Raw genomic sequence first — 72,089 nt, forward strand, 5'->3', positions numbered from 1 at the left:
GACCCCTCCCCTGGGTTATTTTGAAGGCAGTACCAGACCTCATACTTTTCACTTATAAATTCAGGGGGGAAAAGTCTTTCTCTAACTATAATCACAATATCATTTTCATATCTAAAAATAATTTGAAATAATTATTTAATATTATCAAACTATTCAGCCTATCTAAATATCTAGCAGTATTTAAATATGCAATTGTCTCATATACTTTCCCGCATTTTCTTGTTTTAACAATCTGTTGGAATCAGGATCTAGATAAGGGCTACACACTGTCATTAGATACATGCCTTAAGTTTTCTTTAATCTGAATATTCTCCCTCTGTTTTTTATTTTCCTCACGAATTTTGTTGTTGTTGTTGTTTAAAGAATTATGTGAATTTCCTGTAGTTTTCTATCTGGATTTTGCTAATTTCATTTATTCCTCCATTTTAGGGTATTCTTTTGTCCTCTGTGTTTACTATAAAAGGGCTTGACCAGATTCAGCTCAGGGACTGATTTTTTTGTTGTTTTTTTTTTAACAAGAACACTTTCCTTTCTCTTCACTCATCTGACTCCTTTAAACTTATTTTTAATTGAAGTACATTTGACATGTAACATTGTGTAAACTTAAACTATACAACATATTATTTGATTCATTTGTATATCATAATACTATTGCCTTTGTAGCAATAATTAGCATTCTATTACTCTTTAAGGTTAAATGCCAATTTCCTGAAGGGACCCTAAAAGAGTTTGCTCTTGTTACTCTCACACGTTTCCTTCATATAATTCATTTAAATGTGTAAATCTGTATATATTTCCCATTTTGCTTATTTAACTGCATCTCCCCTAACATACAGCAGACACCAGAGAGCAGTGGTCTACCTGGAGCATTGCACTGTGTCTGGCTCAGAACAGAGACTAGATCAATGCTAGTGCTTCATACTGCATCAGCTTCCACTTTTCCCCTTCATGACACCAATCCCCTTTTGTGCTGCTGCTCTAAAGAATACGGTGAACACTGATAACAGACTGACCTGACTCTCCTACCAGACTGTGACACTTTGAAGTTCTCAGACTCATCTTTATTCTCCCCATGCTCAGCTCAGTGCCTGGGCAGAGAAAACTCTTAATTAGGTGCAACAAAGGACTTTTAAATCATGTTGAACCAACTTCAGTTTCAGGCTCAGTATATACCTCAAAACTCAAAAGCAGCCACTAATGGATGCTAAGCTATAAAAAATAACCTAGACTGTAAGGTACAGATTTTAAAAAGAAAGAAAAAATTGTTTATGAATATTAGCATCCTAATATTTATTCCAATAATAGACAATGGTTCTGAAATAAAAATGAATTACCTATTTCAAGTGTATTTTATTTACTATATGGTAAATTAAATATTTAAATGCGTGTGTTTCTTGTTTAGATAAGTGCTTTTCAAAAGCTTTTTTTTTAATGAGAGAAACATGCTCTATAATAGTAAATGTTTGTGGAGCACTAATACAAATCATAAAAGTGGAGCAACTCTGATTGAAAATTAAAAGCCCATAAGACATCCCACAGAACCCTAACTTTCTGAGAAACAGTTTAGAAATTCTGGTTCACTATCTTTACCAAGTGGAAGGAACAGCTACTGAGTTCTTCAGTTTTCTGAGTAGAAAATGAAAGTTGCACTCTGAAAAATGTTCTCAAGTTTGCCATGTCCTTCATTTCAAGAAATTCCCACTTTCAAGGACTATTGAAAATTCATTTCTACTTTAAAGCAGTGGTTACAGATCTTCACCTTCTGATTGAGAATAAATGAGCATTTTTGCTTTTTTTCTTTTGAGAAAATAACTTCTGTATCATGAAGCAACAGTCATGACTAGGAGAATCTTAAATTCAGAATCCAGATCAGTAGGGTCTCTCCTCTGTTCTGTATAAATCAGAGCAGGTGGTTAGGACAGAGCACAGTGTCCGGGGAAATAAGACAGGGAGAGCAACTTTTGATGAATGGACAAGGATTTGATTTGGCTGTAGATTCTCCAATAATAGTTGCAAATTTAGGTTTAACTCCACCAGCAATTACCCTTGGCAAGTCAAACCAAGTTTTTTTCCTATCCTCCTCTTTCCATATTAAATCCATACTGCATTTTCAAGATCTGTTTCCTTTGAGACAGATGGAGTGCATGTGAAACATGTTGGAGCTGGAAAGCTCAATTCACGTTGTCCTCTTGAAGTGGCTGCCAATTGGTGCGAAGAAATTTTGGACTCCTGAGCAATTGCCACTATATGAGGACTGTGAATGACAAAGGATGGGGACCCAGGCCAAGCAAAGCAAACTAAAGTCACTCCCTCCTAAGTCCCTAGAAGTCACTCACTTTCTGAATTTTCTACCTCTCACTCTTTACAAGTTCTACCTAACTAGCACACAAACATTTTTTAGCTCGTCCCACTTAAAACAAAACACACATCTCTTTTGACGCTATCATTTTACTTAACTACTGCTCTCTCCCTTCTTTGACTGTTCAAATTTTTTAACATAACTTCTTACTCTATCTAGTTCCTTTCCATCCTGGTCTCATGGTTTTTCTGGCTTCTCTTCCCCACCTAACTCCTAAAACACTGCTGTCCCATGGGGTTCATTTCTCTGCCCTTGACCATGCTTCATGCTTTCCTAGAGCAGCCTCACCCATTTTTCCAAATTCAACTTCCACCTACATGCTGACTCCCATATATGTATTTCTAGCCCAATTTTTTGTCTGCATTATTGACCCAAGTTTTGGAGTATCCTGCATACACTTCAAACATATTAGAAAACTAAACTCAGTGTCATTGCTATCAACTTTTCACCTTCTCTATTCCTTCTCTTTTGAGATGTATTATTATCCATCTAGTAATCTAAAGGCAGGAACATAGCAACTACTTACGAGACTCCTTCTCCTTACACTCCAATAGGTCAAAGTCCTACAGGTCAAACATGTACACATCTTGCTTGATTTTGTCTCTCCTGTGATTCTGCTGCCATTGCCTTATTTATTGGCTCGAGCATCTCTAATCAGTTGTTGAAATCTCTCACTGACCATATTACCTCCCAGCCGACCCATTCTTGATGCTACAAAATACTGATTATATGCTACCTCAAGCCGAGTCATGACTAGGGGAAAGTAGGATCTATGCACAGCAGGGTGGAATAGGAACCAGTTCCAGGGGTGGCCTTCCCACTATGGTAGCTCTTATCCCACAGGCCAAGGACCCAATGTGGGGTTACTTCAACTGTCAAGTATATCAACTCCAATGGTACATTCAGAGATTGGGACAATCATCCCTGGGTTTGTTCATAAAACCAGTGGGCCTCCTTTAGCTAGGTCTCCAGTTATAATTGGACTCCTTTATGCCTCCAATCTAACAAAAAGGGGAGCATGGTGACAATCTGAGCACCAAAGTCAATTCATACCCTGTGTCCAATAGTCCTCAAAATGTCTCATTTCTCTTTTCCAGTGTAGTCACATGGTTAACTGGCTGTTTCCCTTTGAAGGAAGGACTGGGGGAATCAGTATAAGGAATACTTGTTGTGGTGTTTATAGAGTCCTTCTTGCCAAGAAGCCAGCCATCTCACTACCTAGTGGGTTCTGGATCTGGAAGTCAGCTCAGGTCTGAGAGCTGAGTAAAAGACTGTGACTTCTTACTAGAGTGCTCTCAGCCTCCTGCTCCTCCATTCTTGACTTCTGACTGTAGATGTTAAGGCGCATCCTTTTCCACAATAGTTACATGTATCAAATCATTATGTTGTACACTTTAAACTTGTACAATGTCATATGTCAATTTTATCTCAGTAAAACTAGGAAAAATTAGAAGTGTTTACTTTCCAAAATTGAAAAAAAAAAAAGAAAAAAAGAATAGAAGCACCCTTGCTGGCTGCCCGTCTACTTCACCCCTAGGGACGCCATGCTCTGTTAGCCATCTCCACAGCCCCCTGTGAATCAAGCCCCCTTGGCTGCCCTCCAGCCCTCCTGGCCCTTGCAGCCTGCTGGTTTCTGCTGGTTAAATGCCACCATCTGACTCGTTTACTTCAGGGACCATCATCCCCAGAATGACACTAATAAGCCCAGTTCCACGACTGCCTCACCTACCATCAGCCTTGTCTTCAGAGGACCACTGACCTTCTCAGCATTCCTGGCACCCCTTCTGCAGCATGTTTCTGATGGCCTCGGTGGACGCTGGGGAATACCTCTGGTGGGTGTCCGGAGTCACAGAACTTGTTCATCTTTGCAGGCCCACGTTCATCGGCCTCTTTGCTCCTTCCTCTGTCCTCTGCCAGGGCAGCTTGGGCATTTACACTTTGCTCAGTGCTGGCTGTCACTTTCCCCAGACCTCTCAGAAGCATCCTAGCTGTGAATTTGTCCCATCTCCTAGGATCCTTGCTAGAATCTTAAGTCCTGAAAAAGGAGTAATTGTCCCCCAAGACTATAAATTCTTGCTTATCTAGTGTTGTATTCCAGCCCTTTTGATCAATTGCTTTCAAAATGTAACCCAAGAATTACTCCCCTAACTCCTGCCAGTACATTGGCTAATGTCTGTAGATTCTTTGGTGTATATTCTCTTTCCTGCCTTGCCAGGCTCATCGCTCCCTTAGCTGGGTTTTGAGAATTTAATTCTCAGTTATTGGCCTACTAGCTGGGAGAGGAGTTTGGAGAATTTTTGAAGGGAGCACCTGTTATTGTTACCTTTGATGGGGAGGGACCTGTGCAGCATCCTCCAGCGTACAAGTAGTGTTTGCTCTTACTAGGGAACTGAGGACCAACTCTGCAAAGTCTGAGAACTCATAGGGCTCTACAGAACTGACACTCCCAGGGACACCCACTCCAATATCTCTGCCTGATCTTTCAGGGTCTGAGATTTTTCCCAGTCAGGCTGCTGACTTTAGCATAACAGACCTGCCTTTGCTAAAATTGTAAGTCTCTGTATCTCTCCAACTTTAGCTATTAGAGCTTTTGTCTGCTGTTCAGCTGTGTCTGTTCACCTAACAACAGGAGGAATGGGCCTCTGTAATTTACTAGGGGCCCTTTGGCGTGCACATACATCTCATATTTAGTCTTCCAATACGTGTTAATGGCCTTCAGCTTCTCATTATCCCATTGATGGACATTAATATGACTTACCAATACCCAGTCAACTCCACTATCTTTATAGGCCCTTTACATCTACATTTTCCAAATGTCTGAATTATTGCACTTGCAAGGGCATTCCCCAGCGGGACATTTTTCCAGGTTACCTCCAGTGAAATCTTCAGCAGTTGGACCACTATCACGTCCCTATGTTTCTGACATAGCACTTGGAATGCGGTCCTTTTGTGTTCACCAGCAGTTCAATGAGCCAGTTCCCGAATCTCATCTTATCATCTGTTTTCTCCTAACTACTCCTGGCACAATATGTATTTGTTCATGTCTTCCAAGAAGCTGATGCCAAGCAGGGATTAGGTGTGCAAGAGATTTGCTGTAGAAAACAATTGGGAAGGAAAATAAGAAGAGAGCTGGGAGGCTGGGAGAGCTGTCAGACCATGATGAAGCTCTGACCCCTGTGCAGGATTGGGAAGGGAGTCTGAGTAGGAAGAGTCTTGAACTGCAGTGCAGTTCTAAGAAAGTTTCAGCAAGGCTGATAAGGAGTCCTTGAGTCTAAGCCACAAGCATGACCTTGCTTTAGAATCCCTGATACACTCAGTGGCTAGGAATAGCAGCTGGGAGTTACAGCACAGCCATGAGCCTCATAGCAGTGGAGTTAAAGATGGGGCCACTGACCCATCACTCTCTCTGCAGTACAGAGCTGAAAGGCATATTTGCGTGATCACCACACCGTAATGCTATACATCCTTGGATTGACTGCCTTGAAGAAAGGGAAGAGAAATAGGATATACTCGGGGTGGGGCACTCTTCGTCTGAGCACATCAACACTTTATACTTCCCTCTAAAATTATAATTAGACTCGATGGGAAAAGAACAGGACCAAATCACTTGACTTAGAAATCAGTTCAGGAATGAACATTGACATCTGCCAATAGAAAGTTTGTTATGGCAAATGGAGAGATGCTTTACAGAAAACCATTTTCAACCTATGGACTGTTAAATGGTAAATGGCTTGTTCAGTTACTTCCTTTCTAGTTGCAGCTAGTTAAAACTGAGCTTCTTACTTACAGTGCTGACTATTATCAGCCTTACTAGAGACTTTCTGGGTCCAGGACTCACACGTGGCAGCAACAGTAGCTAGGGCGACTGCTAGCTATCACAGGGGTTGTCAGGTCTGGACCCTTTCCTTGAATGTAGCATAGCTGTACAGTCCCTTGGTCTGAGTTACTTATCACAAAACTTTAAGCCTTGTCCAGGTAATGGTGATCACTCCCATCTCCTCTCTTTTAGGTCTGTGCTGAGGCATTGCTGAACTGGCTAAAAATCAGGTCTTTCTCTCTCTCACTTTTTTTCTTTTCTTTCATTTTTTTTTTTTTTTTTTAGTTTTTGGTTTTAGTTGAGGTATACATATATATATTTTTTTCCTTCCAGTTTTACTGAGATAATATCAGCTGTCTTCTCCAGTGCGACAATTTCTGGACCATTTCTGCTGAGGTAAGCATATTCTGCAAACAGGTCTCTTGATCAGTGTCCAAAAGTGAGGGTACCACTACCATTTAAAAAAAAAAAAGAATGTTAGTTATTTCAGTAGTTCAAAATGGAGTATAGAGAGAGGGATATATGGAAATAGAGACCAAGAATAATGTCTTCCCCTTCTTTATCTCTCTGCTTTCTCTGTCCTTGCTTCATACCAAAATTAGGCAAAATGATTATATGTAAGAATTATGACTTTACATAATTACTGCCTCCCTAATAAGTGATTTTTTAAAATATGCATGTTTACACAGTCTCTCATAAATTGCTTTTTGTTTCTGTAGAAAATAAGAGGGAAATAAAAGTTAATAAAAGGATGCAGAACAAATTCCGAGCAGCACAAATTCCCAATTTACTAACCTTGCTATCAGTACTCAAATTATGTTATTGGCACCCTCTACATAAAGTGTCTCAAGCTAGCCCATTTATAAGAGGCAGACTGGTCGGCAAGGGAAGTATTCTATTTGGGGCAACTTAACATTGAAGAACAGAAGCTAAGACAGAATTTAATAAAACAGTCATAAATAGCATTTGCATAGACCTTCAATTTATGAAGTATATTATATATAGTGTCTCATTAGTTCTTATAATCCTGTCAGATAAATATTATTACTATTGCTATTTAAGTAACAGATGCTGAATATCAATCAGCAACTAAGATAGCAGAGCTGGTCTCAAACTTAGATTGTAGACTTCTTACTTCCTTAATCTTTGCAGGTCATTAACACTTTACCCAACATGCATGTGTGCTATCTTTTTCTTTTTTATAGCCTCCACCCACAGGTCAGATCATTACATTAGATTGTAGTTGAGATATGTTAACCATCTAGGGAAATGAAGTTTTAGAATTTAACAGAGTTGACCACTATTTTCATTTTACAATACCCTCCATACTACATACAAATCACCTGCATTCCGTTACTGCCTTCTACTTGTCAGAACTCCTTACACACTCCTGCATTCTAATTAAGGCTAGGTATTTTCTCACAGATGAACATACTTAAATGTATTCTTCTTTCAAAATATAGCTATCCCTAACACATTATAAAACAATAACAAATATCATTTTTTTGAGTTATTCTATCCTGTTGTCCCTGCAATATACTACTTTTCCCATTCCTCATTGGCCCAGAAGATTCACCAAAATCCTTGTAGGATTTTTGTTGCAAAAAGTGACAAGCTGAATCTAAATTAATAAGAAAACAAACAATTTAACAACAAAAAAGGGAAAAATACTTTGCTGCTTCATCAAGAAGCTGTATGGAGGGTAAACTAATACAATTAAGATACCACAATACACCTATTAGAATAGCTAAAATTTAAAAGTCTGATCATATCAAGTGTTGATGAAGATACAAAGCAAGTGGATATCATTTGTTTCTGGTGAGACTACAGTATGTCACAACCATTTTAGAAAACAGTGCGGGAGTTTCTTATAAAGCTAAACGGATACTTAGCATTTAATTCGGCAATCTTCTTCCTTGGATATTTACCCCCAAATGAGTGAAACTTGAATGTTCACACACAAAAAAACTATATATGCAGGTTTATAAAGGGCTTATTTATAATCACCAAAACCAAGAAATTACCAAATATCTTTCAACTGATGAACGATGTAGGAGCAAAAAACTCTTCCATGTACTTTGGCTGGTCTCATAATTATATTGACATCAGACAGATTAACAGAAGAAAACCAAATTTTGTATGTGTGGGAGCCCCATTAAAATATACTGCTCCCTGTCAGTCAGGTAATTAAGGCTTATGTACCACCCACCAGAGTCTAACCCGCCAACCTCTCTTGCTAGGCGTAAATACCTGCTTAACCGGTCTTCTCTAGCACACACCCTCTTCCCTCTCACCCTTTCTCCATACTGCAGGCAAATAATCTTTGAAAAATGCAAATCTGATATTTCAGCCCAGCCCCTTGAACTCCTAAATGGCTTCCCTGTATTTTTTAAGATAAAGAGAAAGCAAAGGCTTTCTCTTGTCTGGGCTTCCATTCCTTTCCAGTCTCATCCAATATCTATGTTCCCTGGTTCTGAACTCCCAACACACTGGCCTTTTAGTTTTGTTACCCATCTCAGGAGCCTCCCAGACCCTTTCAACCAGCTGGAATGTCCTTTTTTTTTTTCAATTTAACTCTTACTTGCCCTAGATTCTGATGTCAGCTCAAAACTCTTTCTCAGAGAAAACCATCCCTTAGGTGATGGACTCAGAAATGAGAAGTAACACCTTTTGGAGTGATTTACTTCCTCCAGGCCATTCAATTCTAGGCATTCCTGGCCACGAACAAAAGATGACTTCAAGCTAATTCTTCTAAGGTCCATTTTCTTCATTTTGTCTCTTACGTTTCCCCCTCACTACTGGAAGTTCTTTCTCTTCTTATCTTTCAAAAACTGCCAGTTTACAGCTATATCCTTCAGGTAATGGTGATTGAAATGTTGGGCAATTACTGCTGTTCTTATGACCTTTGGCCTCCATGGTCTAAAACAGGAGGGTGAAGGTGGGTGGGTAGAGCTCAGTAATAGGGCATGCTTAGCATACAAGAGGACCTGCTTTCAATCCTCAGTACCTCCATTAAAAACAAAAAAACAGGAGGGTGGGGCATGGGGTGGGGACACAGTTCCTGCTAAGCAATTTAAACAGAATTTACTAGAGAACTTCTAAAATAGTATTTTGGAGGGAATTAAACATGACATTTAAGGAGGAAATAGAAAATAGAATGCCGGGTGCTTAACACAACAGAGAAACTTTTTCTTTCTAAGAGGTAACTCACAGAAATTTTCCTGGAGAATATTGAGTAAAATTAGATAGTATTTAGTAATAAATTAGATAGGACAGAAGTTGATGTTTTAATGTTGATTCCTAAATAAACTGCGATCCATCTCCTTTTATAATTCACTTCAAATCTTTTCATTCCTCATTCACGAAATGTTTACTGAGCACCAACTATGCGTCACAGGCTGTTCTAGGAGGTTGTGATACCTAAGTGCACAAAACTGACAGAAATCCTTTTATACTATTAGAGAAAGACAAACAGTAAATAACAAATTAACATATTTAGAGGAGATGTGTGATGAAAAAACAGAAAGTAGGGTAAGGGGGACTCAGGGGTGGAGAAACAGCTTGTGATTTTTGATAGGGGTTCAGAGTATGCCTTTTCGACAAAGTAAAATTCAAAAAAAGACTTAGATTTACCATATTGACATGTGGGTGCATTTCCAAGCGACAAGGCCCTAAGGAGAGAGTGTATTGGTTATAATCAAGAACAGCAAAGGCAGGATGCTGGAGATGAGGCCAGAGATGAAGGGGCATGGACGCTGTACAAGACACTTTAGCAAAGGCCTTGGAGGGCATTACAAGGACTTTGGTTTTTCCTCTGAGCAAATGAGATCCACGGGAGGGTTTTGAGCAATGTCATGATCTGACTCACATTCCAAAAGGATCATTTCACATATACAAATGAGTATTTTATTTTAAAATAAAACTTTTTATTGAAATTTTTTCAAACACAAGTTGGTATAACACCTGTATTTTCTGTACCTCACTGACCAACTGTGAACGATTAATGCAATATTCTTTCTGTGTACTCTGTGTCTATAATCCTGTATAACCACAACACAGTTATCACAACCAAGACATTTAATATTGCTACAGTATCACTCAATATCCAATCAACATTAAATTTTCCCCAATTATTCCCCAAATACCCCTTTTACTAGGGGAACTATAATTTATCTTTCAATCAGGACATTAAAAAATTATATATAACTTACACACAGGTAAAACATAGACATCTTAAGTGCATAGCTCTGTGAATATTTACATATGGATACGCCTAAGTAACTGTCCCCCAAAACAAGGTAAGCTCACTCACTTATGCCGAGACAACAGGGATAATCAGGACTGATTGCTTGTGAATAGATTCATATTAAATTTTTCTGGCAAGAATATTATCAGTGACCTATTTGTATCACATCAAAACACACTTCTGTTTGTATCATTACCTGGTAATGATGAGTTTGTTTATTTGGTTAAGGTATACATAACCAAATTTCAGTTTCTGTCTATAGGCCTCATCTTGCCCAATGTAGAAATTTACTTGAGGCACCTTCAGAAAAATTAATTCCATTCGGTGAATTTGTATTTTTTAAATTTCCCCATCTCCTTCCTCCTCTGCTCCCTTAGGGCTGGGGATCTTGGGCGGGATGGCCACGTCCTCTTTCGCTTCCTGTCAGGCAGTTCACAGGCTCTTGCTCAGGCAGGAAACATGGAGAGTGTGGAGCAGCCTGAGTCCAGCTGTCAAATGGCACCATGGAGTTGGCTGTAGTCATTTCTCTGTCATTAATTATAATCACAGCCGCATCCCATTTCCAGGTATTGTAATCTCATTGCAGACTTTTTGTTAATACTTTATTCCTATAAAGCAAATGAAATGTTTTAGAATTGAGATGAAATATCAAGTTGCATTCTTGAAAATAACCAAGAAACCCATTCCTGGAATGCCAATAAAATTGCCCTTAAACTTCAGGATCCTGAGTGGGAAGCATGTGGCCACATCATCAAGGAATGACAATCATCCAATGCATCATGTCTCTCTAATATGTTCCTTTCCTGTTCAGCTCATGGGCAGGAGAGGCCCCAGATAGAACTTTAACATTTGCCCAGTGGCCCACATATCCCATTAAAAGGATATCCAAAGGGACCTCAATTCTCTTCAAGTTGCTCAGCATAGAATTGTGGTGAGAAGCAGGACTGCCAAAACGGGAAAAAAATGAGTGTACACTCACGTACTTGGTCCTGTAGGATGTGGTAATTATGACAGTGCCTGAGGGTGGCCACTGCAGGCTGGTGGATGGGGAGTCTAGCCTAAGAAGCCCACTCACTCCAGGCTTCTATCCTCAGCCAGCTGTCCTAGACCTTGGTGTTCAATCATCGTGACACCAAAGATAGGTCCTCAGCAGCCCAACAGAGAGCTCACAATGAAGCCTAGGATGGTTCCTGGACAACTGCAGGGGGGCAGATGGATCCCTGGGAACCAAGTGTGGGCTGCACCAAGTCCCTCTGTTCAGAGGGATGATCTTTCCATCCTCCTACTCCCCTAGTCCCTCCCACTCCTCCCCAAGCCCCACCCCAAGTAAGCCCAGCAGCACTCAGCCCTCTTTAGCGCTGACAGTTCCCTTTGAGCATCTTACTGCTCCTCCTCTCCACTTGTGCCTTTTAGAAAACACCTCCATTTACAGCCTCTACTCTCCATCCCTTGTTCAACCAACACCAAATTATCTACGTTCTTTACTGCTTTGAATCTTTTACGTTTTCCAAGCAAGTATGTTATCTGTACCTTCTTCAGCTTCATTTGATATTACTTATGACAATTTCCCTTTGGAAATTCTCCCCATCGACTTCATATTTCAGCTTTTCTCTTTGTTTCTTTTCTGTCTCCTTTAACATGCCCCTAAAATACTGCTGTTCCTTGAAGCTCTGTCCTCAGGCCCAGTGCAACTCTTGTCCTTAACAATGTTTAACTATTAACTACCAAATACCTATTTAGAAGCCAGGTGTCCTTTTTTGGCCCCACACAAGGTGCCAGGCCCTTTAAACTTTCCCACAAGATTTTTCTCATTGACCTTATCCCCTTCCCTCCTGGGCAGTGTAAGCCTCAGTCCATTTACTTGCTTAACGTGCTTCAGTGGCCCATCACCCAGGGGTGATGCACCTGACTTCAGACTCCTTGTCCCTCCCTGACTACTGGAAAGTGTTCAAAAAATTTTGCACATGAACGTTTTTCTTTAAAACTGCACATAAGTTTCCCCAATAGGTTCTCAATAAACATAGTGGTCTTTCGGAATAAAAGTTCCTTTACAGGCATATAAACTTCTTAATAACATCTTAATTTTAGTACTATAGGTGGCTTTTGCATACTTTCTGGTCCAATGGCTCCTCATTTTAGAGACATGGAAACCGAGGCCCAGAAAAGTTGTGTCATGTGTCACGTTATTGAAATGACTGCTGCTAGAAACAGGACTGCGGTCCAGGACTGCTCTTCCTTGACCCACCACTGCTGTTGCTGCTTCAAAACTGTACCCCACCCGCACCCCAACCAAGTTTGTCAATTTTAGTGGCTTATTTTAATAAAAAATTTTCCCTATTCACATTTAGGAAGAGAAATCTTAACTAATTAGCTCGACAAACTAGAGAACAACAAATTTATCCAGCCCCTTCCATCAGATTTATTCCTCACCATTTTCTTTAGTATGTTGATTTTAATTTGGCTCGAAACTTAAAAATTACAGAGAACAGCCTTTTGTAGACTTCCTTCTGTTCTCTTCATAACTGTGCTTCTAAAACTTGTTTGGTGATTACAAAGATACTTCATTGACCATATCACATAACTAATAAAACCTATCAAAAGAACACCACTGGCTACCAGGTAAACTAAACTTTCCAACATTTAAAACTTACTATAATTTGATCACAAACTAATGATATTACTCAAAATCTATAATGCTCAGTTTGGGCCAATTTTTTTTTTTGCATATATCATGTATTTCCATCTTCATGACTTTGTTCAAACTAATCCCACTTGCTGGATTAATACCCACTTTTCTTTTTTTTAATGCTTGCTACATGCAAGAGACAGTGCCCAGAACTCTAAATACGCTAACATTTAATTTTCATGTTATTGTCACATAGGATTCTACCCATTTTATAAGTGAGAAAACCAAGATTTTTTTCCGAGCATATCCTGTCACACAGAACTACTTACAATTTCTACTTTGTCCTAAGTTCTTTCACAGCCTTGACACTGGTCCCTATTCTGAAAAATGACCTTACTCCTCCTTTCCATCTAGTCAGTTCTCTTAAGAAACCTCTTCTTTGATGCCGGTTATCACTTGGTAATACAGCTATTTACATTCCAGTCATTAGGCTGTTGGCTGCTTAACTGAAGGTTTTTTTTTTTTTTTCGCTAGCCATTATTTCTGTGTAGTGCATACACCTGGAATATAGTAATTACACAATGGTTGCTGCTCCAAAATTATGGGTTTCCAGATAGAAGCAGTAGGCCCTGACATGAAAATGGTCTTTTACCTAGGGATACACTTATTTTAGGTAGTAATTTTTGTGAAACTCTTTACTGACAACTTGTACTAAAAATACAGGGCTAATTAAGATTAATAAGTATTTCCTCCCTCTCCCATAAATAAAACCAAGTGCCCACTTGTAGTTTGTAGACAAGTACCAGGTCATTACCTTCGAACGCATTTGGGGCACAGCATATTGTCCTCCAGGTGTGGAGGTGGGACGTTGCTGGCAGGTAGCAGGAAGAGTGCAGACACTGTCCTTCGTTTTTCAGGAACCCAAGGCTGTCCAGCATGAAACTGCAAACGAACCCAGCCCTCGGTGTTAGCAGGGAGACTTCTCCCATGGACCACGCACCACCTGACCCCTGGGGAAGAGAAGACAGATAAGTATGAACACAGCAAGGCCAAATTCTAATGTTTGAGATTGCACCATGACCTTTGACTCTACTGCCAGCTCTCAGATATGAACGCTGGAAACCTAACTTGACCTATTCTACCCTGTTCTTCTTTAGAAAACAAGGCAAAAACAGTTCCTGTCAAATCTTTAAAAAGAAACAAAAATACATTTAGAAATAGTATAGCAGCAGGTGGGTAAACAGAAGACAGTGTAGGGGAGGCAAAACTTAACCTCTGCCCACCACAGGTTTTCACCTGGGTCTCTTAAGAAAAAGATTAACAAGGCAAAACCAGTTTATCAGTTCCTGCAGCACACATCATGCAGGAGAAAACACAAAAACAACTCAAAATGGCGGCTTAGAATTCCACCTTCGACAAAGAACTTCATACATTTGTAAAGAAATGACAGAACAAAGGAAAGCAGTTTTAGGCTTCCAAGGGTGGCAAACAGCGGGAAGGGAAATATAAATACATGGGAGGAAACCATGGATGGATCCACTGGATAGGGCTTGTTTGCAGGTTGCTCTGGTGCCAACGTAGTGGATAAGTCTGTCTCCAACAAAAGAACAGATACCCTGCTTTGGGGAAGAAAAGGGGGAGCTTCTTCTGGGTTGGCTGCTTTTTAATTGCCTTCAGCTCAAAATAACTTTTGTAACAAAGTGGCATATTTTCGGGGTGACATTCTGGTTTCCTTCAATAGAAAGACTAAACCAGAGTGGTCTGGGAAGGCCTTCATAAGATCAGGGGTCTCAACTCTTAGCAGGCACTATAATGTGCTGGCCAGGTTATGGTCTTCCTTAATTTTGTCCCCTGTGACTCTTACAATAACATTATGAGGTAGGGATTATAATTAACCCACTCTACTGTGAGGAAACTGGGAACTAGATTAAATAACTATTAAGATCACTTATTTAACAGATGCTAGAGGATTCAGGGCTGTAGCTCAGGCAGTTGATTTCAGAGCCTGCGTTTTCTTTTAATTCCTCAAAGAAGGAGAAAGGATCAAGCCAGATTGTGACCCCCTTCTGAGGACCTCAGTAATCTAGAGCAGCGGTTCTCAAAGTGTGGCCCCCAGATTAGCATCGTCTGCAGTGCCTGGGAAATTTTTTAGAAATGCTAGTCCCCAGGCCCTACCCAGACCTGAATCAGAAAAACACGTGGGTGGAGCCCGGGAATCCCCAGGCTTTCACATGATGTGGATAATACCTAGAAATTAATCAGAGGTTAATATCGATTAAACTTATTTTCCATCGGAACCAGAACCAGTTCTTCTTCTTTTTTTTTTATCCTTTTAGAGCAGTTTCAGGTTCACAACAGAATTGAGCAGAAAATACAGAGAGTTCACACGTAGCCCTCCACACCCACACATATATACTCCCCTACCCTCAACATACCTCATCAGTGTGGCATATTTGGCACAACCGATGAATCACAGAACCAGTTCTTAATATTGAGCTTACCATAGGCCTCTTGTGACTCCACTGACTCCACCTTCCCAGCCCCCGCTGCAGTTCTGCTCCAGGAGGCAAACAGAGCTTCTGGGTCAGAAGTTGATAAAGTTATATCATCTCCTTCTTGGAGAGCGGGAGGCCCTTCAAGGGCAGGTGCCCCCTCCTCAGAGGAAGCAGCCACTTTAGGAGAATCAGTTCTATCAGAGGACATCTTTTTATCAGAACTTCCCAGTAGCAGTTCCCACTGGGCCATCTTTGCTTTCCTTCGTGATGCCGATAGGATCCTGGCCTCCTTTGCTGTGGCAGGAATGTCCTGCAAAGAGAGTTTGAAAGATTCAAGTGCTATCAGAAGTGCAGCCTCTTTGATTACTCTGTGCACAGAGCTGGCGAAGACTGAGGATGGGGGATGCTGTCCCTTGTTAGAAGGAGTGAAGGGGGGACGGGGTAAGACAACTCCTTACTCACTTTTTGATGCTATTTTAGGTAATTAGGATTGAGAATGAAACCTCCCACCCTGCCAAATTCCCTACAAATTACTCACCTTTTGATGAGGGTAAGCATACTCGCAGAGTCGTTTATATCCCTCTAATTTCTAAGACAAGAGAAAAATGAGTTAACAATCAAAGTTAGGTTCGTACTCTTCCTCCCAAGAGCATCGTCTCCCGCTCAGGACTCTCACCTGACCCTTGGTGCTCAGTTTCAATTGCTGGCACCAAGCCCGCAAAACATCTCGGTGAATCAGGTTGACTGGCGGCAGTTTAGAAGGTAATGGAGGAATTGGTATCCTCTTCTGAGATCTTACGCTGTCACTACATTGTGGCATCTTTTGTGGACAGCAAACTGAAGGAGAATGGGATAAAATCAGCAATAATTAACTTTTGTGTAGCCTTTTAAAATGTCAAAATTTCAATCACTTTTAGTTCACTTAGTCTACTCCCCACTGTACAGTTAAATGACTTGCCAAAAACCATGGAAACTCCAAGGGACAGAACCTCAAACCTATGACTGGCAATATTTCTGAATTCCTCAACTTTTACTTTCTAAAACTCCCCACTACTCACACTCACTTCCTCTTTTGTGAGAGTTTTAAACCACAGACTGAGGAAGGGAGGGTATAGATCAGTGGTAGAGTGAGTGATTAGCACGCACGAGGTTCAATCCTCAGTACCTCTGTTAAAAAATAAAACTAATTACCTACCTCCTTCAAAAAAAAAAAAAAAAAAAATTTAAACCACTTCTCCAAGGAGGTTGACCTAGAGATTGCACTTCCAATGCAGGGAATGATAGAAGCTTTAGACCTGAGATCATAAATACTCAGCGATGCCTTGCCCTCTCACCACAAAACAAAATAAACCATCCAGCAATGCTACACAATCACTAATACCCATAATTCTGGCAACCCACCCCCATCAGAGCGAACTCCGGTCTCACTACAGGCAGGCCTCCTTCTGCTGCTCCTCACACACACTCTCACCACTCAGGAAAGACTTGTGGAGCACACAACAGACACAACTACAATGGCACTAATAGTTGCTCGGTCTACTGAGTGCACGTTACTGTCAGATAGAGTATAGGTGGTTTACCTAATTATTCTGTGTAAATTACAACTGACCATCCACCCTGACCTCAACCCAACTCAGCACGGTAGCTATTATCCTCAGTTTTTAGAACAAGAAGTGGAATTTCAAGGATGAGATTTCAGATTTATAGCTGTCTGTCCCCAGATCATTGCACATTGAGATCCTTAACTCCCTGCAGCTAGAGAAGGCAAAATAATGATCAGAACCAGGAGGTAAGATTTAAGCTAGGCTTCAAAGAAGTGTAGGATTTGCAGAATACAGGATGGAGATTTCTCCCATATTTTTTCTACTTTTTCAGAAAAATCCCTCCGTCTTCTTAGACCCAAGGAAATAGAATTTGAGGACTTATGGATCTCTTACCTTCGTCATTTTCCCCAGATCTTTTTCTTTTTGTCCCCTTCGCTGAGTTTTTTGGTATCTTTGGTTCACCAGAAGCCCTCTGTTCGTCTTCCGCTTCTACTGATGTAGATTTGAATTTGCTGCTCATATATTCTTCCTCTGACTCCTTTGTGGAGTTCCCCTGGGGATAGAGGGACTGGTCAGTCATTCCTCTGGTGTCCCACCCACCACATACACTACCTAGCTTAAGACATTTCACATCTAAGGCGCCAAGACGGTCACTGAACTCCGCTGGCAACGTGGATTCTTTTCTGGATATCATCTTAATACTCAAGTCTATTTATAACATAGGTAAGCAGTGATGGGGAAGTGGACAGCCAATTTGAAAGTATGAAAAAAGAGTCTCTCTCTCTCTATACAGTCTTACACACACATATATATACAAAAGAAGTAGAAGAAACTAGCTTCTGCTTTGAAGAAAGCCCGTACATACATCGCCCATTACGTCCATTAGCCCTCTCCTGGAAGGGTTTTTTCCCCTTTCCTCTTACCCTCCTCGACCTCCTCTGGATAAAACTTTCCCACACTATTGCCCCAAGGTCCAGCCACAAAACTCCCTTCCTTTCCAACCTAGTTACTTTGCCTGAAGGGATATCACTCAGCTCCACACACTCTACCCTCCCTTACATTTATAGTCTTAGACCTTATTCCTCTTTTCAGAATCTCACAAGTGTGAGTTCATCTTTATAGACCAATACAGATCTACTATGTGCTGCTTCATTCCTGCCATTTAGTTGCAGTTTTACATTTGATTGTGTGATTTGATCAATGCCTGTTACTCCAATTATAAACTCCACAAGGGTAGAATTCCTTTCCGTTTCATTGTAGATACTCTATAAATATTGGTTAATTAAATCCAAAGAAACAAGAGAAGAACAGTGCGGTTCTTTGATATCAAGAAACTAACATTTTTTGAGTCTCTATCTTCCATCAGGTCTTGTTTGACACACTCTTTTTTCTTTCCTTTAACCCTCACAGCAACCTGGTGACAATTTATTACTTCGTTTTTCCGATGCATAAGCTGAGGTTCAGTAAGGAAGGTTATGTAAGGAAGAGCACACAGGTAGGTTTAAGATAGAAACTAAACTCCAGATTTGCTACCAAATCTAAATCCTATCACCTCCAAGATGGGAGTATGGGACAAATTAACATTTGTATGGCATTTTTACATCTCTATAGCAGGTTTACATTCATATTCAGATCTTACATTTGCATAACCCTTATGCAGAGTACTCACTTTGCGGCCTCACAAAAATCAATTAAAACTGGGAAGGCAAAAACGACCCAGTTCTAAGAAAGGAACCCAGGGAGCGCCCAGGCTTCCCCCTGGGTTCCCCAGCAGAGTAGTTCAGTTTTTCTGAACAAGCCCCACAGCCTCTCCAACTTCAATGCTGTCTGCAGTGCTCGTCAATATATCTGGTTTCTGATTATTCCTCGGCCCTAACGGCCCTGGGGAAAAGCTGAATCCTGTGTCTTTAGAAGGTAAATTAAAGAATCACGTCCAAGGTACCAGGGAGCAATCATATCCAGGACTTTATGTTTCTTTTCTTTCTTTTTTCTTTTTAACAAGTAAAGAGAAGGAAATTCTAAGACATTCTCTTCTCCACAAGAGGGATTAAGTGTGCTCCACGGAGAGAGAAAAGAAGACTCACAAAGACAGACAAAAATAAACCCATTCAAATTGTATTTACCTCTTTGTCGTCTGTGCTCTCCATACTCAGAAAAGAAGTCAAGGTTGATAAAACGAAGATTCTCCTTACTCCCGAAATGACCCCTGGCCCAAGATTGCTCTTTTAAAAGGCTCCTCCTACTTCCGCCACTCTCAGGCACTTTCCTTTAGCTCCTCCCCTCCTGTCCCTCCCCGGCAACTTGTGAACGCTAAGCTTCTGTACTTACTCATGAGGTGACTCTTGCATGAATGAGTACATAGTAACATTCCTGGCCCTTTTCTATGAGTTTTTTTTTAAGCATAATTACTGATGATGTGGTTCCGGAGACACTGTGAAGTTGAATACTCCTTCAGAAAAATTAGAGTCAAAGGAAAGTTACTAGAGCCTTCTCAATAGGATGTGTGAAGGGATTTAATGATGGAACTTGAGGAAACCACAGAATTCTGGGCCAGACCTGTGGCTTGAAGAAAGTAAAACCGTTTTCATGCAACATACACATTTCATTTCTCAAGCAAGTTACTCAACCAATTAAAACTTTAGTTTTCCATCTGTACTAATAACTGGCAACTTCCCATCTGCCGGCAACTAAACATAATAGTTTTAAAAGTCCACTGAGTATCTATTTCGTACTAAATTCTGGGTTTAAAAGTTCACAGCCATTATTTTACCGTTCTTTGTTTCATAGACGACAAAGCTATGTATAAAATTGTGTTGGTAACTTGCTCAATGGCACAGCAGGTGAAAACCAGAAATCAAGTTTAGGTCCGCCTGATCCTGCCTCTCCAGCCCCTAACTAAACAAGGTCAAGATTCTTTTCTTAAAAAATAGTTTGAAAAATGCCTTCTCAGATCACTCCTCCCTGCCAAGTTGTTGGGATCAGAGATGTGAAGTGTAGTGATTTCCTGCATTAATACTGGCAATGAGGAAGTGTGGCTCAAGCTGTAGAGCATGTTCCTTGAATGTATAAGGTTGTGGGTTCGATCCTTGTAACTCTGCAAGGAAAGAAAGGACCTGGGTCTATGGGTTTCAAACCTTCTATTGTCAAATCAGAAGGTCTATTTTGTGTTACTTAGCTAAAATGATGAAGAAGAGATGATCCTTACCCAAAAGGCAGGTGATAATCTGTTCACAGGATGTATGTGGACATAGGAAGTAAATGAATGGGACCCAGGAGTATGGAAGGAAGTATAGCAGTGGACTGAGCAAAGCCCCATAGCACCAAAAGAGGAGAGCTGGTATTTAGAATCCAGATCCTTCAGGAGATTGTAGCGGGGATTTGACTGATCAATTCTTTAACCAGGCTCATAGACGACAACTGGTAAACACTTACTAGTTAAAGTTTATACATAAAGTGCTTGATTGAAGGATGTTTCTTTTCCTAGTGAAACTGAAGTTCACATCACTGAGTTCTAAATTAAAGCCTATCTGACGGGCAGGGTATAGCTCAGTGGTAGAGTGTGTGCCTCGCATGCACAAGGTTCAATCCCCAGTACCTCCATTAAAAATAAACAAATAGAAACCTAGTTACCTCATACCCCTAGAAAAAGGTTAAAGGAAAAAAAAAGGCATCTAATCCTGGGCAAGGTACAATCTATAATTGTGTGTTAATAATAATTTATTCATAATAATTGTGCATTGAGATTATAATTTAGGAATTCTTAGGCCCACCACCATTTAAGGGAACACAATTCTAAAAGAATTGCACTAACCATTCCAGAAAAAGATGGGTTAACTTATGTCCTATAAAGAGGATTAGTAAGTACAATATAAGTTAAAATATTTGATCATAATTGAAAATAATACTATGAGTTCTTGAATGAAGCAAAAACCAAATATCTTTTTATCAGGCTTATTAGAGTTGTGGTAATTTATACGCAATCTTAGGCAAAGAATGATTTATTTGTGTTTTTTTTTTTAATTTCTCAAATGTAAAATAGAAATAACTGTAAGTTTATTGTGTTTTTTAGTGAAATAATTAATGCAAATAAATTTGTGTAAAATTTCGTACAAATACTTAGTAATCAAAAGAAAAACTATTGCTTTTAAAAAATTTTTTTAAAATAGTATTAAAATGTCAATACCTAAAGTTCTATGTGTAGCTCAAATTCAAAAATATTCATAATTGGATCTCTCACTCATTTATTGAACAAAAATGTATTGAGTGTCCACTATGTGCATGGCATGGGAGATAACTGATACGTAAAAGCAAATAAGGACTTTGCCCTCATAGGCTTACAGTTGCTAGGGAGGACAGACATTAAGCAAAAAATATCAGTAACTAATAAAATAAGTACATGTTCTTTTACATGATTTAAAAATTTTTATGTTTATTTATATGTATTATCCAAACAAACATAAACTATTTGATTATGACAGTTGAAAAGGAGAAAAACTCCCTACATTTGGCAGCCTGCAACCGGAGTTTAGGCTTCATCAAGCAAGTCCAGAAAGTAGCAGATCTGTAGGACCAGGTGAGCTGACCTAACTGAATAGAGGCGGGGAGGGATCAGCCCAGCTCAGTTCTGAGCGGGAGGAGGAAAATGTAAACTGAGTTTGGAGAGTTTGGCCTTTTAATCTGTAGGCTAAGGGCAATGGAAAGCTATTGAAAATTCAAGATGGCAGTGGGGGTAGGCGGATTCTGATGAGAATTTTTTAAAGAGCTCTCAACTGCAGAGGAGAAAGAAGTGGAGATGAATCAGCAGACACTGGAAGCTGAGTTAGGAGGCTACTGAAGCAGTTTTAGGTCTGTGATAACTTGTGACTGGAGCAGTGATGTAGAGTTGTGGTCGAGCACAGACTTCAAAGCAAGATTGCATTTGAACCTCATTCTCCTCTTCTAGCTGTGTGACCTTGACCAAGTCATCTAACACCTCTAGGTCTCTTCCTTTCTTCACATGTAAAATGGGAGTGATGAAAATGATAGCCTTTCCTCAAAGAGTTGTGAGGGATTGGGGTGGGCTCAATAGATGGTGTCAGGCACAGGTTAGATAGGGATATTTCTATTATTAGCGTGTTGGAGAGGAAGAAAGATTTGAGAGACATGGAGTAGTTCTGCCAGCTTTTTTGATTGGGGGAGGTGGAGTGGTCCTTGATTTTTTTTTTTAATTTTAAATAAAAAAAAAAAAAAAATGGAGGCACTGGGGATTGAACCCAGAACCTCGTGCATGCCAAGCATGTGTTCTACCACTGAGCTATACTAACCCCCAAGCTTTTTGTTTTTTCTTTGTTTTTGTGTGTATTATCTCTTCCCCAAAAAGTTTTGATGAAATAAAATGAGCTGAGTTAATGAGGCCTATAGTTGTTTACCTGGAGGCAATGAATCTTAAAAAGCCATTAATCTGCATTTGCAGAAGACAAAACAGGGTTGTATCATACATAACCACCATTTCATATTTGGTAGGATGGAGAGATTTTGTGGGAGGTGTGACTGTGGAGGCTGGCTGGAGAACTTGTCTGAATCTCTGCACTATATATTCCTAGAAGTGCTGTGTCTAAATTAGGTTTATTCGAAATTTATAATTCAATTCATACCCAGAATTATTTTACCAGTTTAAAAATGTATGAAAACACCTCTTTCCCTATATCCAAGGGACTGCAACTTTAAGAAGTACACTAGAACTTGACGCATCTCATTTATGACAATCTACCTTTTAAATAGTATCTCTTATAGTGGAAAATTATGGGGTTTCCCATATTTCTCTATGGGACAATTTTAAGAAACAGGTTAGTCATTTAAAAGTAAATCTAGAGAGTAGAGCAGGCCATCAGGTTTGTTAATAACTTTGGTTAAAAAGGGAAAAGTTGCAAGGAGGGCATAGCTCAGTGGTAGAGTGTGTGCTTAGCATGCACAAGGTTCTGTGTTCAATCCCTAGTCTCTCCATTTAAAAACAGAAATGGAAAAAAAAAACAAAAGGAAACAGTTGGTGATACCTGGTAGAGCTGATTTTAAGAAGAAGAAAAAAAAATCCTATTTCTGTATAAACTTCCTTCTTCCTTTCTCTCCTCTTCCCTTCCTCCCTTCCTCCTTTCATGTGTTAGGCACTAGTGACACACAGGTGGTTTGGGCTCCTCATTCCCTCACAGCAGAAGTTCCCAAAATGTGAGCAAACATAGTGGCATGAATTACATGCCTAGTTTCCTTTGGCATCTGCTTTAAAGAACAGGGCATGCTAATCAGGAAAGATTTACCATGAAGCTTTTGAAGGTGAAGCTTCAGGTACTTGACTTGCACTGGCCCATTCTAAGTTCCTGTGAGAGCTCTAGCATAATTTTGCATTCATAATTTTATATTATTTTTCTTAAAGAGGGAACTCTAAAGTTTACAAGCTTCAGGCCCTATAGTTCTACCCCAGTGATTATACATAAATACTAAAATGTTTGCATAAAACAATAGCTTCCCTTAACAATCTCACCTAACATAGTTCTTCTTTTGCTTCCCCTTCTCGGCTTCCCCTCCCTCCTCCCTAATAACTGCTCTAGGAGAATCATTACTTGATTGATAGGTTTCCAGCTTCTGATCTTGCTGTATGTGCAAAGTGCCAAAATAATTGTGTGTCCTAGTGCCATTACCAGCACGTATAAAATTTAGTATACATCTGCAACTGGTAACATTTTGGGGCTGACAAATTGCAAAAAAGCATCTACTCAAGTGGACCAACTAGAAAAAAGCTGCCACCTTGTCCAGGCTAATGCAGCTCTGAGGGAGGCCACAGGGCTTGGCAAGAGACCCCTGAGCTTTATTCCAGCCTCAACTCATGGCCTTTCTCTGGAGCTTCTGCAGGGAGGCCGCAACCTGTACACTTACCATGGCAGCTCTGTGTTCATGATTTATTTCACATATGTTACTGGGGACATCTTCAAATGCTTTTTGAAGACAAAATAAATTATGTCCATCAACACTCCAGGAGATTCATCACTGCCATGGAGGATATTGATGTTTCTCAAGTTGTTCTTCACCAAGCCAAGCCATAGTGCCTATAGATTGATTAGTGCTGAGTTTTCAAGTCATTTGCTGGTGTGTTGCTGGGCAAGAGAGGCAGCTGTGAGCTGGCAGGCCTTAATGAAGTGATTTCAACTGAAAACAGGGAGATACCCGGCTCTTTACTAGTCTTTCTGGTCACACACACTCGCTTAGAAACCATGACTCACTTCCAGGTGAAGGAAGGAGAACACAAAGACGTGGACAAGATGTGGTGACAGACCGTTCAGTTCCCAGGGTGTGGGCAGAATCCCTACTTCCTCCTCCTCCTCACTCCCCACCAAATCCTATTCAGCCCACCTCCATGGCGTTTCGCAGCCCTGACTCCTCACCTCCATCCTCACAGCTGCTGTTGTGCTCAGGATTTCATTGCTCTGCCTGCACCACTGTAACAGCCTCCTTACTCATGTTCCTGTCCTCACTCAGCACCCCCTTCCAAACCGCCCTCCACCGCGCACCTGCTATAGAAGGCCACCCTGTCCTCGTCCAGGGGACACAGGTGCGACCTGAATGGCATTCCTTGGAGTCCTTCAGCTCTAGTGTCCCAATGACACAGAGAATAGAAAGCAGGAATACATGGGGCTTTTTTACATGGATGACCATCCCAAGGAATTTAGGGGTGAGACTTTATGAAAAAGCAGCCTTAATTTAATTCTGTGGCATGTGTGCTTTTTTGCTAGGAAGCCTTAACTGCTGTTAAATATAATTCACTTTCTTTGACTTTAAATGTTACCCAGCTCTGTAATAGGGTGGCTTTTATAAGAATTGCTTTCCTCCTGAGCTAAAAGCATAACCATGCGTAGAACAGTAAGAGTAACTTAAATGAGAATGATTACTAAATAACTTCAACCTCCAAGAGAAGATCGGTAATAACACTTTGCATTCAAACAAGCCTGCCTTTCATCTGCGTATCTCAAAGGAAGGCAAAATGTAGCTGATGCTGTGTTATGGTTGAAAATTACAACTGTGCAATTTCCGTATTCCTGAGTGTTTCCCTTGTCAAATATGATACTGAGTTAAACCGTCCCTAGAATTCAATGTGTATTGATTTTGAACACAGGTTTCTCTCTCTTTTTTCCTCCCCTCTGACATCAACCCCGAGGTGCAAAAGCATTGACAGACCACCTGCCTTTGTGGCTTTGAAGCATTTGCTATCATAGGAGGAAAACATGATGATAAATGATGAATGTACATCTTTCTGAGCTGTTCTAAAGTTGCAGTGGAAAAATACATAGATGCATGCAGATGGCGATAAAACATTTTTTGCTCCCCAGAATCAATTTAATCATGGTGCTAACAAACACTTCAAAAATGCATCAGAAAACTAGCCTGTTCACTCGGCTGAAGCAAAAGGTTTACAGGATGTGCTCAGTGATATAAATGGAAATTATGCCTAATAGAGCCCTGAATTGTACTACTGTAAGTGTTGTGCATATCGATGGTAGGTCTAGAAATGTCCAGAAATACTGATCCTCTTTACACACTTTTGTGAGTTTTTGATCTTGTATTTTTCGGTGGCTTTAAAATGTTCATATAGTAGCTGTCTATAGGTGCATGCATTTTTGATTCTGGATGTAGGAGAAGTTAAACATAAGAGAGCCTCTAAATCTTTAGATAGGAAAAGAACATTTTTCAAATGTTAATCACTCAGAAAAAAATAATTCAAACAAAAAGTAAACAATAAATTTCTTCCCAAGGTAATTAAAATTTTCATGATAAATAAAACTAGGTGTTACCATTGATGAAATAAAATTCATATCTTATGGTAAGATCAAAAAAGTTTAAAAGTAAGATTTCTCTTTGCCTGTTTTGGTTTCCACCCCTTTAGTGTGTATTGTACATCTGCAGTAACCAGGCTTCCCTAGGAGATAAGATTTCTTCTTATCTCATCAAGGGTCACAACTCCTTAGATTACCTTCTTACTCCTGTAAAGGGCCGCAGTGACTTACTATTCGCTTTGTACATGTAGATCTGGTTAATACAAACTGTCAATAATATATCACTTTAATGTACAGGTGTCTGTCTCAAAAACTTACGTAACTGGGCTTTGACTTCTAGGGTAGAAGAGTTCTTGGAGCTTTCTGAGAGGCTGTTCCCAGGTTACAATCTTAAATTTGGCTCTAGCAAAAATTTTGACCTCTTTCTTAGATCGATTGACTTTTTTGGTCAATATTACAAAGGAAACCAAGAGATCCAGCCTTCACATTCTCAGAGCCTCACATTTAGACAGTTCAGAGATCTCCAAATGAGGTTATCCATATAGCCAGAGATATACTCTCAGGATTAAAAGAAAAATATATCAATCATGCAATTTAACTGGTAGAAATACTTTTTACGATTATACATTTTCTGTAAATTTGTGTTGTCATTTCTTCACTTTCAATATACATGGAATCTCAAAAAATGGCAGTGTCTTGGACCTTTCTTGTGATATTGTGATTTATAATAAGAAATATTTAGTTTTCATTCCAGTTTTTTTGGCAGAGCTTCTAAAACCCTTAGAATTTCCCAAGTGACAGAGCAGTAAATGCATCTTTTGTTATGTTAATGAGATGACTTCTGAAAAGCCCTTAGGGATGGGGGCTTGTTGTCAGGGGAACCAAACACCGGATTAGAGGATTGGAGCACCTCCTCCCCTCCCCACCTGACTTCCAGGGAGGGGAAAGGGCTGGAGGTTGATCTTTCACCAATGGCCAGTGACTTAATCAACTGTGCTTAATGAAGCTGCCATAAAAACTCTGAAAGGGTGGGGCTTGGAGAGCTTCCCGGTTGGTGAACTCGCAGAGGTTCTGGGAGAGTTCCGCCCTTGGAGAGGGCCTGGGTGTTCCTCTCCCCTTCTCCATACCTCGCTCAGTGCGTCTCTTCCATCTGGCTGTTCCTGAGTTATATCCTTATAGAATAAACCTGTGATCTAGTAAGTAAAATGTTTCTTGGAACCCGAGGAGAGGGTTGTTGGAACCTTCAGTCTATCGCTAGTTGGTTAAAAGTACAGTTGGTAACCTGGACTTGTGACTGGCATTTGAAATGGGGGGTAGGGGCCATCTTGTGGGACTGTGGGATCTGACGCTATCTCTGGGAAAATAGCATCAGAACTGGATTAAACTGTAGGACATCCAGTTAGTGTCAAAATAGTTTGTTGGTGTGGACAACACTTTCCCCCACCCCCGCCCCATGGTGGAAATGGGTGTGGAGCTCTTATTCATTTTTAGAAAATACATTTTGATAATACATTGTTATCAGTGGAAAGGAGAGGATAAGAATGGAAAGAGAGCAAGGGGAGGAATCACAAAGACACAAAACAGGGGGAAAAAGCAGCACAAAGTAAAAGGTTCAGGGAGGAACACAAACCCAGAAGCCAAGAAGAGAGAAGCACATGGGATAGAAAAAGGTAGGGCTACGTGTTTAATATAAACTTCATATTTTCTGTATTGTGGGCCTTATAATGGACACATTTGAAATTACAGTTGAATATTACACCTGTGCAATTTCCTGTTTTCCACGTGTTTTACTGTTCAACTGTCCAGCACAGTCGGGTCTGTGCAGCAGGGAAAGATAGGTGCTGTCTCCTGTCAGGGGCTGATGACAGCAGCCTTGGAGAACCTCCAACACTTCAGGCTGAGTTTTCTTATTCACCAAATTACATTCTGAGTTTTAACTGGCTTCTTATGAACATTTGGCTAGAAAGAGAGAATGATCACCCCAAAGGGTTTGTCTGATTCTCTTGAGGGTTACATTTGTCTTTGTAAATTGGCATCATTCTGGTTTATGCCTCTGTCGCCTGTGAGATTGCTTAGTAATTGGCTTAGTGCTGAAGAACTTAGATTCCAGGCTTGGAAGCTGGCGTGTACGGCCCTTGACTTCTGGGACAGGAGAGGGTGGCCCGCAGTCCTCCCCCGGCCGCCTCCCTCTCATAGGTGTCCCTTCACACTTCACATGCATTCATCAGAATTATTGGATACAATCAGTTCAGTTTAATAAAGAGTCTAAAGTATGGAATATTTCCAAGAAAATTAATGTATTTTTCAGTACATCACAAAGACAATATACGTTTAAAAAGTGAAACAAATCTTTACAAAGAGAAAATGTGTTACAACATATAAAAATGTTCCAAAATATGAAAGTTCTTGAGAAAATATGTAATACTTGCTGTTTGAAATAGTGGAAAACTTAAAACATCCCAAATACCCAGCCATAGATAGAGCTGGATAGGTAAATTCGTGATGCATTCATGCAATGCAGTGCTTTCCAGCCACTGAAATAATGAAGTAGGACAAGGTATTCTCACATAGTAAAGAAGGCTTAGGTATGTTTTTAAGTAAAAAAAACCCACATTTCAGAGCACTGTGTGTGCTGACACTGTTTTTGTTCAGTAATAACGTGGAGAATGGAGAATGGGCATTGTCATTTTTCTCTGTCAGACATTTCTGTAATATTTGAAATTTCTGCAACAAGCATGCAATTTTTTTACAATCAGCTAAAAAAACATTAAAGTGAATTAACCACTGTGTCTTATGTTACAAGATTATATTTTAAAAGAGTATTTCTTTACCCAAAAGTATTTTAAGCCTGTGACATTCAAACCACACTAATGAGAGATTTAATGTGTTATGTACAAAATTAATGACTGTGCGTTGGGGTTAAAGGTCATCCCCCTTTAGTTCAGAGCATGGATTCAGGACAAGCAGAAGAAAGGAAAACACACCTTCCTAATTCATCAGACAAGATCTCTGAATGGAGCAGAGATATTCTAAATTTCACGTAAGAGTCAGGACCATCCTTAGAAAGTGATAAGGCTGGTACAGTTTGTGTTCAGTGTTTCTGTCCTCCCCTGTTGTCTTTAAAAATCCTCTGATGTTCTTACCCAGTGACACAGGCAGCAGCACCCAAGAGCCAAGAATCTTCTTAGGGACCACGCAGAACCCCGACAGTGATTGTAGTATTCACTTCCCACACAACCACAAATGCTCTCTGTTGCTTGACTGACTTGTATTTGTGAATCAGTTAGGTAATAGAATCAGTTTTGTCCCAGAATCAGATACTAGGAAAACTAGGTAGATATAGATAATTATAACAATTAACATTTACTAAGCACATATGTGATAAGTATTAAATTTACACTGTTGTGTTAATAAGCATTGTTATTGTTCCTGTTTTACAGATAAGAAAAAACTTGTGCCCATAAATTTACTCAGCATCACACGTTTACTAGGAGGCGGGTTAAGATTCAAACTCCGATGTTTCTGTCTCAGTAATCTGAGATGTTAACTCCTAACCCAGTGTGGACCCTAACCAGAAGCATCAACACCTACTGGGAACTTATTAGAAATCCAAATTCTTCATCTCTACCTCAGATCTACTGGATACAAAGACTTTGGGACTTAGTTATTTTTAAAGCTGTATTTTTTAAATGTCCTGCGGGTAGTTTTATAGCACGTGAATGTAGAGGAGAGTTGTCCAATTGAACTTTTTAGGATGATGGAAATATTTTATACAATACACTGTCTAATAAAGTAGCTACTAGCCACATGTGGCTATTGAGAATATGAAATGCAGCTAGTGTGACTGATAAACCACATTTTAAGTTTAACTTAATTTAATTTAATTAAAATGAAAAAGCCACCTATGCTTCGTGGCTACTATGTTGGATGGCACAGCTGTTGTTTCCTTGTATCCTAGACTATGGTTCTTTTCTAGATTATCCCTCCGCTCTAAGGAGCATGACTAACGCAGTCAGTTAGCAATAATCATGGTAGAATGGTGGTAGAAATACATTGGAGTCTTGTGTAGGACACACCCAGGAAGCTTCCCACATTACCTGTGTGTAGAGTTAGTTTTAAAAAGAGTAGGTGAGAGCATTCAACCCACATGACCCTTATATTAGCCCACACAATACCAAACATGATGAGTAGCGTGTTTACACAGATTAGTGAACCTATATAGACAGTGAACAATTGTTCTGATGCACAAGTAAGATGAACCCCACAAGTGCTGACCTAGATTTGACTTTAGTAAAAGTTCTTAAAAATCCTTATGGAATATATCTTTTTTTTTTTAAGCATGCAAGAATATACAGGTATGATCATTCATTTGATGTGATTCAAAAGTAATTTTCTGACAAGATGCTCACCCTTTATACCATTAGGAATTAGCCAACCTGAAGTGCAATAAATGTCAATAAGTCTGTAAACTTCAAAATTATAATGATCTGAAAATGGTAAAAATGCAGAGAGGCAGTGTGATCGTGCCCTGTTGTAAACCAAAGGTAGGGTGGAGAAAAAGAATATGTCAGTGTTTGAGTTTATTTACAACTGTCCAAAGGAAGAGAGAACTCCAGCTATTGGACATAAACATTGTCTTGATACTATAGTGAAGCAGATACTGTGAATATTAAATCCCCTCTGCTTACCTTGGGAAGTTCATTAGCAGGAGCCAAGGGTCAGTTCCAACAAACACTTATTGACTGTTTATGGGTCAGTACTGATGAGCGTTTAATGATGAGCACAGCTGTGTTTCTTAGAGATGCATGATGGGAATTGTGTTTTAGGAAAATTACTCTGGTAAGGAGCTATTGGGGGATTCTCTTCTAGGGACTGTAAAGACCAGAATGAAGTGGTTGTTGGTGGGACCGGAGAGGCAAGGAAGGTTACGGGAAGCTTTGCTGAGGTGGAATCCTATAGGAACTTATTAGAAATTGGGGGATTGAAATTTGTTATGAAAGTGAGGTTTAAATGTGAGTTCCAGAAACATGGTGTCATCACTGACACCACGTTTGAACCAAAGAGAACGTGGAAGGGATTGTAGCACTTAGTAACTGTTGATAGGAGTTACTTCCTTCCATGACCAACCTGGCAGAAAACAAACCCAAAGGTATGTAATCAAGTATCTATCAGGCTTTGACTGAGATTCAGAAGACAGCAGAGAGGATAGAACCATAATATGTCTTTCTTTGTTAAAGAGCCTAGAATTGCGAATTCTGGAGCCCATTTAGTGGTCCAAAGAATAACCAGCTTGGTAAGATATCCTAGTTAATTATTTGACAGACTGCTTCACCCCATTTAATTCTTCCCTCCTTGAATTCTGCAGATCTTGCATAACTCTTATTCTGTAATATAATGATTTTCTAGGTTATGCTTTTCTTGATTAAAAGGACTGTGTCTTATTTAACTTTATATTGCTAGTCTTTGTCTAAGAGCCTAGTACACAAATATTGTCTAAGTAATGAGTAAGTGACTAAATGGACAAGCGAACAAATTTATAGTGCTTTGTTTAATCCTTCTCATTGTTGCCAAGGCAAACCTGGCTACAGGAATCCTGACACTGGCTCAGATTCTTCTCCAGTTGGACCGTATTGATGTTGGATATGTGTGACAAGTCAGGACTTTGGTGGTGATGGTGGTAATGGTATGTGATGTGAGGTTAGGGGAGGGGATTATGATGATGAGTGTAAGGAAAACAGAATAGAAGACATCTAAGTGGGTACATTTCTTTTTAATGCCCTTCTACTTCCCTTTCTATTACTCTGATCAAAATTTGATTTTACTTTTCCTAATTCTCAGATCCCTATACCTAAAAGGAATATGTACCAGGAACTGTGCTCAATGTTGGAATCCAAAATATAAAGAACAGATCCTGGAGTACAAGGTATTCCATCCCTGGCACCTGCACTATTCTCTTATGGCTTCTTTTGCAGGCCCAGTAAGTCTTTGTTAACCTTCTTGCTTTTCAGGGAAGTATGATGCCCATGTTCATCTTATATTGGATCATTTCTTTTTGAGAGATTTTCTCTTCAAAGAAATGCATAATAAAATTTGCCTTACCAAAATAAATAAACAAAAAAAAAATAAATAAAAACTTTCTTTCTTATCTTCTCAACAGTCTTTTGTTTCATGGAGAGAATGTTTCAACCTTAATAAAAATTAACATTGGGTCTTGACTAGTTGTAAGATATATATTTACTTTCTTTTTCAATTTAATGGCATCTTGATAATTGTCCATGAGATTCAGCAGAGTTCCAACAGTAATATTTCATATTTTAAAGCAAGTGTCTTTCTCAGTGATTCTACTATAGATACAGTATCTGCTTTGGATGTAATGATGATCTCAAGTAATACATGGTTTAAAAGACAAATTTAAGTGTACATGTTTTTGAAGGTACTGACTTTCGCTCTGGGAAGCAATACATTTTTTTTCCCACTTCTAAGCAAAGCAGCAATTATAAATGAACTCTACCTTCCTTCTACCTTATTGTCTTCCTATTTGAGAAATAAATAAATCACATTTTTTTACATGGAAATTGGAAAATTGTTGGGGAGGGTATAGGTCAGTGGCAGAGTGCACGCTTAGTGCGTATGACATCCTGGGTTCAATCCCCAGTACCTCCATTTAAAAAAAATGGATACTTGTTTTTATGATTCATATAAATATTTTACCATTTCTACTTAGAAATTACGCAAGAAAAATAAAAGAATTAAAACTGTGTTTGCCAAACTCTGAGATGAGCACATTGAAATTATAGATAGTAAGAAAATAATAAAGCCAAAAAAAAAAAGCCATTACACAATTATGGCCTCACTCGAAAAGGATATAAAACAAGCTTGTCATTCTAAAGTGAAGCATATGAGGTTGGGAGGTGTGACACAAGGTTATAATAGCAACAATAAATCAGTGTTTAACTCAAACATGATTTAGCTCACTGGTTCTCAAACTTTGGTGGGTATCAGAACTGCCTTGAAGGCTTGTTAGAACAGTTTGCTGGGCTTTACCTACAGAGTTTCAGATTCGGTAGGTCTAGAGTGAAGGTGGAAGATTTGCATTTTGCATTTCTAGTAAGTTCCCAGGTGATGCTGATGGTGCTGGTCCAGGGAGACACATTTTGACAACCATTTATCCAGCCCACAGTAGAACTGTAAACACCATTGAAACTGATGATGTAGACGTGTATTTATTAATAGAGAGTGGTAAATTCCTAAGGGAACTAATGAGAGGGAAAGAAAGAGAGCAAGCCTCTCAGTCCCCACCAACTTCATTTCTTCCAACTCATTGGATAGCATTGGTACTTGCGAAGACGTGAACTTTTTATTGTAAATTTTATAATTAAACAAAAAGAATTAAGCTTTCCCTGTACCATGTGTCAGGTTTTGCAATAGCCCCAGGAAGTGTTGTAAAGTTCTCCTCTACCGAAGTGACTGGTAGAGAATATGGAAGGAATGACAGAATTAGAAAGTCATTATTTTGCAACTCCTAATGTTCAGGCAGCAATCATCAATGGACCAAACTAGTAGGTGAAAGGCTGATGGTAATCTTTACAATGGAGGATTTCAGCAGTTCCTGCACGAATCCACTGATCAATCTACATAAATACAGAGCAACAGTCAGACATTGTGGTGCTTGATGTGAAGCAACATGAATAACACCACACACTAAGTATTATTGCCCAAAATAGTGAGCTTGAGTCTAATCAAGACTCTGGGGCACACTTCCATTTACAAAAACTATAGGAGAGAGAAACAAATAAAGTGACTGCATAGGGAAAGAAACAGGCACATTCAGAATACAGAATATTCTACAGGATAACTCAGTGACATGGGGGAAAAGTTTGAGTAATCTACTTTAGACTCAGACTTAAGAATTATAACAAGCAAATGTGATATGTGGGCCATGTTTAGATCTTGGTTTGAACAAGCTAAATGGAAAAGAAAATTTTAAGACAGGGAAACACATGAGCCAGGTATTAGCCAACATCAAAGATTTATTCTTAATTTTGTTTGGTTGATGATGACATTTCAGGCAGTAAGAAAATGGCCATAATTTAAACAAATGCATGCTAAAACATCTAGAAATAATAGGATATCTAGGATCTGTCTTAAAATAGGCTTGCAGAGGGAAAATAGATGAAGGAATGTGACAAAAATTGGTAATATATATCTGGATAATTGGTTTATGGAAATACATTACAATGTTCTCTCCACTTTGTGTGTGTTTAAGTTATCCTCATAAAAAATAGAAAAAGAAACCCAGCCTCCAAAGCTTTTCCTCTCTTAATGCTAATTTATGAAACTTTAAAAATTCAAGGTAAATTTTTATTGTCCTGATATTCTATTTAGCATCTTGTCTGTATTGCTTACCCACCATGTGAACTTGGGCAAAGTAATTATCAGGTTACTTTTCTGTTAAATGGCAGTATTAATACTATCAACCTGAGGATCCTTCTGAGGATTAAAAAGATCATATAAATCTCTTTACACAGCATCTGATACATAGTAGCCACTCAATTAACATTAGTTATTATTATATAAATAATTGTTTTTCTTCCCTATTCTAGTGAATCAGGAGTTACTTCTCAGTTTGAGCATTTGTAAAGGAGATATTAACTAATAAGGACATTGTCTAAATAATTAAAAAATTTTTAAAATTTTATTGAAGTATAGTCAGTTTACAATGTTGTGTCAATTTCTTGTGCACAGCATAATGTTTCAGTCATACATATACATACATGTATTCCTTTTCATATTCTTTTTCATTATAGATTACTACAAGATGAATATAGTTCCCTGTGCTATACAGTATAAACTTGTTGTTTATTTTATACATATTAGTGCCTGCAAATCTTGAACTCCCAGTTTGTTCCTTCCTACCCCTTTCCCTCTAGTAACCATAAGTTTGTTCCCTATGTCTGTGACTCTGTTTCTGTTTTGTAAATAAGTTTGTGTCTTTTTTTCAGATTCCACATTAAACTGATACATGGTATTTTTCTTTCTCTTTCTGGCTTACTTCACCTAGTATGATGATCTTCAGGTCCATTCACATTGCTGCAAACGGCATCTTATTCTTTCTTTAAGGCTGGGTAGTACTCCATTCTATAAATATACCATAACTTCTTTATCCAGTCATCTGCTGATGGACATTTAGGTTGCTTCCAAGTCTTGGCTATTGTATATAGTGCTGCTACAAACATCAGAGTGCACGTCTCTTTTTAAATTAGAGTTTTTGTCTTTTCTGGTTATATGCTCTGGCATGGGGTTGCTGGGTCATACGGTAACTTTAGGTTTAGTTTTCTAAGGAATCTCCATACTGTTTCCACAATGGCTGCACCAACCTACATTCCCACCAACAGTGTAGGAGGGTTCCTTTTTCTCCACACCCTCTCCAGCATTTATTGTTTATGGAGTTTTTAGTCTTGGCCATTCTGACTGGTGTGAGGTGAGGTAATAACCTCATTGTAGTTTTGATTTGCATTAAATAATTAATTTTAAAGTGATGAGCTCTACTGGTATAGTTGACTGATAAGCTTAGATTATTTAAATATATAACATTTGTTAATGACATTAGAATTTTTCAGTGGGTTCTGGGATTTGGGAAAATGATTTTAAACATACTTTCATCATTCACTGATGCTAGTGCAGCATGACTTACTCTTAGTTTGCATAAATAATCTATGTGCATTCTTCAGGAAAGGGAAACATCTTTGCTAAAGCTCTTCACAGTGCCTAGATGAATTTGGAAGTAAGCTGTTAATTCCGGTTGATTTAATCAGCTTCAGAACTGTCTACCCTTACAGACAGGATGACAGTATTGCAACTGTGATGTTTTTAGTACCATGGGAGGAGATCCAGAGTGTCCTGGGAGGTGAGTGCGGATGACTCCCAAGTTCTTTGCGGACAAAGAAATAAAAGCTTGTTTCTTGGGAAACATTTAGATACTGTTATTTATACAAAGAGGCAGAGAGCAATACAGCTGGAGAATTAAGTAGCGAGATGAGCACACAGATGGGTAAGAAAGCACTGCTTTGCCAACTGGATAACATCTGGCACATCAGAGTCAAGTTAAATACCTAACAAGCTAAACAAAAGTCCAAGTAGTGGATGATCTCTTCATTTTTCTAAGTAACAGAAGACCCAAAATAAGTAATGTTATAAGTGAAAACCAGAGATATATAGTTAAAAAAAAAATCCTCCTCTAAACGTATGGGAATATACAGTTGGAATTAAGGCAGTCAGGAATATGAGAAGAAGGTTTATAGAAAACCTAAATGGTGTATTAACCCTGGCAGTGGATTATGGTATAAAAAATAGCAAATTTGTCTTCCTTTTAAAATTGCAGTGGTTTATCGGATTATCAGTAGTGCTTACAAGGCAAAGCACACACAATTTCTTTTTTCAGAAACAAAACAGAAAAATATATTAGTCACCCGTTACAGATCCATGACTGTAAAAAAACTTTTCTTTGAGATAGGTTTACTTGTAAAATGCTCTGAGTTATCAATATTATTAAGATGCCCTTCTTGCCAAGATTTCTTTTCTTGAGCCTCTCTATATTTTATATCACCGTGGCCTGGGATGTCTTTCTGAGACAGTGAATCCAATTTGAGTTTTAGTCACAGTGACAGAAATTAAAATGGCATCAAATATCCAATCTCTTTTTCGTTATCCTCTGACTTTGAGGGAAAAAAATTCCTCAGGTTTGCAATTTTACTTCCATCATTTGATGTTTCATTATTGAGGAACTGTAATTTAAGTCTTTTGAAGAGCCTTAATATATTAAAAAGTTTCTGTTGTCTTACTGATGCATTAAAAGTAAAGATTCGTAATGTTTTATTCCAATTACCACAACTGGATGAGATGGTGACAGCAAGTCTGCACCATTTTTCAGAAAGGCAGTTGGCAGTATTTATTGGGTGCTCATTGTGTCTCAGAATTCTAGGTGCTAGTGATTCTGGGGAAGGAATGTGGGGCGAGAGGTTGGCCGTGTCCCAGGTCTCGACAAGTGAGGGTCCTTGGCTTTGGGCAGGAAAGAATTCAAGAGTGAGCCACAGTTGAGTAAAGGTAGATTTATTCAGAGAGATACACACTCCATAGGCAGAGTGTGGGCCATCTCACTCAGAAGGGAGAGCGGCCGTGAGGAGCAGTGTTGCCAGTTCTTATGGGCACAGTAACTTCATATGCTAACAAGTGGGAGGATTATTCTAGCTACTTTGGGGAAGGGCGTGGGACTCTGAGGAATTGGGCCATCACTCACCCTTCGAACTTTAATGGTCAGCCTTAAGACTGTCCTGGCACCTGTGGGAGTACCAGTTAGCAGCTATTGTATTTCAGTGAGCGTCTACTGAAGCTCAAGGTCTACTGGGAATTGAGTCTTCCACCATCTTGGTGCTAACTGCTATGTCATTCTTTTAATGGTTGTGTCCTGCCCCCTTCCCTCCTATCTCACTAGGAATAAAGCTGTAAAAGGACAAGGACCCTGAGCATAGGAAGCTTCATTTTAGGGAAAGGAGAGAAAAATAAGCCAAACCATTTCAGACAGTGCCCAGTGCTGGGGGAAATAGCACAGAGGGGTGTGGTAGAGGGTGTCTGGGGGACTACTTTAGACTGAGTGGTCAGGCAAAGGCTCTTCAAGGAAGGAACATATAAATAGAATTAAATAACAAGGAGCCAGTTATATCAAGAGCTGAGGCAAGAACCTTCTAGGCAGAGGCCAGAGCTTGTGCTAAGGCCCTAGGGCAGGAATAAACTTGATGGGGACAAAGCATGGAAAATATAATGCATATGTAATGAAGTTACTGATTGTGTTACAGGGCCTTAAGATGACAGTACTTAAAGTAGAAAAACCAGTCCTTTGGAGGGCAATTAAATTCAAAGTATCCAAGCGTAGTACTGATGATTGCTGTGACTGCAAGAATAAGCAAGGCCAGCAGACAAAGGCCCAGATGTTACAGAATGACTGAAGTTAATTCCTGAATTAATTCCAATTATTCTTGGCCTAGACTCAAAACCAACAGAAGAACGCCATCCAAATGGACTCAAAGGGTAGAACAATTTTGCACTGATTGAACGTTAGGAAGTAGGCAGACTATAACGTCACCACTGTAAAAGGCAACAGCTTGTAACAACTCCTTTCTCTCTTTTTTTAAAGCTTTCCTGAAAAAGCACTGCACGAATGTTTCATAAAATATCTTTTCTCATTGCAATATTGTAAGCAGAGAGGGTAGGGGGTCCCTGGAGAAAGAGAACCAGGCATGCCTTTCTTAACAGAAGAGAAACCATTTTTGGCTTAAGCCATTTTGTGATCTAAGCCTGGCCACAATGTTTGCCCTTGAGCAGGTCTCAGTAATTGAGGGAATGCAGGGACAAAGGAAAAACAGTCCAGAAACTATAGTTCATCAATAAAACAGAGCCTTAGTTCCTCCTCAAGGGATATACATAACAATCTGATACATATCTTTGAGTTCTGTAGGACCTAAGGCCTCCACCCAGGTGGAGGATGGTAACAACATGCTGAGACCCCAGATTGGTCAGAATCTGAGAGATGATGATTTTGACCTTCTCTGACCCTCAGGACTTCAACCAACTGAAGCCTGGACTCTGGCAACCTTTGCCCCAAATCCGTGCTAAATTCTCTCTGCCCTAGCCCCTTCGTGAATATGCATGTACCCGCAGCTTAAAACTTCCCCACGTTTGCTGTTGGGAGACACTTCTTTAGAAAGATCTCTGCTGCTCCCCTTACTTGCTGCAAGTAGTAAAACCACCTTCTCCTGATCTTTGACTTGGTTGTGTCTTTTAGCACGTCACCCACCAAAGGTGAACCTACTTTTTCAGGTAACGGTATCGGTCGGTAAATAGTCATATTTATCATTAGTCAAGGAAATGTGTCCTAACTTTCCATTCCCCTCCCAATCTAATTATTTTAGATTAGTTTTGAATAAAGTTTTCATACTCATGAAGTTATTTATCATTCTATTCTGATTTTTTTCTTTTTTTGTTTTTTGTTTTTTTGGTGTGGGTGGTAATTAGGTTTATTTATTTATTTATTTATTTAAAAATGGAGGTACTGGGGATTGAACCCAGGACATCCTCCATGCACTCTTCCACTGAGCTCTACCCCCTCCACCCCATTCTGATTTTTCATAGGTAGTTTCAAAGCTTTTGCTAAAAAGTTGTCAAGCGCTAAATTTAAAATGATTACTACTTTTTGAGGCTCAAAGTCTAGAAAACCTAAAGAAAATGAGATATTGTCTTGGTAGTTTCCCTCTTAAATTAGTAATGACACTATAGAAAGGCAATTTAAGCTAAACCTTTTGCAGTACTACGTTGAAGCCCTGAGGCTAAATCGATGTGTGAAAATTTGGAGTGTCCCTTTCCCTTTATACTCATCTTGCCCCAAGATGAGAAGTTTAATGTGAAAAGAAATCACTTTATTAAAGGGAGAGATGTTGGTAGACCTTTTGCTACAACTTAGGGATCATAGGACCCTAATTGTTGGCTCCAGAAGTCATAGACGTAAGTGACTTAAAGGGCTGGCAGGAAATGCCTAAGGGGCTCATTCCTGTGCTGGGTGGGATTTGGGAGGAACCAACTGCTCCAAGATACTAAGTTACAGCCTCCCTTGGGATACCAAAATCCTCTGATGCTTAAGTCCCTTATATAAGAGGTTGTAGTATAATAGTCAGTTATGCGTATCCTTCGGTTTCACATCCGCAGATTCAAGCAGCCGTAGGTGGATTGGTCATATCCACCAATCTCTTGGTGGAATCTGCAGATGCGAAACCCATGGATACGGAGGGAGGCCCGACCCTATTCAGTTTGAAGAAGCCTTTCCTGAACGTCGGACGGCTCGGACTCTTCAAAGACTGAGGACCGACAGAGTGGCTCTCTGCATTCTAGGCCTTCCGTTTGGAGGTAATTAGGGCACTGTAGGCCCAGGGTCACTTCTGTAAGAACACTGGGTTTTTTAACTTGTTTAGGGTTGTTCGACTTGAAAGCCTGTGGTTTAGTAGAGAAAGCAGCTAATTCTTATCATGAAAAGCCAGCGTGTCTGTCTTCAGGGCCCGCCAGACTGCTCTTCTCAGGGTGGGCAGTTGAAAATCCCTAAGGAGGGCCGCCTCTCTTGCTCCCTAATCTTCAGAGACGGCCCACAGTCTGTGGAGTGTGTACCTACTTCTGCTTTAACCGGAGCACCCAACTCCACATCTCATGGCCTCTTGCCTTCGGAAACAGCCTACACTCTATGCAGTGTGTATCTCTCTAAATAAACCTGTTACCGAGAAAAGGGAAATAAGAATTACCTTGGTTCCTAGTTACCCTAAAAAAAGAATTTTTAATGGGAGACAGAAAGTGTGATATAAGCAAGATTTTTATTAGTAAATAAAAAGGTAGTAAAAGATAGTTCCCTCCCAACAGCGGGGAGCGGGCCAATCCTAGAGAGGAAAACTGGCGCGCGCCTCTGTTTTTCTGTTTTATATCCTGGCTTAGGGGCGGTTTTGTGATTGGTTGTTCAGGTTCTTTGAGTGACCAGGTTGATTGACAACTCAGGTTCTTTGTGTTCTGGCACACCCATTCCCTTTTGGTCAGGTTCATTGGGTCAAGTCACGCCGGGTCCTTCTCTTACGCGCAGCTGCAGCATTTTGATTTTAACTGGCTGCTTTTGCTGGCCATCGTTTAGAGAAAGTAAAGATTTCTGGAGTATCCTTTTCCTGAATGCAGACTTACTGTTATTTTCTGGGTTGTTCCTTTCCCCTTCCTCTCTCCTTGCCCGGTGCTCATTTCTATCTAAACTGCCTAACAAATCTACTTTTACTCAAAGAAAAGAAAAGAAAATCCGTAGGGAGAAAAGCACTTTTGCTAGTGACCAGAGAAAGGAAAACAAGGTGAGCTCCGAGGGACTTTGGGGAAGGAACGTAAAGAAAAACAGACCAGAGTTAATCGGCAGAGCGTGAAAACAGCTTTTGGTCACCTACTGCGACTTTAGGGCAGTGGTTTTCAACCTTTGGAAGATGAGTGGCTTCCAAACCTCCTGATGTCCTGGTTGCACCCCAGACCAATTACATCAGCCTCTCTGGAAAGACGCTGGTGTCAGTAATTTTTACAGCTGCTCAGGTGATTCCAGAATGCAGTCAAGGTTGAGATCCCTGGCTTGGAAACACTTCTCAAATTTTAACGCCCTCATGAATCACCTGGGGAGCTTATTAAAATGCAGGTTCTTATCCAGTATGCCTGGGGCAGGGCCTGACAGTGAGGCATTTCCAGCCCAGCTCCCAGAGTTACCAGTGTAGGGAGGGGGGCCCGGAGCTGGGCAGCACAAGCCCTTGGATGTTAACCCCGGACACCTGATTCTGCGCAGTGATTTCACGCTGCCTACCCTTTAGACAGTGCTCAGTGTTGGGGTGCTAGACCTTTTAAAATAGAAATCTTAAATTCCATTAAATTTAGAGTAAAATCTAAATGCGTGATTATGGCTTACAAATATTTTAATGTTATGGGGACTTCAGCCTACCTCTCTGAACTCTCCATACTGTCCTCTGGCTCACCCTGGCACAGTTCCTCTGGCTGCCCCTCACTCATCAGACCTCTCCCCCCTTCAAGGTCTTCATTCCTGCTCTGCCGCCTGCTTGGAATACTTTCCCCTCTACAGCCTCGTGGCTTGCTAGCTCCCTCTGTATTCAGCTCAAATGTCACCTCCTTAGCCGTTCCCTGATCCCCTGTTCTAAATGAGCCACCTCATTCCCACCTCTCTGTCTCATAACTCTCTCCCCCACATTCACTGACCACTGCCTGAGTGTTTGCTTATTGCTTTCCTCTCCACTTCCACAAGAATACTGGCCGTGAGAGAAAAGCTGCTCTCTGTCTGGGCCTCTGCTACACTCCCAGCTCCTAGAAAAGAGCCAGGCACGTAGAGGAATAAACGCACACGAAATGAAAATGAAGAGGGGTGGGTATAGCTCTGGTAGAGCCCATGCTCAGCTTGCAGGAGGCCCTGGGTTCTATCCCTAGTAACTCCATTAATAATAATTTAATAAAAAGAATGTTGGGAATATCATGTCTGTATGTGTGTGTATATATATATATAGAGAGAGAGAGAGAAATGGAGAAAGATTGTTACTCCAGAAGGTAAAGACCCCGGTTCTGGACATACCTAAAAGAGAAGTTTACAGTCGGGAGACGGTGTGTTGTGTAGTGAAAGATTTTAAAGATTTATTTAGAAAAAGGAGAAGTGCAACTCCAAGAATGGGAGGCAGGCTGATCCAAGGGAGGAAAAGCAGCTGTTTTTTTTTTTTTTGAAAAGCGGCTGTTTTTGTCTCCCCTTTTTCTTACACCCTCGCTTAGAGATGTTCTCTTGATTGATTGACAGCTCATGTCCCTGGAATGCTTAGTCATGCTTGGCCCCTCTGCGCATGTCCTTACCCGTGGTGTACACAGAAAAACCCAGGGGGCTTCTAAACTGCAATGTTAATTTTAATACAATGAGCTTTGGGTTGTGTCCGGTTAAGTCCTTTCTGCTACCTTGCAGTCGGCTGTCGGGTTTTAACCAGTTTCTTGCTGGCACTCATTTAGAAGAAATAAAGTCCCTTTATGTTGGAGGTGGGCATAACGTCATCTTCCTGACCATCCTCCCTCTCCTCCAACTATCTGTCTGATGCTCCCACTTATCTACCTAACTGAATGAGAGTAGATTTTCAGTAAACACAAGCTTATTTGAGAGATCTTAACGATCTGGGTTTCTCTGATAGTGGTGATTCATATAATAGCAGTATTGTTGAAACAACAGGATTATCTATCAACTCATAGCCACAGAGAGCCTGACCTTGGCTCACGTAGGATTTCTAATCCATGTTTTTAGGGGAAAAAAAAGTTGAATTCACATTTACAGTAAGAAAGAACTTTACCTGGTTTATTTAAAAAAAAAAAAAGACTGAAACAAGATGGCTTTGCTCTTTTCAGGCCTTTTGTTTTGGTGAAAACCACGATCCATGGAAGTGATTACTGAGCTTGGCTCCTTGATGTGGAAGCTTTGGCATCTAGACCAATTGAATACTCAGCAAACAGTCACTTCGGCGGATTACAGGTAATAAGCAAGGAAGACATGCCTGTAATTAGATTGGAAGGTACAAATTCTTCAGTGGTTTTTATGCTTTGATTTCTAGCCAATCTCTTAATTACTCTTCTTTTTTCCCCCAATTACTCTTAATTAAGTGCTAGGCCTACTTAATGTACTTGAGTTGGTGCTCTAAATGCTGTGGTTTTGCAGATTGTCCCCACATACAGATGACATTCACATTGTAACAAAATTCAATCTTAACAAAAATATAAACAAAGAAAATCAATCACCCTTTCATCTCTGACCTTTGTGGAAGATGATTAAAGAAGACAATTTAGGTGATACAAACTGAATTTAACACTTTATGAAGGGCCTCTGTTCCCAAGAGTCCAGAGAATTGCAAAATGGGGTACAAGGCAGGATGCTTTTCCAGGAATAAGAATCAAGGAAGTAAATAGCTCAGAGTTGGCCTGGCTTGTGGTGATTGACTGGATATTCTACATTTCTGGTCAAGTGGAGCATTTACAAGGACATGAATATTATCTAAGTTTCAATTTGCTGACTTGACACCTAAGGCAGGAGTGGCTCCGTCCTGGGCCTAGAAGTTATTTTAACACCTCAACCCCTAATTCCTCCTCAAGACACCACCACTGTTGTCAGTATCTTGTGTACCCTTACAAAAATGTCCTATGCAGCATCTGGGCTTCAGGTTATTAATCTGCAAAATAGGATAATAACAGTGTCTGTCTTATCAGGTTCACATGAGGATTAAATGCATCAATAAATTATTACGCATATGCTAGTATGAAGATTCTATATCGGTGCTGTCCAAATAGAAATATAAACTGATCCACATATGTAATTTTAACTGTTTTCTTTCTTGTTTTTGTTTTTTCTTTTTTTTGTAATTTTAATTTTCTAGTAGCCACATTAAAAAAAAACAAAACAAATGAAAAGCTTTTAGTAATATATTCTATTTACCTGAATATATCCCAAATAATATTTCAGCAGGGAATCAACGTAGACATATTTTAATGTGATAATCCATAATCTTTATTGGTATGAATTATTTGAAATTTGGTGTACATTTCATGCTTACAGAACACCTCAACTGGGACTAGCCCCAACTCAGGTGCCTACAAGCTACGCATGGCTGGTAGTTACTGTATTGGACAGAGCAGACCTATACATACTAGTCTATAAACTTGTCAATTTTTTTTTACTCTATTCGAATAATCCTATCCCTTGCTTCCTTGGATGTTGTAAAACAATATTTTGGATAAATTTGGAGGGAAACAAATTGTGTTTAAACTAAAAGTGGTTTTAGAATTACAAAGGCCTACAACCAAAATTGATTTCTAAATGCTCAATCTGATGGAAAGAACAGGGCTTCTCATTGTTCTTAGGGAAAAGACTAAATTCCTCCCTGCAGACCTGCCACCAGGACTGGTCTGCCTTGCCTGCCCCCTGCTGGTTCTCACCAACCGTGCTCAGGGTACCTGGAGTTCTTCTTCCTGTGGGACCTTCTCTCCTGTGAGCATCCTCAGCTCCCCCGGGGCTGCTTCCTCCCGCTCACCCTCAACATGCCCACCCCCAACATGCCTGCAGTACCCCTTTGCCTAGTGAGTGAGGTAATAATCACTTTAAAGGGAAAAATATGTATCTTCTTGTGTCCAACTATTGATTTAAATTATTTTATGACAATATAAAATAGTATAAACATAAAATTGTTACTCCTTATGTTGACAGGTCATATACAACATCACATCCAAAATAAAAACTAACTAAAAAGAGGAGAGGTGGGTATAGCTCAGTGGTAGAGTGCTTGCTTAGCGTGCACAGGGTCCTGGGTTCAATCCCCAGTACTTCCATTAAGTAAATAAACAAACAAACAAATCTAATTACTCCCCCCCAAAAAAATTAACTAAAAAGAAAGAAATTATGTCATTACTAAAAATGTACAAAAGACTATATAATAAAAAATAACCCCCCCCATTGTCTCAGATTTGCAATTCCCCTTCCCAAAGGGAAAATCTCTATATCTACATCTCCAGAGGTATATAGGTTATTTATTTTTGTTTATTTTTGCAAAGGTTTGCTGCATTCTTTTTCAGGTAGCAGGTCACATTACAAACTTTGTCGGGTAGATGCTGTTTTGTTGAAGTCCCATTTGCGCAGGGCCTGCACCTGACTCCCAGGGCCGGGGTCTTTGGAGTCAGCATGACTGGTCCACAGGTGCCGTGCGATGACACAGTTCACCCACCGCTGCCCCCATGCGAACTACCGTGAAACCTTCATTCTTGTGGCGTTCATGGTGGGCATTTGATCTCTTGGCAGGAGTGCAGCACAGACATGTTAAGCCAGTCCCTGTTCTTTTCACACTAGCCTGAGGCAGTTAGAGTAGTCCTGCTTGTGGCCAACTCAGTAAGAAACACATGTGTTTGACATGGGCTTTTGAAGCTTTGGGTAGAACTCAGTCTTCAAAAAAAAAAATCTAGAAGATGTTTCTGTTTATCTTTACGGTTGTCATCAAAATGAAAATGCAAAATTAAAAGAAGTCTTATACAGAACCTATGGGCCCAAGAATATCTTAGGTTGAGAAACACAAGCCTAGTTAGTTCTGTATTTATAGTCCTTAGCTCAAGTAAGATTTACGTGACAGTCCTCAACCCCTGCCAGACTAAGCCAGGCCCCTAGTTCTTGGACAAGCCTAGATACCCTATTTTAAAAGTTCCTGAGGTTGCAGTGTGCAGCCTGGGTTGGGAATCCTGAATTAGTTCCAACATACTATAGTTCTTTGGTTATATTAGGCCTTGGCTTGAATTCAGTTTACAGTGATGGAGAGCCTAACGTATATTCTAGCACTGGAACTAGTGATATGAGGAATATTTAGATATCCTGACATTGAGGACTTGTTGGCCAAGAGACACCTAGGTGACTTAACAGCCTTTTTTTTTTTTTTTTTTAAACACATTGGTAGCACAGAATGCTGCAAAAGGCAGACAAAAGTCATTCTTCTCAGTCTGAAGTTTAGGGGAAGATTGCAGGAGGGCATGAAACTTGAGTTGATCATTGAAGATTGGCTAGGAATTAACCAAGAAGGGAGATCTGTAAACAAAGGACAGAATGTGCAAATGTCCAGGGATATGGGAAAACCAACTTCATTAGAATCCTGCAAATGCTTCCCTAAATTGCAACACAGCTGGAGGCAATAGGGGTTAGAAGTCTCTGGAGAAGAAGCTATTAGCCCAGCTCAGTGGCTGGGAGCTAGGATTTTTGAACTGGAAAAATTTGGTTTAAATCTTGGCTTTTGTCACTCTCTTTCTCTTTCTGTGACTCAAGAAAATTAATTAACTTGTTCACGTTCAATTTCCTTACCTGTAACGTGGGGGCAATAATACTTCTCTTATAAGGTGATTACAAAGGTTAAATGAGGCAAAATGAGGCAATATATGTACAACTCTTCCTACAGTGCCTGATAGATTGTAACCAAAACATATGCAGAAAAGAGCAGATTCATTGCAGCTTTGCCTTTGTTTTTTCAATTTTAATGACTACACAGTACTGATACTGTATTTAAAGCTTTCTTTTAATAAAAATTGTAATTGTTATTTTCACATACGAAAAATTTAAATAATATAAAAGGATGTTTAGGGAAAAGTGTGCCATTCTCAAACTCAGATGTCTATTCTATGATTTGTTCTTAGAGGCAACCAGGATATACCAATTTTTAATGTGCCCTTTAGAGATATTCTGAAGCACATTTGAAATAGCAAAAAGTAAGAAATCAGAATATTCCTCAGTATGCAAAATGTCTGTGGAATAGGCACCCTTTGGATACTATACAGCAATTCTAGAAAGCAAGTTGCAAAACGATGTGTTCATTGTGATATCGTCCATCTAAACACACATAATGTTACATAGAAATATGTATATGCAAATACATATGTATATATATAATTTCATGTTTATTTTCAGTATCTAATGATGAAGAATTAGGTGCTTTTATTGTGTTATTTCCACACTCTAACTAATCTCTTAAGTATTTATAGCTCAATGGTATTAACTGTATACTTAATGCATAAATGTATTTTCTTGTCTGCTAACTTGAGGGAGTTGCTCGGAAAAGTAATTTACGCATTGAGAAAGGATTGCGAATAGGTCTGCATGAGTCAGTTCTCATAACCGGAGACACGGACACATCACTTGGAATTCTGTAACTGTCTTTGGCAGAGTGGCTATGGGTGCTCTGTAGTTTTACTGGATTCCAGTTCACTAGCAGAAACAGGTGAATGCTTTAGGTATGATGAGAAAATTTATTTCCTTGGATATCCGTGACTGTAACGTTCATCCTTGATTTATTCATCACTATTTTTCCTTATACACTAAGCATACATATTAATTGTAAGATACACTTGGGTTTCACAAATGATCAAATGTGAAAAAAGTCTTAAATGCAAGTATCTATGATGTTTAAAAGGCATTTCTGTTTACTTTGATAAGGAGAAATGATGAAAGAGGGCAGCTTGTTATACCGTGAAATCTCATAGATTTTTCCATTTATCACGGTTACTGATTTCCAATGCTGTATTTTTATTTTTCAGTCCCTTTTTAGTGGAAGAGTGTGTTGTTTGCATTGCTTTTCTTTTGCCTATAACTGATCACCCGGCTTCAATTTCCTTTAGGGCTTTTTTAACATAAAAACCTATTCACTACTATACCACAGACTTATTCAGATTTCTTTTCTTTTTTTCTTTCCTTTTTTTTTTTTTTTGGTTGTGGGGGAAGAGAACTCACTTGGGGCCAGATGTTTTAAAAATCAGAAATCATCTGATCTGAAATCAGATAACATAATACTTATGCCACACTATATGACACACCCAAGGGGGCTGCGATGGTACAAGCTTATCACATTGCACCAGCAAAATAGATTTATATATTATATTTACATAATAAATTATAAAGACTATATTTAGCCTCATATAGGTTTAGGGCATGTCTTACTGCCAATGAACTTGTGCCAAATTTAGAAAATATATTTTATTGCATTGCAGGTATGGGATTATATGACTGTAATATCTATACACATATGTGTTTGCATACACACATACACATACCCCCATATATAGTTTTTTTTTTAACATTTTTTATTGATTTATAATCATTTTACAATGTTGTGTCAAATTCCAGTGTAGAGCACAATTTTTCAGTTATACATGAACATATACATATTCATTGTCCATATATAGTTCTTATATCAATCCAAAGATGTTAGGGTTAGTAGCTTCATTATTTAATAAACATTTAGATTTAACGTCCATCTTCATTTACATACTTTACTTGGCTGTGTAAAGGGTGTTTTTTTGTGTTTTTTTTTTTCCCTCCTGTCAAGGTACAGGTGTGGAAACCTCTGTAATTTGAAGAAATAATTATGTTTTCTTTTTCTAAGCAATGTTACTGTGTCAGTAGGGAATGGAAACGACCATTAGGGACATTCCAAAAGCATAGGCTTTATAAATAAGAGTCCAGTTTGAATCCCAGCCTGCATCGTTAGTTGGCACATAATGAAATATCAACAGGAGCTCATGTAAGTCCAACTTGGATTCATGTAGCTCACCAATTGTTAGAGGCTGTTTAGTGGTTAACTTTGGGGAGGAGGAAAGGAGTAGTGACAGTAAGGGCAAAGGGAGGCCCTTAGATGTTAATATTTTATTTCTTGATTTTGGTGGTGGTTACACGACTGTTTATCTTGTGGTAATTCATCAGGCTGTACAATTATGATGCCTGAATCTTCCTGCATGTACTGCTTCAGGAAGTATATTTAAATGTTTATTAGTTAAAAAGAAAAAAGAAAAAGGATCCTAAAAAGTAGTGAGAGACTTCTATAATCCACAAACCCAGAGGGGAAAATATTTTATAAAACCCATGCCTAAAATAAAAAACATTGAATAATATCACAGTTATTATTAAAACTAGGTAGAAAATACAAAATTTTAGTGATTATCCACAAGTTGATGTACATCTAGGCAGTAGTTAGTAAATGCTGTTTAGAGGTCAATGTGTAGATTGAATAAAACTCTTTGATTAGGAGATTTTTCCTGCTACCTCTGGAGTTCTGAGATGTCACTCACCAATCTTTAGGAATGATTATCATGAAATAGTAACCACAACAGTGTAAATGGTTTAGTATTTTTATTACACAAGCATTTAAAAGATAACTCAGAAGAAAATTTGCAAGCATCACGTATTTTTTTTTTACTCTGAAGACTAGTGTTTTACGAAAGACAGTTTGGGAAATGTTGGCTTAGATTTTAACCTTATGGGTAATGGGAAGCTATTTAGTATTTTAAGAGTGGGAATGACAGTCTCCTTTTCAGCAGTGGATTTGTCTACTAAAAGTAGAGAAATAACAGGCATGGATGGTTTCAGTAGTTAAGGCAAGAGATGATGAGAACCTTAATTCTGTTGATTAGCAGGGTCGGTTGAGAAGAGAGAACTGATGGAAGAAATTTCAAGGTGGTGAAGTGGACAGGCAAGGCAGCGGACACTGTGATGCAGGCCCGGATGCCTCCTGAGTGATGTTCCCTTGCTCCAGTTGCTGGGAGTGCCATTGGCAGACAGCCGGCAGCTGCCAGCCCCTCCAGGGACAGTCTCAGCAGCAGAGGGACCTTGACCACATGCAGCAGCTGACGAGGAGCAGTCTCAGCGTCGTGAATGTGCACCCTGTGCAGCCACGCAGAAGGGGCTAGGGCTTGGCTTCATGTTCTGCTGTTGTCCCTCTTGGAAATCTTAATTTTTAAATAGAGCCTTGCATTTTCAGTTTGCCCTGGACTCTGCAGATCATGTAGCTGGTATTGATGATGGTGTATACAGGCTTTGCCGTCTAAGCCCGTTCAAGGCAACTCTCAGAAGTCCCCTCTATCTTTCAAGCTCCTGATGGAGCCAGCTCAGGCAGTTGTTAGGGCTACAGTAGAGCTTGACATTCACATCTTCTCCTGCTTAATCCTGGTGGGTTTCCCTTTCTTCTACAGGTGTTGGTCCCAGGGTCACTCCTTCATAAACTTCTGACCCACTAACCTCCACCTTAGGGTCTGCCTCCTGGTGAACTCAGTCTGCAACTGGGGCATTTTGAATGTGGGAGCCGAAGGGTGAGAGAGGAGTCAAGGACAACTCTGAGCTTGTTGGCCTTGACTTAGTAGATGGTGATGCCACGTATTCACAGAGAAGGGCACTCAAAAGAGGAGGAGCAGTTTGAAGAGGGAACGACAAATAAGGAGGCGTTGTCATATGAAGAGTTTAAGATTTCAGTTTTGTACTTTTAATTTTGATGTGACTGAAGGCCACCCAGGAGGAGATGACTAGTTGTGAGATGTTAACCTGCACAGAGGTTTGGATTGGGGTCATGGGCTGATTGCAAGGAGTGAATGTCATTGCCCAAGAATAGTGTATAGACAGAGGGCTACAAGGAGACAACCACTAAGAGCTGAGCAAACATCCTGCAGAAGGGAGGAGAGAGAGCCACCTGGGAGAGAGGAGAACCAGGAGAGTGTGTGTGTGGACAGGAGCCTGATGGAAGTGAGTTGACATGTATGGTATTCGGAGGTAAGAAAGGGGAGACCAGAGACGCAAGCCATTTCATCCTGAAATGTGATTGCGAAAGGAAGGCAAGAGACTGGGGCTGCTGGTAGAGGTACAAGCTCAAGGAAGATTTTTAAAATGTTTTTAAAGTGAAAAGCAGGTTATTTATTTTGCACACCTATCTTAGAAGAGGCATGCACACCTTTCTTAGAAGAGGCATTCTAGAATGACTGGCATAAATGGTATCTTTTCTGTTAGTCTTTGAATCAAGCCTTCACCTCTCTCTCCCCCATAGATCCTTTAAAATGGTGGCATTTAATTCTAGCTTTTGTCAAGTGGAAATTTCCTGGAAATCCTTCAAAATGGGTGGGGCTTTTAAACTAGGGGAAATGATGAACCTCGTCTCCCCGGTTCATCCCTGTTTCAGATTTTTGCAGAGTGGCGAATCACTAGAGGGCGTACCTGTCACATTGCCTTAGAAACGGGATGGCTATTGGTGAATTCAGGCAGAGCCCAGAGGAGGGCTGAGAGGAGGAGGGAAGATTTTAATGCTGTGCCTTGGTGTTTAGGTCTCGATCAAAGGCAGTGAGTCCCCAGGGATCACCTCTTGGTTTTGGCTGTCGTGGTAGGAACTTATTGACAAGTCGGAGGATAACGAGGATATCCTCTTCCTTTTTGCCTTCAAAAATTGCTTTATTTGCCTTCATTGTTTTCATTTGATCTGATCTGTTTCCTCTGTCGTTTCTTAAGCAAACATTTATTAAGCACTGCCGTGATTATTCAGGCACACCAGATGCTGGTGACATGACAGTGAACAAAACAGACAAAAATCTTTGCCATCGTGGAGCGTATATTCTAGTGAGAGACCAAAAATAAACAAGATAAGTTAATCTATATAGTATATTATAAGCTGTTATATGCTGTGGAGAAAGGGAGTTGCAATCAGGCTACCTGCTTATACAGTTTGTCCTACATTAAGTCTGTTAGGCAAGTCATAAGTAGGGGCTGAACCAGGGCCAGTCTGCTGGGGAGAAAGGTGCCTTTTCCTGACTAATGGTGGGGCTTCAGGAGGTGACCAAAATATCTGCCTTTAAATGGGGCACTCCTTGAAATGTCCTTTTGGCAATATTGAGTTCCTGAACTTTTTTTTGGAAAGGCTGACATTTTACTTAGAGAAAAAAAATTTTTTTGAAGGAGGGAGGAAATAAGGTTTATTTATTTGTTTATTTAATGGAGGTACTGGGGATTGAACCCAGGACCACATGAATGCTAAGCACACACTCTTATCACTGAGCTATACCTTCCCCACCAAGTTCCTGAACTTTTGAAGTCTTCACCTAAATTTTACAAACTCCATACTATAACTCTAAGCCTTTTTTATTGATGAAAAAAATCAGGTATTTTAGAATTAAGACCTTACTAAAGTCTGCAGCATTCCATCAATTGTATTCACCTTATCTACATAACCTGTCAGCTGTCTTCGAATAGCCAGTGGGTTTAATGGGATTTCTCCTTCAGAGAGTCAGGCTGAGCATTCTTCCGTACCTGGCATTGTTGATATTTTTGCATTAATTATATGAAGATTAAATCCAATATCTTTTTGGGACTTCAAGTGAAGCTGAATAGTCTATGATTTATGGGGCTATGACAATTTTTCTTTAAAAATGAACATAACTTCTGCCCTTTTCAGGCATAGCACAGATGTCCTGTCTTCCAGTATTTCTTAGTCAGAGCTAATGGCTTGGCAGTGTGGGCTAATTTCTTGGGTATTTTAAGTTGGATGCCAATTAGCCCTCTCTATCTAAAACACATTTCAACATTTTCTTCCCAAGACAAGTCAGTCTTGACTTGTCTGCCACTCTTTTGGTATAGATGGTGCATATTACGTGTATGAAATTGCAGTGACTTGTTTAAAAAGTTAAGATTGAGGTTTGAGAACTTCTAGTCTATCTAGAGAGATCAGCTATGAAGTATCCCATGTAAAAAGAGGGCAACATTTTCACTGCACTTCTTCTTTCTCCTGATACCATTAATAACGTTTTCTTTCTACTTTTTATTTTCCTTGCAATTTATTATTTTGCTTGGGCAACTGATTTTGTCCTGTAAGCCTCTGTACTCTCTCTCAATGAGAATGAGACCTTGTGGTTAGTCTCAGAATGGTAGAAAATCCAATTTAGAGTTGGTAGAGGAAAAGACAGAGAAAGACACTGGCCTGTGTGGGTGAGGATCATTCTAACCACTTTGGATAGTAAGAAAATTAAATACTAATTAGAATTATTGAGCCTCATTGTCTTTTCCTATTTATTCTATTTCTCTCTGCCTCTGTCTTTCTCTACCACCTTGCCAGGCATCCTCAGTGATTCTTTTCTTGGGTTAAAGCCAGATGCTCAGTCACTGCAAGAGTCCTTCCCAGTGAAAGCACCAACCGTTTCCTGAGTCTGTCTTCATTTACCTTTAAATTTTTCTCCCCTTTATTCATCTTCATTACATTCTCTTGGTGTCTATTGGTGAAGGGATGCAGTTCTTCAAATACAGTCTAATTGCAGCAAAGTTAAATTGGAAACAGAAAGAAGCTGGCTATGCTGAATATATTCCATATTTATTCTAAATTTCTTTAAACCTCAGGTACATATGCCTACATTTATGACTCTCTCTCTCTCTCTCTCTCTCTCTCTCTCTCTCTCTCTCTCTATATATATATATATATATATATAAGAGTATATATAAGAAAAGGAGAAGAAAAAGGGTCTGTCCTTTCTTCCCTGCAAAATGGTATCACATATGACCATGAGAGACTGAATATACAAACGGACAATGGCTGGACCATATATACAAATAGAACTGTGGCTCCCAACCTGCAGGAACCTGTGCAGGAAATCAACCTCCTTATCTATAATAAACAGCCCAGGAAGCCAGCCAGCTATAAATGGAGGGGACCCACTTGGAATTCCAGAGTTGATATGAAGATTACTTTAAACTGAAGACATCTGAATTTCAACATATTCAGAGAGAAGGCTTCTTGGAGCTTCGTTTATCTCACAAAAAGTAGCACCTCCTGGGAAATGAGGCTACCTATTTGGGACACTAGGAGGTGAACTCCCTGGTCTAGTGAGGAGAATGAAGAGGGGGATATTGCGGTGATCGATGATGAAATGGATAAAATCCCCCCCACAGTCCGGTCCCTAGTGCAGAGGAAAGGCAAGCACAGCAACTGTAGTCCCAGGCAGCAGGGCAACACCCAGCTTGGGAAATGTTCAGGAGAGAATAGACTCACCTAAGCTTGCTGTTATAGCCACCAAGTTCCAGGGAAAGGCCAGGGAGAGGCCCCGCCAGGCTGGTGTGACGATGGGACGCGGGTGTGATGGTGGTTCTCTGACTGGGCAGGAGGCAGAGAAGATGAGCAACGTCACCACACACCCTGCCCTCTGGAAGGGCCTGCATGGTGCTCAGGCGGTTCAAGGAACTCACCCCTAGTAGATTGGATTGTTCTAGCCTGTAGAGAGGCTTGGCCAATGATGGGGAACCTCCCTGGGCATGTGGGAACCTGGAAACCTATACAGGAGATACAACAAATTCTTAGGGAGTTGGGAATGAGACAGACAATCTATGCCCCTGCCTTTAAAGGTCCCGATCCAGTCACATTCACTGCAGAAGTGAAAGCAAAAATATTTCAAGTCTATCCTCAGCACCTGCTACAAGATGCTGGTATCCATGCTGAGCCCAGTCATAGAACAAGATGTTTATGGTGTTGGGCAATCCATTGCTGATCTGGGGGAAACCGACGATTCCCGGGAACAGGTATGAGCTATGGGAAAGGCAGACGGAGAGGGAACTTGAAAAGCCAAAAGGCTATCCCAATCCTCTATATAGGGTTCGGCAAAAGTAACCCAGAAACAAGTGTGGTTTGACGTCATTGCTACCAGGAGTCCATGTGAAAAGACAGACCAGCAAGCCAATGCTATGTTGTTGGCCTGTGGAAAGCCTTAAAACCTGAACATGACCTCAGACCTGCCACACCTGCCCCTACCAGTCCATCTCCTCAGGCCTGACAGCGCTGCCTCCTCTGGCCAACGTGTGTGCAAAACCAGGCACATTCCTAAAGCTGTAGCCACATTTACATCTAAGGCTCAGGCCAGAAGTGTAATTCTTACAGAAAAAGAAGACCATTCTATACAGTTCTTACTACATATTTTTTTTGATCTTGGACTCCTGCTGCTCCTGTGGCATCTGGTCATGGGATGGGCACCTTATGGAAATATCTGTCTACAGTGGGCCCATGTGTGTGCCTGGTAAAGCAATCCATCCAGCTATTGGGTATGTGGGCAGCTGCCCCTCTAGCTCGTCAGGACTTGATGGTGGGTATCAGCACTCCCGGGAGGAGACTGGAAGGCCCTGCAGCAGTACACTGAGGAAGAACAAGGTAGGGCTAGTAGTCTTAATTCGCCTGATGTCACCAATACTGATCCAGAAACCTGGCCTGAGTTTCACAGTATCAGTAACACTGGGCGCGGGTGTTCTTTTTCTGTGAACCTACACAGGCAGCCCATCAAACTGCTGACCTGAAGGGTCCTAAAAGTACCACCATCAGAGCCACGGGTGGCTATGCTTAGACTTGAGATGGGTTCATATCGCTCACTCAGGGTTATGGACATTTGAACCCAGGCACCCCTCTGCTGGGGACAGAAAAGTCACTCTAAACAGAACCAACACAGTTACATCAGGGCTATGGGGTGAATGTCATTGGAACTGTGTAGTCATTCTGTCAGATTAAAGGATAGTGACTAGTTGGGCACTGGTTGGTCATACCTCCCAGGTGTACCTCCCAGGTATTTGTTGGGTAGCCCCGAATAGGTAGTCATGGCTTCTACCTGGGTGGTTGGGCCGTGGGACCCTGGGTTCCCCTGGGTACAGGGGAGAATCCTCCCACAGTAACAAAAATTGCTAACCTCCCTCTCCTCGAGCCCAATGATCACATCCTGTTTCCCACTGGTATAATCATCTGGCCGCCGTCCTGGTCCGCCTCTGGCCTGGAGGACATTATTCCACACACAGAAGCCTTTATTAAATCACCCAGCAAACCTTAATGGCAGCCAGCAAAGCCTGTCCTTACTGAACACTGACATGTCTCTTGGTATTTGGACATTATGCTGAGAGTATGATGGCCTTGGACATTATTACTGCCTCACAAGGAATCATCTGTGCCATTACCCAAACAGTGTTGTGTGTTCATACCTGATGAATCTGCTAATATATCATCTTTACTAAGTCACATGGAGACACAAGTAAATTTCCTAAGTGATCTAACCCTCAGCCCAGGAGATTTAATAAATCAGTGATCTGGATCAGGGGACTCTTGGTGGAAAGAAATTTTTACTTATTTTGGGAATCGTTATCCTAATAGGTGTTGTCTCATGCATGTGCCTCTGTTGCTGCTGTGGTATCTGCCTTCAGCGCAGGCGGAGAGCCTGAGCCACCTACACGCTGGTGGAGCCCCTTGCTGACCTTTCTGGGCACGCTGCGGAAGAGGAGGGCGTGTGAAATTGTAGGAGCCGGTCACGAGGGTGGAGGGCGGGGGAGGTCATAGAGAGGACGTGCCTACTCGTCAACCTTTGAGCTGGATCCAGGAATCAGACGCTTCTCACTCCTCCCCTGTCCTTGGGATGTATGTTCTGCCCACCATTCCTGCAGCTGGAACCATTTTCAAGGATGCAGCCTTGAGACAGCAAGGTGTGATTGAGACCATCTCGACTGTGGACGTGAGTGAACCCAGGTACGGCCTCCATATAAACTTTTAAGATTCTGTGGTGGGTGCAGAGATCTACTTGTTTTGTGGCTGCCGTGGCCAAGCTTCGTAAGTAAGTTGTGTTGCGTGTTAAACCTGCTGTACCAATCTTGGGTGGCTGCCTCTGTCGTCAGCCTCTGTCCTCTGTGTTTGGGGGCCAGTTACAGTGTTCACTCAGGAAGCTTCCGAGTTTTTGCACCAATGCACCGTTTTGATAAAAAGCTCTGAGTGAGCAGCTTTGGCTTTTCTCCTTTGGTTGGTCTTGCTTTATTTCCACAACCATGTGTTTCATTTGTACCATTTAGACGAGATCGGGCGCGTTCAGGGTGGTATGGCCATAGACTCATTCGTACCATTTAGAAATCTCTTTGGAATAACTTGCAAAGTAAAATAAAGAAAAATAAATATTTATTTGCTATGATACTTTCTGTATATGTTTTATTTCTTTAAGTTCTCTACTGAGGTTTTGAAATTCTCTCTGGTGCAGGTAGTACAAAAATCTTATTTGAAGCAAATCAGTTAATCCTAAAGAGGACAGAAAAATCAATAAGAGGTAGCTGCAAATAAACCTACTATTCTCTAAGCTCTTGAAAAGCCTCAAACAGCACAAATTGTCTGCATTTTAATAAAAGTATTTACACACTGATTTTAGTTGTAAAGGAGATGAGAAAATTTAAGTATTAACAGCCTGGGACTCTGAAAACGAAGTGTTTTGTCTCATAGAGCCTTTTTTGTCAGAGAAAAAAGGTCTTCAGAAATTTCGTAAAGTTTTACATTTGAAGCAGCTTTTGTCAGTAGCCCTCCACACGCATCACGAAACCAACCACCAAAAAGGTACAGAGAGTAAATACCCCAGACTAGCTAAGCCTGGAGCAATTAAAATACCACTGGATTCTGGATAGGTTAATGTTTATGCTAATACTTTTACACAATGAGATTTGGGAACAGCCTTACCCTCAACTGCCAAAAGTCGGCTGGTGCAAACGGACTTGGACTGTGGAGTGGGAATTGGGGGTAGGGGCTGGAATGTGTCTGAGATATTATATTTGATTTTATATAATTAAGTTCCTAGTTCAGTGGTGGGAACCTGACGCACAATTTAGAAGTAACTGGTAACATTTCTCTCCGGGAATGCTGTAAAGGAAATTGATAATTTGATAAACTAATCATTGTTTGTGGAAGGCCACAAAATGATCTCTGGAGTCTCATTTAATTCCAATCCTGAAGGATTCTGAATTGCTTTCATTCCTGGATATCTAGTCATGTCTTCTTTGCTGTTAGTACTTCTGCGATTTTTAGAACTGAAACACATTAAAGCGTAACTACACGTATTTAAAAACATTGTTAATACCGGCTAAATTTTTTTCCCTCCCAGAAAGTTCTTGACAAAAAAAAGCAAAACTCAACATGCAGAGTGGAAAGAGCAGGGCCTTTGAGGCCAGACCGACTTGGGTTTGACTGTCCACCTGCATATAATGATTAGCATGTGGTTTGGGGTTGGTTAGCCTTATGTTTGTGTGTGACCAGAGCCTCTGGACACTGTTTTCAACATCTTTTAAATTGGTGTAAAAATATTTATCTCCCAAAGGCTTTGGTGAGAATTAACTGTAAAGCGCATAGACTTGCTCAAAGCAAACAGTAGCAGAGAAATCTAGTTTCCTCATCTCTCTTTCCACTCCCCTCATTCGGTCTTACAAATGCCAGGCTGACTTTCAAATCAGGTCTGGTGAGTTCAAGCTCCAAATATCAGATGTCTCCATTATAATCAGGCCCTCATGATCATTTATAGTTTGGAAAACTCATAGTTACTTTTTGTGGTTTGTTTTTTTTTTTTTTCCCCTACACTGGCAGGATTGGGAGGAGATGGAAGCACCTGGTTATATGTCTCACTCCTAACTAACCCACTGGCCAAAATATAAGCTTTATTATAATGGGTTATTCGGAGAGCCCCATCCCTTTACATACCCACCTGCAGACACTTCCTGTCACAGTGATGAAATTTGGTAGGCTCTGAGTTTCCTGTTTTCTTCCATGATAAAGCTAATTAAGCAAGAGCAATACAGAAAGCAGCCTTTTTTTTTTTAATCTCTTAATTAAAACCATTCTCATTTTCTAGATAAATGAGTTGAACTTGTTGATGAATGTGTGCGCCTGCTTTGAAAGGCATGGGAATTACCATCGTAAGCACTTGCTCCATTTCTTTGGTGTTAAAGCAGAGCTACTTCATCTGTGTTATCACCATGTGAAGTTGAGTACACTCGAGCTAGCACAGGCCCTTTCAATGGAGGGTTTCAGCTTGAATCATGACTCCCCCAGGCTCAATTCTTTTGATATTAGCAGCTTAAATGTGCACAGCACAGAAGGAGGCTTTGTTTGGGGCTCAGAAAAGAGTAAATCATTCAGCATCTTTAAAATGTCCAGGATATTTGAATAATCACAACTGCACCGCAACTTTCTAATGTAAAATATTAGAGGCGCCCTTAGTAGCAACAACAGCTTGGAGAGACTCTAATGGTCCCTCTTTAATTTTGTTGCTGACACCTGGCAACATGGCAACATTTGGAACTATAAATAGAGTAGCAGGGAAGGAAGAGGAAAGCCGAACAGATTTCCTGTTGCTGCCTCAATACATAGAACGAGAAGGTCTTTAAAGAGAGAAGGGGGAAAAAATCACATCTGGAAAAGAATCAGGGATTCGTTCTATTTGAAGCGTGGCTGCCGCAGGGTCTGATGGAGTATACTGTAGTGAAAACACCCTGAACTCTAGTTGGATTTGCAAGAATCCTCATAATTATGGGTGAAGCTGCAGGAAGCTGTTTAATCTTTCCAGGAATAAACCCGATTGTTAAATCCCCAGGACTCTAGGCTATAAAACTAGGGGGTAGGAGCACTTTCTCCTCTATTAGGTTTTTCCATTTCTAATTATCCAGTGTTGGAAAAGGCAGAGGGGCAGACAAAGAGAGGACTGGTAGAGTGAAGAGGGGAGGTCGAAGGTTCCCAAATAGCCTTACTGGGTCCTGGGAAAGGACCTAATTAGTAGTGTCAGCAAAGTAACCTACAGCCAGAGAGCATGGTAGAAACTGATAACTAGACTGTTAAGCTTAGTAACAGATGGAATAGACATAGAATTTCTGCCTGTGTCTCCATATGGGTTAGTGTCTTTCTTAGCTCTTTCTCTTAGAGAAATCTAGGATTATATGGAGGCAGAAAGTATCACTTTTGGTAGGTTGATCATCTATTAGCAGGTGTGAGGCTGTAAAGAGCATAAACTGAGAAGGCTGAACAGACTGGGTTCCAGTCTCAGCCCTGCTTCACTAGCCTCATGATCTCAGACGTCAGATCTAGGTTTCCCAAGCCTTGGTTATCAAAATCTTCCACCCCATAAATATACTGTGAGAACTGGATGAGATAATGCCTGTCGAGAGCCCAGGAGAATGCTGACAGTTATCTTCAGCTTCCCTTCCCTTGGAGTATAAAGAGACATTTATCAGATAAGTTTATTTGACTTTGATTTCTTGTTTTTATTATTTAGTTAATAATTAAATTTAGATATATTTATTATTGAATTATTATTCTGCTAGAAGGAAAAAAAAAACAGTGCAATGCTCTCTTCAGGGTGACTGCTTGCTATCTCAAATTTAAGAGTAAATTTAACCATGCACAGGTCTAAAACATTCTCTGTAGTCAGGTTTCCAATCCCCATTTTGCATCAAAGGAGTTTAAGAGATTTGAGCATAATATCCAGCTATTTTAATGGGTTTTCTAAGAGTGCGAATTGACTTGTAATACAGGCAGCCCCATCTTTTCATGCTAGGGTTGAAAAAGCCAACCTTTTCTCCCGAGGATTATAGGATTGTCTTTAATACTGTATTTTATAACCTATTACAAGACCTCAGGAATTCAGAAAATGCTAAATAATGATATCTAATGTGATTTTTTTCTTTTTTAACACAAGCATATTAAATTGTGAATTCTTTTTTTAAAACTTTTTTTTTTGTTGAGTTACATTTTACAATGTTGTGTCAAATTCCAGTGTAGAGCACAATTTTTCAGTTATACACGAACATACATACATTCATTGTCACATTCTCTTTTGCTGTGAGCCACCACAAGACCCTGTATATATTTCCCTGTGCTATACAGTACAATCTTGTTTATCTCTTCTACATTTTGAAATCCCACTCCCTTCTCACCCTCCATAAATTGTCAATTCTTAAATTTCTCTATTTAAGCCATTTGCTTGTATAGCAGTCCCATAGGAAAAAGTCTGGAAGATTCACAGAATCTTTTATTTACAAGTAGTCAAGAGCAAAACCAAACTGACCCACGACATCTCTTCTTAACTGAACTTATGACATTTTTTCTGCATGTGGTTCAGCCTGAAAGGGGCTTCTGTTTCTATTGACCTTAGCTTTTTTTACATTAACCTCTGATAGCAACAGCCATTGGAGTTTAAAAGCTTTACTACTTAAAATAAAATTACGCCATGCTATTGAGTAGTAAAAGAGCGATTCTGTGTGTTACAGCGCTTAGCAGGGAGACTTGCAGTGCGCTCATACCAAAACAAACTGGGCATTTTCCTACTGATACCTAATAAAAGAAAAGTGAAGTTAGTCACCATATGCCATGTGTCACATTTGGGTGCATTTTAACTTTTTGAAATTGAGGTGTGTCTCACTGTCTGGAGCATCTCACAATAACTGTCAGTCAGGCAGACAAGCATGGCCTTGTTAACTGTTACTGAGACATGGGAGTCCTAGGTTATTTCCGGTGGCATGACTACACAACTTTGGCTCAAAGTTTCAGTCAACAGGCCATTTCAGGAACATTTGAGAAAGACTGTATAAGTCCTACTTGTGGTTTGGAAACCATACATTGACACATTATAGTAAGATTAGGAAAGTGCCCAGAGATCACAGTGGAGTATTTTTTTGCTTTGATTGCAAAATGGCTGAGATTAGTGGCAAAAACACGGGCATCAACGAGACCGAGTTGAGAAGTGTTTCAGATGAGTCAGCCTCTGAATGTGAAGTACTGGAGATATTTTGACCGATTTATTTCACTTATACCTTCCTTTTTATATAAGTACAAAAATGCTATATAATAGAAATTTATGTCTAAGCAAACTGAAAAACATTTTCAATAGGCATAAGATAATAATTCTAACTGATAGAAAAGCATTTTGTCATAATTGATGGTATTTTTTGTTTTTGTTTTTTCCTTTGGGATGGATAATACAATGGTGAGCTATACTACTGATACTGGCACCTTAGATTAAATGTAGTACCATTCCTTATTTTGGGGAGTATGTGGACTATTTTATGGATTTTTTTTTCCCTCTGAGTATCACTTTTTAATAGGCTTTAGTTTTTTAGAGCATTTCAGGTTCATAGCAGAATTGAGCAGAAAATACGGAGTTTGCACAAAGCACTCCCCACCCACACATATATATACTTCGCTACCCTCAACATCCCTCATTGGTGTGGCATATTTGATATAATCGATGAACCAACATGGACACATTATTATCAACCAAAGTCCATAGTTTACATTGGGGTTCACTCTTGATGTTGTACATTCTATGGGCTTTGACAAATGCATAATGACATGTAGCCACCACTATACTATCATACAGAATAATTTCATTGCCCTAAAAATCCCTTGTGTTCCATCTATTCATTCCTCTCTCTCTCCCTCTCCTCAGACCCCTGGAAAACACGATCTTTTTATTGTTTCTGTAGCTGTGCCTTTTTCAGAATGTCATTTGTATAGTTTGTAGCCATTTCAGACTGGCTTCTTTCACTTAGTAATATGTCCTTTAAGTTTCTTCCGTGTCTTTCGTGGCTTGATAGCTCATTTCTTTTTTTTTTTTCCTGCACATATATTTTAAAATTTACATATATGTACTGTTCATTGTGTCTAAGAACGTTTAGAACTTTAGCCTTTTAAACTTACATAGCTATCAAAGGAATAAAGCCAACCACAAAATAAGAATTAATTCAAAAAGATACATGCACCCTGCTATTAACAGCAACATTATTTATAATTGCCAAGATATGGAAGCATCCTAAGTGCACATAAATAGTTGTATAGATTATGGAGATGCAGTATATATATATATATGTATATATGTGTGTGTGTGTATGTAATGGAATACAACTCATCCCTAAGAAAGTAGGATATTTTGCCATTTGGGGTCCTTCATTCACTTTTTTTTTTTCACTTCAAAAACCAGAATTTTATAATGGGCATAAACATTTCCATTACACCAAAAACAACAAAATACCCAGAAATAAACCTAACCAAGGAGGTTACCTATACTCTGAAAAACAAAATGATACAAAGAAGTGGAAAGATTTCTTGTGCTCTTGGATTGGAAAAATTAACACTATCAAAATGGCCACACTACCCAAAACAATCCACAGATCCAGTGCAACCCCTGTCAAAATACCTACGACTTTCCTCACAGAGCTAGAGCAAACAATTCCAAAATTCACAAGGAACCACAGAAGACCCCAAACAGCCACAGCAATTTTTTGTAGGTCTTTTTTGATTTTTTCTCGTTGTTCTTTTTGTTCACTTTCCTTATGGTTTGATGACTAGAGAAAGTTCTTTAACTGGATTATTTTCTTGAAATTTAAAGAAATCTCCCAATTTTACATGCAATTAGTTTAATATACATATGTTCTACATCACCAAAAGCCATTGAAATATAAATATTATAATATCATTGTTTTTTTCAATGCATGACACAAAATTTCATCACTTTTGATAGGCAGTAATGAGAATGTATTAATAAGAAGTTGTCTCTAGGTTATTCTTTTTATGGTCTGCCAAATGCATTACGATTTGTCTTTATAGTTGAAGGTGTGACATGGGCAAAAATACAGAGACTTCAGTTTCAAGTGGCTTGTAGGCTACATGAATCAGTTTATTCCTGAATAGAAACTGTGTTTAATAAGTAAATACTACAATGAATACTTGCCAACTTTCATTAATTCAGGAAATATTTATTGTTACTGTTAAAGTACTTGGGGACACAGCAGTCAGGCCCTGCCATCAAGGAGCTTAGATTCTAATAGGGTAAATAATAAGATAAATAAGTAAATTTTATTGTATGATAACTAATAAGTGCTAGGAGGGAAAATAGAGGGAAGGAGGTTAGGAAGTTTGGGGAAGAGTTCAAAATTTTAGGTTCAAGAAAGTTCCTTCTAAGAAAGTGACGTAAGAACAGAGCCCTGAAGAAAGCGAGGACCCTACCCACGTGGACATGTGAAAGAGAGAGGCACATTCTAAGCAGAGGGAGCAAACAGCAGGCACGAAGGCCCATGAGCAGAGACATGCCTGGTGTGTCCTAGGAGTGCGAAGGGGCCAGAGGAGTTGGCCAGGGGTGAGTAAATCTGAGTGCATCAGCCTGGGTCATTCAGAGCGGTGAAATAGGCAGAGCGGACCCTGGGAGTGTGGAAGGTCAGAGAAGGGACCTTGGTCCTTCCCTGTGAGTGAGACGGGAAGGCACTGGAGGCATTTGTGTGGGGATGTGCCCCGGTCTGACTGGCATTTTATGTGGATATTCTGCCTGCTGTGTTGAGAACAGACTGGAGGAGCGGAAACTGAGGGACCAGTTAGCAATTTGTAATGATTCAGGTGAGAGATGATGATGACTTAAAATCAGATAGTATAGGAGGTGTTGAACTCCAAATTACGGATCTATTTGAAGGGTGCACCATCATGATTTATTGAACTGGATGTAGGGTGAGAAAAAGATGAGTTCAAGGATGACTCTAAAATTTTTGGCCTGAGAACTGAAGAAGAGCTGCCTGTTACAAAGGATAACAATAGAAGCATCATAAAAGGAGTAGAATTAGGGAAGAGGAGGAGAAATGTTAGAAGTGTAATTGTCATTAAATATGAGATGCCTTTGAACTTCTATAGAGAAGTATCAGGCAGCTGGATACACAAGTGAGGAATTAAGGCGGAGATATTAATGTGGGAGTTCATTAGCATATAGATGATATTTAAAACCATGAGACTGAATGAGATCACCAAGGGATTGGAGCTTGGTGTCCTCAGAGCCACATCAGAAAGCATTTCATGGAGAGAAGCGTCAAGTGAGTCAAATAAGTGAGACGAGCACTGAGAATTGACCACTGCGTGTAGCCATGTGAGTGTCCCAGGGGGCCTGATTGGAGCAGTCTGGTGTGAGGTTGGCCTGATTGTAGTGGGATGTAGAGAGAATGCCAGGAGAGGAATAGGAGACTGGAGTATAGACAGTGATTTCAGAAAATGTTCCCATAAAGAAAGAAAAAGGGAGGACAGAAATAAGGTTAGGGGAATAAAAAGGTACAGACTTTCAGTTATAAAATAAATGAGTCACAAGTATGAAGTGAACATTGTGGGAGATACAGCCAATAACTGTAATGTATTAATACAGTGATAGATGTTGTCTAGACTTACGATGATCATTTTGAGATATATACAAATATTGGCTCACTCTGTTGTATACCAGGAACCATCACGGTGTTGTAGGTCAATTATACTTCAAAAACAAACAAGCTCGTAGACAAAGAGACCAGGTTTGTGTTTACCAGAAGTGGGAGGTCGGGAGAGGGGGACTTGGGTAAAAGTGGTCAAAGATACCATACAAACTTCCAGTTATAAGATAAATAAGTACTAGGGATATGATACACAGCATGATAAGTATAATTAACTCTGCTAAATGTTACATATGGCAGTTGTTAGAAGAGTGAATCCTAAGTGTTCTTGTCACAAGGAAAAATTTTTCTGTTTAATTTTGTGTCTCTATGACATGATGGAAATTCACTAAACTTGTGGCCATCATTTCGTGATATGCCTAAGTCAAATCAGTATGCTGTACACTTTAACCTTATGCAGTGTTACATGAAAATTATATTGCAATAAAACTGGAAAGAAAAAAAGGAGAGAAATGGAGCAATAACTATGGCAGCAGTCGTTCTGGTTTTGTGTTTTAGGCAACAGAAAAACAAACCATGTTGATGGAATTATCCAGTGGAAAGAGTAGAGAAAAAAAAAATTGGAGAGAAGAGATTTTGCCGAAGCTGGCACAGGTTCTGGTGGGGAAGTGAAGCTGGCTTAGAAATGCATTTTTCAGGCATTCCAATCATGTTTTACACCATTTGCTACTGCTCTTCTCTTTGCCTGGGTCTCTTCTTTCATTGATAAGTTTCTACCGTTTTATCTCTTTAGTGAAGTGTTTTCTCTCTATCTCAGCCCATGAATTCATAGAAATCTCCTCCTTCTTTGAATTCATTGCTCTTGTAATCTGTCCCATTAAATCGATTATTAGTCATCTTTTTATGTGCAGCTGTCTTTCCCATTAAATTGTAAGCCCCTTGATATTAGTGATTATGCTGTGCCTATGTTAAGTGCCCAATAAAAGCTAGCCGACTCTGTCTCTACCACTTCCACTGAAAACGATTTCCTCCCTTACAGCTCCCTAAGGAGAAGAGCCTATTAGTTTTCTCCATATAAAAGTCCTTCATGTACTAAAAATATTATTAAATTGCCTTGTGGTTTCATCTTTTTCACTCTTTAATAGTATCTTTTTATCTCTAATTTTGGTTTTGGTTTCTTTTCTTTGGCACCTCCCCTAGTGCATCCTTTTTCTTTTCTTTCTTTTCCTTCCTCCTTTTGAAAATGTTCTTCTTTTATTCTTTTGTTCCTCTTTGAGTTTAATTAGGGAATTGCAGAAGGTAGGAATCTAAAATAGACTGAGCAGTAGCCGCATGTTACTGTGCTAAGGGGGAAATGAGGACTGACCAGACTACGGTGTGTGTGTACATTCTCGGCAAAAGGAGCAGCATTGTGAAAGGGTACAGAGGTAAAACCATAAAATTTGGTTTCCTCCGTAACTACATATTCATCCTCTGGAACAGATATTTATTAAATGAATGTCTCAGTGAATGAATTTCTCCCACGATAATCAGAGGCTTCCATGCCTTTCCTTTCTACATAAACATCAGGCCCATCTTTAGCTTAGCATTGCAGTTACAGTCTGACTATACCCTAATTTCCCAAGAAGTAAAAATAGTATTAGCTAAACAAGTATATGAGGCAGTAGAGCAGAGAGAGGAAAAGTCTATACTCAGGAGCCATATACCTCAGCCGTATGCCTCAAATCCCAGGCTGCCACTTTGTAGCTGTGTGACTTGGGGCAGGTTACTTGCCCTCTCAGGGCCTCTGTCTCCTCGTCTGTAAGATGGACCTGGTAACACCTGCTTCATAGGGTTGTGATGAGGGTCTAATGAATGAATATAAAAAATTATAATAGCCCTAAATCTGAATCTTACTATAAATCTTAATCTTTTCCTCATCTTTTTAGATGAGTTGACTGAGGCTTAGAGAAGTTAAATAGCTTTCCCCCAGCTAACCGGCTAGTCAGCAACTGGAGTTCATCTCAATTGCATGATTTTTCTACTGTGGTGGCAAGTGAGGCCTCAACAAGGAATAAAATATTTTGTTGTTGGGTGAGGATATAGCTCAGTGGTAGAGTGTGCGCTTAACACGCACGAGGTCCTGGGTTCAATTCCCAGCACCTCCATTATAACAGACAAACAAACAAACCTAATTACCCCCTCCCCAAAAAACAAAAAATATGTTTTATGTTAAGGCCTCTTAACATAAAAAAGCTAGGGTGGGCCTTGAGAACCCAGAGGCAGTAGAAGTAAACAGTTGCTGTGCCTAAGGCAGTGATTGTAGAGAGCAAATCTGAGGATTGGGCAAGTAATGGAATAGTAACTGGAGTGTTTGAAGGTTGGTGTTTGCCCAGGTTGAGGGTGATCATCTGGAAAGAAGCCGGCAATACACAGCACACTCCGACTTCTTGAGCTTGTCCTTAGCTGCTGTGTGTTTGAAAGTCCAAAAGACCGCATCCACATTAGGATGTGATTTCCAGTCAGTCTTCGTGGAGGTAGGATGCAATGGGACATTACGTTAGTGAACAGAGCAGGATGCTTGGGTTTGTTTCTAATCCCCATTTTGAGGAATTTACTGCTGTCATTTCTCCTGTAAATTATATTTTTTGAATTACTCTCTGAGAATAGCAGACCCATAAACTTCAAATTAATGGGTCAACAATGTGCTCTTTTAAAGCTGTTACTTGGGCAGTGTTTTGGTGATCTCCTGGGGCTGCTCTAGCTTCCTTATCTCCACATTCTTCTCTTCACCACAGTCCTGAGGGAGGAATTCCAGGCGACACCAAAGAAGAAGACGACCTGTGAAACAGAGAAAAGAGTACATCTTTTAAAAACTAGAAAAACCTAAGACAAAGCAGGAACAAATATTGGGGAGACTGTGCCGCAGGTAGACCACCCTGTTCCGCGCGTAAGGGGGTGTGAACTTCACCAGATGGAACGTAGGGAGTATGATGAAGTGGAAGCACTGAAGGGCTGTGCCTTCCTCATTTCTTACTTGCACTCCCCGCTTTAGGGTCAGATACGCTGTGAGAGGGGCATTATCAGGCCTAGAGAAGAGACAGTTGGGAGGTGGTTGAGATTAATCTGTTGTACAACATACGTGGAGACTCTCTGGGATCCTTCACAGCCTTTTTCTCTGGGTAAGAATTTGTACCTGGATCAGTGCTGGTAGCACAGTTGACCATCGAACAGTACAGGTTTGAACTGTTATACACGGATTATCCACTTATACACAGATTTTTTTCAATAAATACAATAACTAGTTTCATTTTATAGATCTTTAAATAAATGTGGGGAAAAGTGTATTTGATTACAGATCACATTATATAGAATCAAAAGAATTAAGCTTTGAGTATTGATTGTATCCAAACTGTTTTAGCTTCCTGCCCTTGGGTGAGCCATGTATCAAGTCTTTTGTTTTTGAGGCAGAGGTAGCAGTGTGCAGATTTTCCATTGTGTGGGGATGGATGGGTGCCCTTAACCCCACGTAGTTCAAGGGTCAGTTGTACATACTGCTTCCTCCTCTGGAAGATGATCTCTCAGATCAGCAGAGCAGGAGGGTGTGGCCAGGCAGGAGGGGAAGGCTGAGCTTTGGATTCATGCGGAGGGGTTTGGGCTGCAGCTGGTCCTCTGATTATACCCCGAATTAAGACCGGGATGTGGCCACTGATTGTCTTGCTACCACCCTTTTGGCTACATGTTGGCAGGCTTCAGAGTTTACTGAGCGACATAAAAGAACCCAAGGTGGGGAAGGTACAGCTCAGTGGTAGAGCACGTGCTTAGTATGCCCACGGTACTGGGTTCAATCCCCAGTACCTCCGTTAAATAAATAGGCCTGATTATCTCCCCCCAAAAGACCAACCAACCAAACAAAACACAACAACAAAAGAGTCAAGAATCCTGAGGGTGTTTATATGGTAAAATACATCACCATCTTTTTTTCTTTTCTTTTTTGGTTTTTCCTCTTTTATTGAGTTATATCACATACATAGTAACATATATTAACCTTAAGTGTTCCATGAATTTTTCCATATACAAACAATCTTTAACCACAACCCAGATAAAATTAGAGTATTTCCAGCAGCCCAAGAAGGTCTCCTACATGAGGTCTATCCTCAGTAAATATAATCATCCAAAGGTAACTAATATTTTTCTATCCTAATGTAGAAGGACATTGTATTGTTTCCTGCTGTGGGATGTTATGAATAAAGCTGCTTAAAATATGCTTACACATGTTTTAATGACCTGTTTCTTCTTGCTTTCCTATTCACCTATACCAACCATCTTTCTAAAGTGGGTGTTATTGCCACTTTTGTGTTGGAAAAGACGTATGGCACAGGCATTAACCCTTTATTCTTCCCATAATACTGCTTGCCACATGGAATTGCATTTTTTAGAATTAGAAATGTATCATATCAAGTCATTAAAGATTGAAAAATATTCCACCACATATGAAGTAATAGTTAAATTTTTCCTTCATATGTCCCCATCTATTTGTCAGAGGTCACCAACACCAAACACGCAGAGACTAGATTCACATGTGTTTCAGTGAATGGCCCCTAGGTAGTCTTGATTCTGTTAAGTCAGTATTAATGGTTCTCCTTTCTTCCCCGCACTGATTTGCTAGACTAGATTTTACGTCGGACCTTTCCTGAGAAAGGAAGTGGGACATCTTGGTCTTCATTGTATAACTTCACTGGCATCATTTTAAATACAAAACTTGAGAATCATTTGAGTGTCCCTAGAAAATGGGCTTAAACCTTTTTCTCTCCTGTTCTGTTTTACTAGACCATCGAGTTACTAGGTAATTGAAACTGGATTTACCACAAGTGAGAGCTATTAGATTCATTTTTCACTGTGAATGCTGAATTGTGTTGTGTGGTGAATACTTACCAAAAGCTGTTATCAGGAAGCTTGAAGAGCACTTAGCAAAGAGAATTTCAGGGGCCCAAAGCAGTTTGGGAAGAAGTGAAGGCACAGGCACAGATTTGCTTTGTAATTTGTGAAACAAGAAGCTGTTGGAGTAACTTTTTATACTATACCTGTAGTGATAGTCTTGTGGCTTATAACCTTGTGAGTTTTGAGGGGGTTTTTTTTTTTGATAGAAAGTCATTATTTGCTTTCTTAAGTGTGCCACTGATCTCCCTTTCCCCAGGAATTAATAGATGAGGGATGTGAGACCCTACCCCCATGATTTATGCTGGATGGAGGAGTGAGTGGCAATCATTAGAACCACCCCCCTCCCGCCCTTCCGCAGTAACATTCACTCCGGGCAATGTCCAAGTGGCATTCAGAGGAATCTGTAGTTTCTACTCAACTATCAGTTCATCTCTTCTCCCAACACAGGTACTTTGACGAAAATCACATTAAAAGAACATCCCAGAGTATCTGGGAGTCTCCCTAAGGTGCACACACAAATTGCTTTCGCTACCCTGCTCTATCTGTAGACTCTGGTGACCTTAGGTTCAGATCTGCCAAGGAAAATGATTGTGGCATATAACATTTTATGCGGTCTTTCAGAGTATTTGCTTCTTGGCCGCCTGACAGAAGCACATCTGTTTCTTAAAAAATTTATTTATGTCTTTTCCCATTTATTACCTGTATTAGTTTCCCGGGGCTGCTGTAACAAATTACCATAAACTTAGGTTTAAAAGAGCAAAAATTTATTCTGTCCCAGAATTCTGGAAGCCAGAAGTCTGAAATCAAGGTGTTGGCAGGGTTGGTTCCATTCGACTCTTTGTGGGAGAGTCTGTTCTATGCTTCTCTCCTCGCTTCTGAGGGTTGTGGGCAACCCTTGGAGTCCCTTAGCTTGTCGCTGCCTCATTCCAATCTCTGTCGTCTTCACATGGCCTGCTTCCTGGGGGTCTCTGTGTCTCTATGTCTTTCAATGGCCTTCTTATGAGGATTTAGGTTCCACCCTCCAATATGGACCTCATTATAACTATCTATATCTGAATAAAACTTATTTCCAAATAAGATAAGATTCTGAGGGTCTGCGTGAACATGATTTCTGGGGGGACACAATTCACCCCAACATATCAATTACTTCAGTGGACAGTCCGACTGTCGTGTGAACAGGACAACCTCAAGCTGCTGCTTCTGTGTGTTCTTAGCAGAAGTAGAACTTTTAAAAGGGAGAGAAAATATTGTTAGTGTCTTTGCTTCTTTTTTTCCAGAAATGAAGCATGTGAGCTCTGGTGTTTCTTTGTCTTTGTTATTTTGTTAAGAGAAGAGCAGAAGCGGGTGCCTGAGAACCAGCGACAGCCTTGTCACCATCTTACATGATAGGCTGTGTGTGCACAACTGTCAGTGGCCCTGCTTGGCTTCCCATCCACCCTCTCCCCCTAATACTAAGCCCAGTAAAAGTCTGTGGGGCCCCCTTTAATTCTGAGTGTGGCCGTGGTAGGGAAGGAAGAGGCTGTGGATTTCTCCTCTTCTTAAGGAGTTATAATCGGTCTGTTTCAGTTCTTTTGGAAATTACAATTCATCTCTCGTCTTTTTTCTTTCCACCAGTCCCCAAGGCAAATGTCAGGACAAAGGTAGCTCCCATTGCCAAGGACAGTTCCCAGAGCCTGCTTACGTTGGCTCTGTAGAAGCCAGTTCCATGGGTATTTTCACATTTTGTTTTTGTTTTCCTCAACATCATTTCTGGGTGACAATGGTTTCTGTAGTATATTACAGCTCTTTTAGGGACAAACTTTGCCAACCTATGTAACTTCATAGGGGTCATACTCCCAGCTGCTATAGCGAAACAATTCTTAGGTAATTTGGTACCTATGTGCATGAATGTGTGTGTGTGTTGAGAGAGAGATTGAGAGAAGAGAGAGAGAGAGAGAAATAGATCTCTGGTCTTTTCTAATAAGCGTACTAATCTCATCATGAAGACACCACTCTCATCATCTCATATAAACCTAATTACCTCCAAAGGTCCCATCACCAAATAATCCTTTGGAGGTTATGACTTTAGCATATGAATTTTGGGGAGACACAATTCAGGCCATAGCAGGGCTGTGTAATATAATGTGGTTGTCATCTTCTGCACTTAGAATATTTGAAGGTAATAGTGAATTTAATGTTGATATGAAATTAATTAGTCACCTTTCTCAAGCCAGCTTTCCTTGTTTCCTTAAAAAGTAAGAGCTTTTTTAGGAGTTATTTAATGTTCTCTTCCACACTTTTTTTTTTTTAACTTTTGAAGATTTGTAATAAATGGTAAAGAATCAGAATGACCTTCTGTTTCTTTCCAATCTACTGAGTAAGGGTACTTCAATTCCTAAACCCAAGACAAACATTATCTATTTT

At 40.0% G+C, this 72,089-nt stretch overlaps 1 protein-coding gene across 1 annotated transcript; it reads right to left on the minus strand.

The window, feature by feature from the left end:
* Positions 1-10,159: 10,159 nt before the first annotated feature.
* Positions 10,160-19,269, minus strand: DPPA4 (developmental pluripotency associated 4). The gene is made up of 7 exons (XM_006192299.2): positions 19,211-19,269; positions 17,481-17,640; positions 16,220-16,380; positions 16,082-16,132; positions 15,550-15,853; positions 13,863-14,058; positions 10,160-11,030 (listed from the first exon to the last, which is right to left on the minus strand). The coding sequence occupies exons 1-7, from the start codon at positions 19,232-19,234 to the stop codon at positions 11,000-11,002; spliced, it is 927 nt and encodes a 308-aa protein (XP_006192361.2). The 5' UTR covers positions 19,235-19,269; the 3' UTR covers positions 10,160-10,999.
* Between the last annotated feature and the right edge of the window lie 52,820 nt (positions 19,270-72,089).

Source organism: Camelus ferus, chromosome 1 (genome assembly GCF_009834535.1).
Source record: "Camelus ferus isolate YT-003-E chromosome 1, BCGSAC_Cfer_1.0, whole genome shotgun sequence".
Taxonomy (NCBI): Eukaryota; Metazoa; Chordata; class Mammalia; order Artiodactyla; family Camelidae; genus Camelus; species Camelus ferus.

Bases quoted from the DNA above. Each gene is read 5' to 3' on its own strand.
- DPPA4 (XM_006192299.2), bottom strand. From the start codon at position 19,234: ATGGAGAGCACAGACGACAAAGAG. The intron at 17,641-19,210 runs GTAAATACAATT...CTCTATCCCCAG, and splicing joins AGAGCACAGACGACAAAGAG to GGGAACTCCACAAAGGAGTC. The intron at 11,031-13,862 runs GTAATGACCTGG...TTTGCTTTATAG, and splicing joins TGCCCCAAATGCGTTCGAAG to GAATAAAGTATTAACAAAAA.